General features: G+C 47.7%; 5 protein-coding genes and 1 long non-coding RNA gene across 6 annotated transcripts; 1 reads left to right on the forward strand and 5 right to left on the reverse strand.

Moving 5' to 3' along the window:
• Positions 1-1,429: 1,429 nt before the first annotated feature.
• LOC120665470 (isopentenyl-diphosphate Delta-isomerase I-like) lies at positions 1,430-5,707 on the reverse strand. Its single transcript, XM_039945044.1, has 6 exons — positions 5,327-5,707; positions 4,969-5,024; positions 4,173-4,264; positions 2,211-2,313; positions 1,973-2,110; positions 1,430-1,852 (listed from the first exon to the last, which is right to left on the reverse strand). The coding sequence occupies exons 1-6, from the start codon at positions 5,584-5,586 to the stop codon at positions 1,602-1,604; spliced, it is 900 nt and encodes a 299-aa protein (XP_039800978.1). The 5' UTR covers positions 5,587-5,707; the 3' UTR covers positions 1,430-1,601.
• Positions 5,708-22,031: 16,324 nt separating this feature from the next.
• LOC120665471 (tubulin beta-2 chain-like) lies at positions 22,032-25,383 on the reverse strand. Its single transcript, XM_039945045.1, has 4 exons — positions 25,169-25,383; positions 24,613-25,017; positions 24,246-24,515; positions 22,032-22,986 (listed from the first exon to the last, which is right to left on the reverse strand). Exons 2-4 carry the CDS (start codon positions 25,004-25,006, stop codon positions 22,310-22,312), a joined length of 1,341 nt encoding a protein of 446 aa, XP_039800979.1. The 5' UTR covers positions 25,007-25,017; positions 25,169-25,383; the 3' UTR covers positions 22,032-22,309.
• A 9,867-nt stretch (positions 25,384-35,250) lies between these two features.
• LOC120667467 lies at positions 35,251-36,203 on the reverse strand. Its single transcript, XR_005672196.1, has 2 exons — positions 35,870-36,203; positions 35,251-35,786 (listed from the first exon to the last, which is right to left on the reverse strand). It is a non-coding gene; the product is annotated as an uncharacterized LOC120667467 (long non-coding RNA).
• Positions 36,204-37,906: 1,703 nt separating this feature from the next.
• LOC120667712 (endo-1,3;1,4-beta-D-glucanase-like) lies at positions 37,907-39,149 on the reverse strand. The gene is made up of 4 exons (XM_039947731.1): positions 39,044-39,149; positions 38,869-38,958; positions 38,665-38,798; positions 37,907-38,047 (listed from the first exon to the last, which is right to left on the reverse strand). The coding sequence occupies exons 1-4, from the start codon at positions 39,147-39,149 to the stop codon at positions 37,907-37,909; spliced, it is 471 nt and encodes a 156-aa protein (XP_039803665.1).
• A 600-nt stretch (positions 39,150-39,749) lies between these two features.
• On the reverse strand, positions 39,750-42,099 carry LOC120665472. The gene is made up of 2 exons (XM_039945047.1): positions 40,718-42,099; positions 39,750-39,877 (listed from the first exon to the last, which is right to left on the reverse strand). The coding sequence occupies exon 1, from the start codon at positions 42,063-42,065 to the stop codon at positions 40,902-40,904; it is 1,164 nt and encodes a 387-aa protein (XP_039800981.1). The 5' UTR covers positions 42,066-42,099; the 3' UTR covers positions 39,750-39,877; positions 40,718-40,901.
• Positions 42,100-52,131: 10,032 nt separating this feature from the next.
• On the forward strand, positions 52,132-53,507 carry LOC120665473 (glutathione transferase GST 23-like). The gene is made up of 2 exons (XM_039945048.1): positions 52,132-52,592; positions 52,670-53,507. The coding sequence occupies exons 1-2, from the start codon at positions 52,251-52,253 to the stop codon at positions 53,126-53,128; spliced, it is 801 nt and encodes a 266-aa protein (XP_039800982.1). The 5' UTR covers positions 52,132-52,250; the 3' UTR covers positions 53,129-53,507.
• The last annotated feature ends 16,926 nt before the right edge of the window (positions 53,508-70,433 follow it).

Genomic DNA, 70,433 nt, shown 5'->3' on the forward strand with positions numbered 1-70,433 from the left:
TGGTGTGACGATGGCCCTCTTTTTTTTTCCCCATTTTTTTAATTTTCTGCTGGTCCTGGCGTAATCGCGTTTGGTGGCAGGTGTTCGGTGCCGGACCGTGACAGCATCAATTTTTCTCACAGTTTTTTTTCCACTCTTTCCCGTCATCCCAAGTCACCCCCAGAAAACCGATTCGAGTTCAAGAGATGCAATGTGAGCTGCATTCAGTTGCTCTAGACTTTTGGCATCTGTCGGGATCCCCACACAGGGTCCCACCCGTCAGTCTTCGACCAGGACGCCAACAGCTGTGTTCAAGGTCCTGGTCGGAGACTGACATGTGGGGCCCTGTGTCCGTATCTACATGGCGAGGGGAGAAGCGTAGTGCTGAGTTCTTTTTTTTTTCTTGTCGTTCTCGGGGACGATCGTGGCCACCGGCCGCCGGCCGGGTTACTTTCCTCCACCATCACGGCAGACCACATATACCACTGAAAATGCAGAGACTGTTTGGGACCTTCCGACCTGGACGGAGAACGACGGGGACGGGTGGGTGGCGTCGCGGGCGTGCTCGGCCGGGACGTCCGGATCAGGATGGGTTTAGTTTTATTCGCTATTTCGCTTCTTAATTCGCCTTCGTGGCCGTCGTTAATCATGAGGGTCCGATGGGCTTAGTGGAGCTCTCTCTGATGTGCGCCGGGTGTGTCACTCGAGCTTGACGGTTTCTTCCGGGTCCGTTGGTGCATGCGTTGAGCCGTTGATGCCTTGATGGATGTGATGCATGCAGGCTGGGGTGCAGGGGCGTAGCCAGTATTTGGATTAAGGGGGGCCAAATAGATATTAACTAGTTTTGAGGGGGATCAATATAGACTAATCTTGATAATTAGTACCATTTTATTAGGGGTATTACGGGGTATTAGTGGCCGTCCCTGCTGGGGTGTTACTGTTACCGTGTTCCCAACTCACGGCTCACGGCTGCATCTCCGAAAGTCCATTAAAAGTTCTTCTAAAATCATGGATAGGAAGCTCACGCTGTCATCTATATCGATCTATGCAAAAAATAGGTTTCATTAGAGAAATCTGGCTATGAACAGTAGCAGTTGTAGATACAAATTGAATCGTGCTATTTACAAGCTGTTCTTTTCATCTTGAGTAATTCTTTGTTCAGCCGCATTGTCATAAGTTGCTAAGCCGGTAGCACCTATCATAAGTCGGTAGTTACTGTGTTCTCCTATCAAGTTATTAAAAGCAGGATTTCCAAGATTTCATCCCGTCGAGAAAAGAGCCAAGAATTCCCAACTGACGCAACTGACTCGTCCAATGGCCCGTTGTCGTGGGCTCGGCCCATAGAAGTCTTCCGGTTTCCGGTAGCAAACTTGAGCTCTCCCCGACTATAAATGCTTTCAGGTTTAAGGCCCCGGATAACTCAATTCCTACAAATGAAAACGCAGAAATCTACCCACTCTTTATGAGTTTCTGTTTTCATTATCATTTTGGGAATAAGAACACTCTAATGTTACTTTACTGATAATTAGCATCGAAATGACGGCAAATACAAAACATGCGCCAACAGCAACAGCAGCGGCTATTTCTCAACGGAGAAAACAAATGCTGGGTGATCGACAACTCTACAACTTATGGATGGTTTTCATGTCAGCGGCCTCCTCGAGGGTCCCTTGCTCAACATGATCCCACCAGCCCATAAGGAAGTTATCCACCACCAGCCTGAACCAAGGGGACAGCTTAACACCATCCTCCCCAGCATCTGCTTTCCTCAGCAGCTCCTTCAGCTGATCCCGGTTCATGTACCTGACGTCCGCAACTTCTTCAGGATTTGGGTTGAGCTTCACGTCACGAACCATGAACAGCAGGTAATCCACTGGGACAAGTTATTAAAAAGGTAAGTCTGTAAGCATGCAGAGAGGAGCAGACAACTGAATCAAATAGCATGAAAACTGGAAACCGGGAATGTAATGGCAAGAGGCATTCAAGTATTTACACTCATGTTCGCCCCATTTTCCATCTGAAGGAGCCTTATAAAGCATCCTCCCGAGAGGAATGAACTCGTCGAGCGGTAATTCATCAGCCACTATTCCCAATTCATCAAATAGCTTGCGCTGGGCTGCATTTCTCACCCCTGAACAGACATACAAGATTGCGAATGATATTCAGTAAGGTCCAAGTGTGCACATAATAGTATAGATTGGTTCATAGCTCTTTAAGGCAGATATATGTACCTGCACAATTTTCCTCAATCAACTCTGACTCACGGTAGAGAGGATGGCTACAACAAGTATTTGTCCATACAAGTGGAAATGTCACTTTTGTTGCAGACCTTTGCTGTAAAGAATATGATGTTACAATACCTTCTGTGGTGACAAGCTTAGGAAATACTTTACGATAAGCCAATTCACAGAAATAGCAAGGCAAAAGAACCGGTAATGAATGATTCATGTTCAATGGTCTGAGTTATTGCTTTGCAGTGTGTGCAACTGTTGAAAATATGATTAGACACAAATGAAATTTAAGGCAAATTTGTATCAGAAAGCATAAAGAATGAAAGATATATTCACGAAACAGAATCCTAAAAGATGGTGATGGACTATATAGTTCTTTTATGGGGGGGGGGGGGGGGGGGGGGGGACGATCTCACCAGAAGAAACTGGCTGAGGGTCTTGACCGAAACAAGAGATGCATTACTCAACACAACTTAGGTGATAAAGTTGAAATCACACCCTTTTAAGAGGGGCCTTAATTCCAATAATGATTAATCATATTCCTTCTTACTACTCCGTCTCAAAATATAGCAACTTTTAGACTTAGTCAAAGTCAAACAATTTCATCTTTGACCAATAATATCTCCAAAAAATAATTACTTTTAAATAGAAAATGTTACATGTTATGACGGTTTCGTTATGAGTAAACTAATATCATTTTAATGTTGTCAATGTTAATGATTTGTTTACCATCTATAGTCAAAGTTTAAAAGGTTTGACTTGGAAAACACCTAAAAACAGCTATATTCTGGCACAGATGGAGTACAATGCTACAAATATTATCTTTCCCCTCTTTGGTAGAAATATAAACAACTTTCCAGAAATAGTCATGCTCTTCCATGTTACATAAAAGCAAAATTGGTTCAGAACTCTAGTATTAACCTGCCCAATAGTCAGGACCAAGCAAGAAAAACTTTTGATGAAGACAGTGATAATGATTGCTACACTAGAGATTCTATGTTCCTGGTCTTGAGAGTGGCATCCCGGAGGGATGTCTTACCTTCCCTCGAGTCCGATTTCAGGAAGTCGAATGCAAAGTGATGGAGGGAATTTTCAACACGCCCAAAAGCTATTGGTTGGATGCGGAGGGATGTGCAACTTTCAGGGGATAAAAAAGCAAGAAGCATTCAAGAAAAGAAAAAGGAGTAATTATCAAATATTTTTCAGGGGATCTCTTCACTATGACCATTCTACGTCCGGAAAGATATTGTCTCTGTAGGGGACCCAATAAGCATGGTGTTTGGTGTGGTGTGATCAAATCTGGGGTACACTCACAATATACTCCCTCTGTCATGAAATATAAGATATTTTGGTTTGTCCTAAGTCAAAGTAGTCTAAATTTGGACAAATTTATAGAGAAAAACATTAACAACTATAACACATCAAATAAGTAAATTATGGAAACATATTTCATGATGGATCTAATTCTTCTCATTTGATATTCAAAATATTATTAATCTTTTCTATAAACTTGGTCAAACTTAGAACAGTTTGACTTAGGAGTTAGGACAAACCACTTATCAGAACTCAAATTAAGTGTGTTCCCAATTTCAAGTTGAACTCAAGCTGAAGCTATCCATAATACATACCAAGCAGGAATACATGCAAATGCAAAAATACGCAGTAAGCACTAATATGGGCCAAGACATCCAAACCAGCTTGATCAGGAATCAATCTAAGTCAAGCTCCTCTACTAACAATGAGCTAGATTGATTTATGAGGCGTCCCAATCCAAAATCATGTCAAGTACCTAGACCCATTTTGTATGCACACCAAGTCCTTTTTTTTTTCAAGCTTGTACGGCCTAGGTTCAAGAATGATATTAAAATGTTGCCTACCCTACTTGACTGGAAATATAATAAGATGAACCCTGGTCAAGGATTAAAGGCGCATGGTTTGGTGTATTTAGTGTAGAGTAAATACCTGAAGTAGCAACTCATATTTGGAGTTGAAAAGGAAAACACTGAAAGCTCTGTGTAGGGCATGTCCATTTTCTATCTTTTCCATGAGATGGCCTACAATTCTTGAGAGAGCATAATTAATAACGAAAGGCAATAACAGCTAAAATCTGATACTTCACAACTAGGACTCCAGTTGATGTGCAGAACTCACAAGTTATCAGTAATATTCAAATATTAAAAACTAAACTTGTAGCTTGTATTGCTAAGGTGTTAACCATGCTGTCCTGTTGAACAACTAAAGTTACACCTAAGTTTATATTGTCTGGAAAATAGTGTTAGCCGAATTCACCAACAACAGATTGCGACTGTGTTTAATACTATTTCCGAAAATGAATCAATATAGTTTTTCAAAAAAAAAGAATCAATATCGTATTGATGGAAGTAATCACTACTAAACATCAGGATTTGCTTTGTGATATTTATAAAAAAAAGGAGCACGTACTTCACTCAGCTATCTAGACCATGATGTAGTACTACAGTAATTTTGGTTGGTCACTTATTTCAACTACTCGTCATAGAATTATACATGGCGCTAATTTCATACAGAATAGTATGAGCAAGTGAACACAAGCAATACGATGGACTTATCATACTTGATCTCGATGGGACTACAACCATAATAAAAATCAATGCATGTCAGGCTTCCATCAGAGTACCATTAGAAAACAATAGCCAGTACCAATGTGCAAAGTCGTGCTTTGAAAAACGCAACCACGCATAGTTGAATGGAATCGATGGATTAGCACGTGGTCACGTACAGTTATACTTGGACTCGTGGCCAACGACCTTGTCCTGTTCATCAACTAAAATGCACCTGCAATGGAAATTTGGAATTTCAGTCAAATGTCAAACGTCACGGCATATGAAATCGAAGGAGCGACTAAACTGGACGATTGATTCTCAGCCTCGATTGGCCGATTGCAACACGAATCTGTCAGGTTTCATCAAATAATCGAGAGAAATAGTTTACGATTTGATGCTATCTCCCTGATTCTCAACAGGAGGAAGCAGGGACGCTAGAAGCAAAAAAAAAAAAAAAAAACACCGCGCCGCCCAAGTTGACGAGAACAGCGCCACTAGCAAAATTGACGATATAGGGGGATGAAGGAAACTCACTCGTCCTCGAACATGAGCCGCCGCTGCACGGCGTCCATCCCCGCGTCGGCTTCGACGGAGCCGGGTCCGGCCTTCCCCATCACGGCGCCCCCGGCCGCGGCGGCGAACGCGCGGCGCCCGCGGAGCCTGGGGAGCGCCGGCCCCGCCGAGGAGGAGGAGGAGACGGCCAGGCGAGCGCACGCGCGGCGCCCGGCCCCGAGCGACGCCGAGGCGGAGGCGAGGAGCGCGAAGGTGGGACGCGCCGCCGGTGCCACTGCCATGATGGGATGAGTGGGGAGAGATGCGCTGCTGTTGGTGTTGGGCAGTTGACGGCTGGTTTTGTACTGCCGGGCGGCTGGCCGGCGGCTGTTGCCTGTTGGGTGCGCGCGGTGACTTCGGGTGTTTGGTTGCCTGTACTAGAGTCTGGGCCAGGCCTGCTAGATGCAAATTGCAATATGCTCTTGATTGGTTGTCTGTACTAGAGTCTGGCCAGGCTTGCTAGATGCAAAAGCTGTCGCCGTGTTTAGTTCGCAGGTGAAAATTTTTTCACCAAGAGAATTTTACATGTATGATGTATCAAATAAAATCTATTTATAAAATCTTTTCACATATAGGTATAACTTTTCGAGTCGAATCTGCTGAATTTAATTAATCCTTGATTTGCAACAATATGCTATAGTAACTTTTCTCTAATCATCCTCAAATCATACGGTCAAAAGTATCATTAGCTACAGTAACTGCTACAGTAACATAGTTGTGGAGGTGATTTTGTAATTACACATCATTTAATACCTCTAATTAGTGGTCAAAGGGACGAAAAGTTTTCGTAAAATTTTTTTCACCTCCATCCAAACATGGCTCGCCGGATACGGAAAAATTCAGCGTTTCCAACCGGCCTGACCCAAGCGATGCAGAAATGAGCACACGAGGACGTGCGCACAACGTGAGAAGGCTGATCGGACAGGCAACCAAACAAATTCTTCCAGACAACCAAACAAATTCTTTCGCTGGACAGGCTGCAATCGAACGCCTCCTGTTTGGATGGTTTGTGCTACTCGTGCTATAAAAAGAATCTTACATGTATGAAGTACTAAACGAAGTTTATTTGCAAAACTTTTGCACGGATGGGTGTAATTTTTCGCGACGAATCTAATGACGGTAATTAATCGATGATTGGCTACAGTGATGCTACAGTACAAACCTCTAATCGTGCGGTCAAAGGCCTCGTTAAATTCGTCTCGCGAAGTAGCACAGGGATTGTGAAGTTAGTTTTGTAAACTGTCTTTATTTAGTACCCATAATTATTGGTCAAAATTTGTGGTAGGTGTGCTACAGCACAAACAAATGATTGATGCATCTGACGGGCCTGGCTAGAGTGGGCCTGCATGCGTGGGGCGAGCCAGGCTGCCATGATCAGGGTTTAACTTACCGACTGGTCCGGCCAAACCGACGGGGTCCGGTTCCGGTATACCGGTCCGGTTTGGCCGGAAACCGGTCGGAACCGGTTGAATTCAAATTTGAATTCAAAAACTGCCGTGCAATCGGTTCGGACCGGTTTACCGGCCGGTATACCGATAGTTTAAAGTAATTTTCCGGCGGTTAAAAAATGGATTCCCGGTGTGAAATAAATTTTTTTTTTGGCATGAGCTATGCACATATTAATGTAAATGATCACAACAAAGCAAGAATTTATAATCATGCATACAAATACAATAGTAATAAGCGTGCATACAAATACCGAGTCATACACTTATACACATCAAATAAGAGTTCAACATAGGAATGGAAAGACCCCCCCATTTGGGACGCGGTTTGGTATTCGGCGGTGGACATCAAACCGATACCTCGCACTCTAAGCAGCTCATCCTTGTAGTGTTGCCAAGTTTGGCCCGACTATGCCGATGTTGTCTGCCATTCCTAAACTAACATAGTGTAAAAATAGGGGTCTTCCCATTCGTACACCCATCTCGTTGGTGGCTGCATGCTGGTGTCAACAATGAGGTAGTCAAAAGAGTGTCTGGTATCGATGTAGGAGGAAGAAGAGTACTGTGGAGTGTCGTAGTCCGTCGGTCCACCTGTTCTCCTCTGTGATTGCGGTGCTCCATAGTCGGTGTCCTAAGTAGCATGTGTGAACTGAGTCTCCCCTGCAATCAATCATATATCATAATTAGTAGTCAATACTCATAGTCAGAAATATGTGTGTATTTGTATGTATAATGTATACCTGTGAAACGAACACCACGAGCACCACGAGCACCACCACCACTACCACCAGCACCACCACCAGCATCAGCATCAGCACCGTCACTATCATCGCTATCATCGGCCGAGGTGCTATCCTTAGACTTCTGATACGGAGGACTACGCTCACCTTCGCCATCATCAGTCTCGGTGTCGGTGCTTACTGGTTTTGCTGTTCCTTTGCCTTTTCGACGCTTCGTGTCACCCTTCGTAGGCTCCTTCTGCAACTTTCTCTTCCCTAGGTGAGTGTCACCCACATTTTTACATGCCCAATCGCTGATGGAATCATCCCCCGTAGCCTCACGTAGATCTGACATGTTTATTTGATCTCTGACAAGATGGGACGGGAGAGGGATGTCGCCATCATCATCATCCTCGTCCAGAACTGGAGCCCGGTTAGATCTACCATATTCCATCCATTCTCACACCGAATTATTCTCATCATAGAAAGAAAGATGGGCCAGCTGGTCAATGGAATCACCTTCTTCACGCATCGGTGGGCCGGAGACCTCCTCAAGTCGGAGACGAAGGTTGTAGTTGACATAGACAAGCTTTCTTAAGTTTCTTGTGCGACAACCGATTGCGAACCTTTGTATGCATCAAGGCAAAAGTACTCCAGTTCCGCTCGCATCCACTGGATGAACAACATTGTGAAACAAGCCTCATGGCAAGGTACTGCAGCTTTGGAGTGCTTGATCCGAACATCACCCACCAAGACGCTGCATGTGCAACCGAATATGTAAGCAATATATTCGAATAGAGAAAACAACAATGTCGTATGGAGTAACTTTTACATGGGGATTTCTTTGGGTCCACCGCCATCCGCATTGTCATTTCACTGTCATACTCGCCAACCTTCTGCCGAAACACGTCAAACTCATGCAATGCCTGCACGGCGCTCTGGAGATCCGTCATGCGCTGAAATGTATCCTTGAGTCCACAAAACATTTTTTGAGTTGGATCCATCGTATATGCATACCTCGGATTTAGGACAGCACCTACAAAATATAAATCACTTCAAATAAGCATCAGGTCAATAGAGCTTAAAAATAGATGACTCGTGTGTGCTTACCTGAACCCACATACGTGTCTATGAACACGTCACCTAACCTCTCGTCCACCACCTGAATATACTCCTTCAGTGTGGAAACATTTGTTCTAAAGAAAGACCGCAGCTCCTGTTTCATAGTCTGGTAGGCCATCACGACTTCGCAAATGTTCGGCTTCTTGTCCTGATCAGCGAAGCGAAGGAACTTGTATATTGGTTAAACTGTGTCGATGATATATTTCAATGCATCCCACCACTCCATACTTGCAAAACTTGCATGAGTAAATCTACCATCTTCGGTATTCGTCCATTTGCTGTGTTGGAACTCAGTAGATGCCATCCACTGCATGAAACGATCATGTTTCCGATAGATGCTCTCTAGAAACATGTAGTTGGTTCCAAATCGAGTGGCATTCCACTTGACCAACTCATCACCGATTGCGTCCCTCGTCATTATATTCAATTGATCATGATTGTGTAACCAATTTGAAATTCGCTTGCACTGCTTGATCATAACACCATGTTCAGACCTTCGAGCTATATCCTTCAACATCAAATTGACGGTGTGTGCTAGATAAGGTGTCCAAGCAACGTGTTCGTACACCTCACTTAGTAGTTCCTTGCATGCTTTCTTATAGTTCGAGCCGTTGTCGGTGACTACATGCACGACATTCTCCGGTCCAATCTCTTCCACCACCTTTCGAATCTCCTACAAACAAAGACATATTGTTTAGTACCATATCAAAACATAGTCAATGTGAATGGAACATGTTTAGGGGCTACCTTGAACAAATATGCAGCATCTTGAGTTTTTCCACTCGCATCAATAGACTTATGGAACCACATGACCCCATTGCAATATATCAAAAAGTTGATGACACTCATCCTCGTCGAACCAGTCCATGAATCACACATCAACGTGATGCCAAATAAAGGCCAGTCTTTCTAAAACTTTACGTACCTCGTCTTCAAGTCTTGCTTGTTCTGATCAAGGTACTTGCCATCAATATCCCGTCCAGTGGGTGATGCGATACCTTCACCTGCAACCATATGAAAATCATGAGATACAAGAATATAAACTCATAAGTGTCATTCCAATGAAAAGAAACTTACCCTACTTCTGTGTCTCCCTGACCGCGCTGACAAAGTATGGACTATCAGCCTATCTTTCAAGTACTCTTGCAATATGGAAAAACTTTGACCAAGCTTTACCAATAGCTTCCTTTGCATTCTTACCCTTATGCGTCCAGAAGCCTGTATCAATCCTTGGTTGCGTCATTCCTCTTCTCCCACCAACTGCCAAGTTATAGTCCTCCACCACAGGACTCTCCCTCTGTGAAGTGGTCCTTCAAAACATCCTCTGCATAACATTCCCCCTCGTCGAACCACTACTCCCTCCATGCTCATATGCACCTCATCTCTGTTCCACCCCCCATCGGAACTCTGCTTCCGCTCTCGATAGATCCATGGCACGCTGCACCTGAGCCTCCTCATCTTCTTCATCACCGGTATAGTTTCCCTCCGCTGCAGACTTCTCCCGTCTCAACCTCTCTCGGGCCCGGTCAGCAGTTGCCTTCTTTGCTCTATCAATCTCACGTTGAAAGAAGTCCCGCACATCAGGTGGCACATTCCGGCAATGGACCACCTCTGCCCCGCGCCCAGCCAAATGTTGTTTTAATCTAGTCGCACCACCTCCTCCTTTTCTGCGTACGACAATAGTTGCATCGCCATCCGGGATAAAGATTTTCACCGTGTTCCCATACAACATCTCTGCCTGCCATTGTCTATCTGGATACATGGACAACAAAAACATATCAATCACATAAATAAAATCCTAAATCTTACACCTAAATCTTACCTAAATCCTAATTCCTACACCTAAATCTTACCTAAAACCTAAAACATATCAGTCATACACCTAACTCTAACATAAATCCTAAAACAAATCATCTAATATTCTAAATCATACACCTAACCAATCATTCTATTAAAAAAATTCACTTTTTACCTTCTCTCCCGATCGCACCGGCTTACCGGCGATACCGGCCGGCTAACCGCCCCTGCGCGCTGGTCGGAGAGCAGATCCGAGGCCGGGCCGGCTTACCGAACTAACCGGCCGGCTAGCCGGGCTCGGCGGGCGGCTTCCCGGCTACGGGCGCCGGTCGCCTCCTGGGAGCGGCGGACTGGGAGCGGGTGGGGGGCGGAAGGGTTCTGGGGGTCGCGCGACCCCTTCCACCTCTGTCCAGAACCCTATTTACCTCGCCAGAGCGTCGTGGGCCTTAATGGGCCGTTGGTTTTTTTCTTTTTCTTTTTTTGATTTAACTTTAAAATTTCGCAAACTATACTAAATGAACGAATTTTTGAGAAAATTTGACATCATTAGATTCGTCGCACCTTGAAGTATTTTTAGGATTTTTTTGGGGATTTTTTCACTTTTTGAATTCAAATTTGAATTTTGAATTTGGGCCGGTTTGGTAACAGCCCAAGCCGGAACCGGACCGGTTTCCACCGGTTTTGTAAACCCTGGCCATGATCCGAAAACCAATCACGCCCTTCGTGAATAGGCCGGGCCGGGCGGTTGATGAGGCTGACGTGTCCGCGGCCGGAGCCGGTACGAATGGCATTTTGGAGGGACGGGACTCGCATTTGGATTTTGGACACGGGCGCACGGCAGGTCAGGTTTTTTACTTTCAAGTGTCACACGTGTCAGTTGTTGGCCAGTGCTTCTCCTCGGAACGTGCCAACACGGGGAAACAAACGGGCCAGAATAGTGAGTGCGATATATGGTTGATTTTGCGACGGCAGTTGTGTCAAAGGTTGACAGGGGACAAATACAAATTGTACCAACTCGCAGCGACAAAATTCGGATCACGTGTTCACAGCCGGTTAAGGCTTATGCACATTTGCCTAACAAAATATGTTTGCGTAATAGATATAATAAATTACTTCATTCGTCCCAAAATAAATATTCTAGGACTAAACATGTAAACTGATACTAGATGTAAAATTACAAAAATACTCTTTCCATGTGTTTGGTTGGAGTGTTGGGTTCGACCCAGTTTTGGGATGTTTGGATGGGGGTTGAAGGTGGGTTGGGTTCGACCTCTGGGGAATATACCGTGTAGATGTGGGTTGAAACGGTCCGCCAAAAAACGACGGACGGAGCCGCTTCCGCGGGTTGGCACGCGTCACGCTGACGCACGCGCACGTCCGTCCACCCTCCGTCTTCTTCCATCGCGAGGCCGGATCCGGCGGCTGCTCGCCAGGGCGAGCCCCATGCCGCACCCGGCGCGACGTCCCTACCCGCGACGGGAGGTGTAACACCCCGGGTGTTTACACAGTATTTTAATTAGGTGCCTGCACAGTAATGGTGTAGGTTTTCTATGCATCATGTGCTTGAATTACTTAAAAAGGATCTTTTTGTAATTATGAAAGGTTATATGTGTAATTATGATTTTATGCAAGGTCCTTTATATAGTTAATTGTGTTTATAGCTTTTATGGAGGGTGTTTGTGCAAAATTTCAGTGCATTTATTGCATGGCAACCAATTTTGCTTGTAAGTCTATGTTTGTAGTGAATTTACGTTGAAAAAGACAAATTTCCTAGATTTCAAAATCCATTCAATGATTTTAATTTTAGCTCTTGAATCTTTGGTCAAATAAATTTTTACACAACATCAAAGTTGTAGATCTTGAAAAGTTGAACAACTTTCATGTTGGGCACTTTTTCATTTGAGCTTTAGTTCAAAAGTTATTGCTTGTTTACAGAAAGGTCCCTGGAACTTTTGGAAATTGCAAAATCGCCCTTATGACCATCTCCCCCTCCCTGCTCTGCTTCTCGCCGCCGGCCACCGACAGCGCCGCCGCCGACGCCCTCCCGGCTTTCCCGGCCATTACTTCGCCGTGCGCTGGCTCCCACGCGTCGCCGGCGAGCTCCTCCCCCTCCTGTTGCCTCGCGCTGGAGCCTCCACCCCTCGCCACGCACCCCCGCCGCGCCCAGAATCTCCCCGACGGCCGCCACCGCGACGCCGCCGTGGAACGGCCGCTGCAGAGCGCGCCGTCCCCTTCTAACGAGCGCCCTGGGCTTACAAATACCCCAGAGACCAATTCCTACCGCCCTTCTTCGCTCTCCTCGCTCCCACGCCGCAGAACGCCGCCGCCGCCCCGCTTGAACCCCGGCGAGCTCCACCCCACCGCGGAGCCGCCAACCCAGACCCGCTCCACCCCTACATCCCCCACCATTAGCCGCGCCTCACCCTCGCGCAACTCCCAGACCGTTTCCCCTCGCCCAATCCTCACCGGAGCACCCTCGCCGTCGCTCGCCTCCGCCGCCAACCCGCCCTGCTCCGCCGAGCCGCCGCTTCCGAGCCTCTCCCCGCGACCCTAGGCCACCCAGAGGTGCGCCTTGCACCCGTGAAGCTCACGCACCCCTCCACTCTCGCCGCCGGTGAGCCCCTCGCCGGGAAATCGCCGGTCAACCGCCGCCCCCTCTCTCTGACCCGGCCCAAGGACCTCGGGGTGGAAGAAACAAAACTTCAGGGTGTTATTTGAATAGACCTAGACTCATGTGAATAGTGCACTAAGGACTGCTTTGTAATTTTTTTCAGTGAACTTTGAAATTCTAGATCAATTCGTAGAAAATTCGTAAAATAGCAAATCTTGATGTTTTGGAATCCTCTTGAAGAGCTCTATGCAGTAGAACCAGAATATGTTAGGCCTTAGTTGCAAGTTTTTGCTGTAGATGTTGTTTTGTGTTACTAGGTGTATAACTACTTGTTCTTTAATCTTTTTCTTATCTGATGCTTGAAAGCTTGTATTGCTTTGAAATTTTGGTGGTAGTTTACTCTTGTTACACTAGCTTTACTATAAAAATTTCATGATCAGTTCTTTGTTGTAGCTATTTATTTGATTTAATCTTTGTTTAATAGACTTTATTCATGGTAAATAGTTTCTGTTCTTAATAAATCATGAAAATATTCCTGAGTGTTCTTCTGGAGTATGTTAGCTTGTCCAGGAAGTTTGAGCCTTAGTTCATGGCTAGATCAGGGGCTAAAATATAAATCTTGCTAATCTGTTGTCTGTTTTATTTATTTTCTCAGAATTATTTCGGTGTAGATAAAATCATGAAAAATTCACAGTAGATAGATCTTACCTGTGTAGATCTCCTGTTAATTTTTGAGCTTCTACTTTGCTATATTTTAGTCTGTATAATTCAAGCTTGTGCTAGGTGTTGCCTGCATAAATGATTTATTGTGATTAAATGGTTACATTTCTTCATATGATTTTTGTAGGGTAGATTACTTTGTTCATTTTCTGTTTAGTGTAATTTTGGTAGATTTTATTACTATTTGTACTTTGAGTTGTTGATTTATTTACAAACCATGACTTAATTGTATAGGAAATCACCACCACTCATTTTATGAAGTTAGTTAACTTCTTTTGTGCTGTTGATCATGATGCCTTGTGTAGTTAAATTTGTTATTTAACTACTCTATAAACGATTGCCCATGTTTGTTTATAATGTTGTTCTTGCATTACATATAGATACGACTACTTTGTCAGACGGGACGTACGAGTTGATTCCGGAGTCTGACGGAGGTGATCTCGAAGCTCAAGTGAACACTGCGGAACTAACTGAAGCCCCGAACCAAAGTTCGGAAGAGCCTAGCGCTAAAATAGTTAGCAATTACCGAGAAGGCAAGCCCCGGACATAACCTATATTTCAAATTATTATCATTTACTGTTATTACTTACTTGTGCATTTACAGTTCTTAGGATTTGAATTGAAACCCTAGATGCATGATCCTAGGAACCTATGTACTGAACACTAGACCTGAGTTCGACTATCTGCTAAGCTTATAGGAACGGTAAAAGTCGAGTGATTGCCTGTCACTCGCGAGCTTTATAGGAATTGCTTGTTTACTTTCTGTTAACAATATAAGGACGACGGACGGGGTTGTGTTCGATATCATGTCCTATGTGAGACCCCGTCTGTGTTGATGAACTTGCTAAGGTCGCGGTGTGTGGTAGTGCTGGTTAAGTTTTTGAAAGTACTAGTCACATGCCGTAAATATGGTACGCGGCAAGCCTAGTAGCCGATTGGACCGGGGAGTGGATATACCTCCCACTCTCTCAGTAGGGACAGGTTTTATTTTATGTTGCGCAACACTACGACTTCTAGGGACAAGGTTCGGCCTTGGAGCCCTGTAGTCGGGGAGAGTGGCACTATCCACAAGCCGGAAAGAAAGGTTAACGGTTGTTTGGGAATGACCCGACGGTATTCCAGACGTGTGTGCTAGGTTACCCTTGCAAGGTTGAATTTCGATTCAGAATCGTCCGCCTCTCACGATGAAATGAGACTGCTTGATCTCTTTGCCACACAGAGTAATAAGAGCAACAATATTCTTATTAATCTTGATGTTTGCTTAGAAGTTTCACCATGAATGGTTAGTAGATGCTTACATAGAATGGTTAATCAACTAGAATCTTGCAGCTAAAACTTGAAAGTAAGGACCTACTCTTTATTGCTTTTCAGCAAAGGAGAACCAGAGCCTTACAAAGCCTTGCATAGTCTAGCTAAGGTGGGCTACTTATACCCGTTGTCGGTTAAGTCTTGCTGAGTATTAGAATACTCAGCCTTGCTGTTGAAACCCTTTTTCAGGTATGACTTTTGAGGATCAGGTCGCTAGCTTGACCTATCCTTGCTCGTTGCCTCCTGGCTGGTCCGTAGAATGGGATACGTCTTCGGCCGGCAATGACTATGACGAGTGATACCCGGCTTGGGCTACCTTGGTATACTTTTGGCGACGTGTTGTAGAAATCGTGTTTCATCTTCCGCTGTTTAGACTCTGAACTTATAATTATGTTTTGTATAACTGTTTTACTTAAGTTGGTTTTGTAATAATGGTTTGAACTATTTTGTAATCACTACTGAACTTGCCTGTGTTGTAAAATTTGTGGTTGTAATATCTCTGGACTCGCCTTCGTGCGAGGTATGCTTGTTCGATCCGAGAATCGGTGGTTGTATCGGGACGTTACCCGACAGACCAAAAATTGTTCCGTTTGAAGTGCGTTTAAGCTAATGTTGCCTTTATGGTGATGGTTTACGCACTTGAGCCGGGATAATTTAGGCGGTTCTGCCACAGGAGGCGGGGCTTCCTCTTCGGCGCGGGCGAGGAGGTGGCGGCGGTGTTGGGGAGGTGGCGGCGGCGGCACGCGGGCCCGCGTCGGGGGGCGGCGGGGGCGGGCAGATTCGGCGCGTCGCGGGGCCGCGTCGCGGTGGCGCGTTGCGAGGAGGTTCGGCGGCCGGGGCGCTCGTCGGCGGCGGGGGGGGGGGCGGTGGCGGCGGGGGTGAGGAGGCCCGGCAGTGGGGTCGGGGAGGCCTGGCGTGGGGCAGTGGCGGCGGGAGCGGGGCGGTGGTGTCGGGAGCGGGGTAGGAAGAAGAAAGGAGATGGAGAGAGAGGAGACTGACATATGGGGCCCACTAACGGAGTTAGTGTTGCCATCCAACCCGTATTCCCAATTCCCTCAACCAAACATGTGATGGGTTGACTTCGTCCCCAAAATTAGAGCTGCAACCAAACAATGGATGGGTCGGCTCCGTTCTCAAAATGAGGGTTGGATCCAACCCAACCCACTGATCCCGCAACCAAACACACGGTTTGTCTTTTGTGATGAGTGGATGAGTTGTTAATTGTCTTTGTGACAATTTTTCGAAATTGTCTTATGTTTTGTGGTAGGTAGGTCAAAGTTAGTAGGTTTTTTGGAAAAAATTGAACTCTATAGTTGCAATTATTTTGGGACGAATGGAGTAGTTACCAGAGACGTGAAAACACATGTTACCTCCTCATACTCTTTCTTGTAGGAACGTACGCGAGAACAAATCCTTGTTTTGTCATATTTTGTAAGTACTAGTGGAGATGTACGTGCCACATATATGTATATAATTTTCTTTTCATCAAGAAATGATGTCATTTATTTTTTTGCAAAAATAATATGTGTTTTTCTTTTTTTCTACTACTAAACAATAATGTCAATTATTATACTTCCAAAACAAATAATAACGCAAATTATGTGTGAATGCATGTGCAAAAAAAAAGTAAAGTGTGCCAAAGGAAAGTAATACGCGGGTACAAGAGGTGGATATGTGGAAGGTTTTGGTGAATTCTTTTTAACTTTTTGTGGTTTCTGGTAGACACAAAACCAATCCCTCCCTCCCTTCCATCAAAACTTTTTGTCTGACAAGTGGGGCCTTTATAAGGATAGGGTGGATCTAATCTTGGTGAGAAAGGGTTTCAGTTGTTTCAACTTTTTATAGATAGACTAGTGGAGATGTACGACACATATTTAATTTTTTGTTCCATCAAGCAACGATATTATTTATTTTCTTCCAAAAATAATATATGTCTTTCTTTTCCTTCCATAAAACAATGATGTCAATTATTACCTTCCAAAACAAATAATGAAGCGAATTATGGGTGAACATATGCTTTATTTATTTTCCTTCCAAAAATAATACATGTCTTTCTTTTCCTTCTATAAAACAATGATATCAATTATTATCCTTCCAATTAAAATAATGACGTGAATTATAGATCCTCCATTAAAATAATGATGTCAATTATTATACTTCCAAAACAACTAATGACGCGAATTATGGGTGAATACATATGCAACACAAAATAAAGTGTGTGCCAAAGAAAAGTAATATGCGGGTACAAAAGGTGGGTAGATAAATGCTTGGTGTAAAAAGAATTAGGATTTTGGTGAAAATATTTTCCTTCTATCAATGTCATAGGTCTACATCTTCTTTTGTCAAACTTTTGGCCAGACAAGTGAGACCTCAATGCGCCTAATCTTGGTGAGAAATAATTTCAATTGTTTCAATTTTTATATTGTAGTATAGATATAGTATAGATAGACTCTACTTAACATATTTCTCAACCCTCATCAACCTAAAAGTCAATAGCTAACTAAGGTATAAATAAAATCAATTATTTTCCAACCATTATGAAGATGCACGTGCCACGTGCCACAGGCACATATTTTAAGTTAAACTATTTAAAAATAATTGACATCAAATGACTAATAAAAAATATCATAGGTAAATAAAAAAGTTTCGTATAGGTTGCACATATGGGAGCTGCATGCGTGTCAACAAGTGGGGAAATGGATTCTATAGGTTTCATAAATAACAATATTTTATTTCATTTGTTTCAACCAACAATAAGTGCAAAGCACAATTATATATGGAACGCAAGATTAAAATTATATTCTACTCTAGATTAAGAATTAAACTGTATAGAAACCAATCCATATGATGGGCTAGATCGTAAACTGTATGACGGCGTGCCAAAAGTCGGTGAACCATTCCCGAACGACGCGGTGAACCTACCTGACTGGATTCGGCGATTAAAATGAAGATGAGGCTTCATACGTCGCTGAGGTGAGAGCTCACCTTCCGATCGTCATACGTTACATTAGTATAATTAGTTGATTTAATCATCAATCAATCAATATCAAATGCACTGCTATATGCATGGTAGCCTTATACTATATGTTACACATACGGATCAGAATGAATGCTTCCAATTTCACCTTTGAATTAAGCCAGCTTGAGTTGTCATTATTTTCTTCCTTACATGAACATATTTGCTTCTAAACTTTATCCTCATATCACACGAGAGTTTAATTTAGTTCCTTTCTTTTTTTCCCCACACACGTTACATGAGGGCTTTCCTTTGGTTCTCTTTCGGCAAATAGCCAAATTAAAATCATCCATAAACTAGGGGGCTCGGTTCAATTTGGTCTCCGAACTATAAAAACATCCAATTATTTAGTCCTTGAACTATCCTAACCGGCTCAATTTCGTCCTTCAATCCGACGTGACATGCCACGTAAGCTCCTCCAGTTACCGCCCAATCAGTTTGGGGCATGAAATGTATATTTTATCCTCCATCCATAAAGCAGAATTAACACGGGCAGCTTCGAGCCCACGTCGAGCCGACCGCTCCCTCCCTAGCCACGTCGTCACCCCTCCTAGGTAGCACAGGTCATCAATGGCAAGAGGAGGGAATGGCTCGATGCAGGATGGAAGCTGCCTGTGTCTCTATGGATGGAGGGTACAAAGGATATTTCATACTCCAAATTGATTGAGCGGTGACTGGAGTAAAGTTGGGCCAGTTAGAATAGTTCAGAAACTAAATTGGATGTTTCTATAGTTCAGATCTAAATTGGACATTTCCATAGTTCAGAGACTAAATTGAGCCGCGCCTCATAGTTCATGGACGATTTTGGCTATTTTGCCTTCTCTTTCCATGCTTATCTTTCCTCCAAGTTGTTCACGAGAATATCAAATCCTATCCAGTAGAGAGGACATGATCAACACACGCCATGTCATATATTAGTAATAAAGTGATTCACATCAATCAATCAATATTATCCACCAAAAAAATCAATCAATATTAAATGCAATCGGTATATGCATGGCAGGCTTATATATGTTACGCATGCCGATCAGGGTGATTGCTTTCTATTTTGGTTTTAAATTAAGCTAGGTTGAGTTGTCATTATCTCTTTCATTGCATGCAACATATTTTTTTTCTAAGCTTATTATTGTCGTATCATATGAGAGTTTTACTTATTTCCTTTCTTTTTCTCACATCCTTCCTTTGGTTCTCCTTCCATGCTTATCTTTTATTAAGTTGTTCATAAGAGGATCCAAATTCTATCCAGCAGAGAGGACATGATCAACAGGCGCCCGACGATCCCTGACTCATCACTCCAATTTGCTCGCGAGCCCAGCCATCCGTGATGATTTATTTTTATCCATAGCAACATGTGGCACCCTTGACGAGCATCCAAAGCACAAAACGAGGGACCCTCATCTGTATCACCATATCGTTGTTCATGTCGTTCGCTAGTGTGACAACTATTTGGGATACCCACGAACCATATTAATACGTGTCCCCATGTCGTTGTTTGCACTCTATTCTTATTTATACTCATTGTCGTGTTATGGAAGGTAAGGTTTTGCGTCTAGCTTGTTACACCATGTCTTGTGGTCAGCTATATCACGTTGTGAGTTCTTTTGGCACGCGGTTGTAGTATCACCGTTAAAAAAATGGTAGTCAACGTGAATGCTCCTAATAACTTAACTCATCTTGTTAGTCCAAAGACTCATTTAGGTCACAAGTCGACGCACTACCTTTTTGCTAACTTTGAAATAGAGTTTCTATTTTGTTTGCTTATGTTCCCTAGTGCAGTCATAGATTTTTGCGGTGTTAGATGAAGAAATAATTTTGCACAATATAAAAAATTTATTGAGAATTTAATTATCTTACTAGTACAATAAGATGTAATAAAGAAATCGGCCTCGCATCTATGATATATAGTATTAAAGAAAAATTATTTAAAAAGTTTGATTACATTGAACAACTACTTAAACAACCAAATATTTATTAATAATGTAGCAGTCCACTCTATTTTAAATCTAAACTAACCCACATTCCGGTATGAAGTTTCTTCAGTTTTAATTTCTTAAAGACTGTCGCAGTATCATGTACTCATGCACGTACTTCAATTCAGATTTGTGGCCTTCCGGAGCCATTCGAGGACGATCGGCTGGGGATCGGAGGACGGCCGTTCGGCGCGGGGAAATGGCTTTCGGGCGCGGCATGGTGGCCGTCGGGCACGATCTGGTGGCCATCCGACACGACGTGGTGATTCCGTGATTGTCGGGCGCATCGGTCGTCAGGTGCGGCATGGTGGGCATCCGGCGAGGAGACTGTCAAGAGCCGAGCTTTGGAACGTGAGAAGGTCGTTCGATGATCGTTGAGGAGGCCGTCAGATGCAATGTCAGAGTACGGTGCAAATGTTGCTTTCAAATGTTTCAACTTTTATATAATAATAGTGGAGGCACATATTTAATTTTTCTTCCATCAAGCAACGATGTTATTTATTTTACTTTTAAAAATAATTTATATTTTTGTTCCTTCTATAAAATAATAATATCTATTATTATCCTTCCAAAATAAATAATGACGCGAAATTATGGGCATGTGCAAAGAAAAATAAAGTGTGTGCCAAAAAAGTAATATACGGGTAAAAGAGGTGGGTAAATTAAAAAATTGCTGGTGTAAAAAGTATTAGCTTTTTGGTAGAAACCTTTTTCTTCTATCAAAAGATAAAGATGGGTATCTACTCTTTTTTGTCAAATATTTTGGGCTGACATGTGAAATCTCCGTAAGAGGTACGGTGAGTCTAATCTTTACCAGAAATGGTAATATACATTTATGACTCGTTTCAAAGGTGGGCTGGCGGACCATTTGACAGCAAGCCTAGCCAAAACGAGGACAATGGGCCCAAGTCATTGCAAACTCAGTGGACTCTACAGTTTGAGTTTTTTTTTTAGACTACTATTTGAGATTTTGATCAGATAGTTTGAGAACTACTTGAGTGGGGCACTACATTTTAGATGACTTCAGGATATTATAGCTTCCATATTATGACAATTTGTGGGGACATGAGTTGATAAACAAATATGTAAAATGGTGCCTTCACTGTTTCTGTGTTTCATGCATTTTCGCTGTTGTGAGTGACTAATTTGATGAGCACTTGTTTTATTCTTCTACATGGTCTAGAGAAACAACATGCCTCAATTATTGGTCAGATTTTCAGTTTGTAGTACGCTGGTTGATATGGTCTTTACTCGCATGAAGAAAGGTAACTTTTCAATTCAAAAAATTAGGGCGTGTTTAGTTCGCGAATTTTTTTGGGTTCAACTATTGTAACACTTTCTTTTTTATTTAGCAATTAATGTCCAATCATAGACAAATTAAGCTCAAAAGATTCATCTCATAATTTACAGCTAAACTGTGCAATTGGTTATTTTTTAAACTACTCCCTCTGTCCTGAAATGTAAGGCATTTTGGTTTGTCCCAAGTTAAACTGTTTCAAATTTGACCAAGTTTATCGAAAAAAGTAATAACATTTTGAATGTCAAATGAAAATAATTAGGTTCATTATGAAATATACTTTTTTAATTTACTTATTTGATGTATTAGATGTTAATATTCTTCCCTATAAATTTGGTCAAACTTAGACTACTTTGACTTAAGACAAAGTAAAATGACTTATATTTCAAAACGGATGGAGTACATTTAATACTCCATGTATGTGTCAAAAATTCGATATGACGGAAAATCTTGAAAAATTTTGGGAACTAAACATGGCCTTAATGTCACGTGTGTGATTGTCCCATATGCTGGTTGAAGTACTCGTTATTCAACATGGACATTGTTGATTTTGTTCTACTGGATTAACCAATAGATTGCATGGGCAAACTAAATCTAATGCTGAAAAAAAACATTCAGAACCAGTATCTCACTTGAGCATTCGATTTCCAATCGAATAGTGCAACCATAGAGAAACTCATCGTGACACAAACGGCAACAAGATATTCTTGCCCTGTTTACGGGCCACTCGACTTAGTAGTCCACAGAGTGCAGACAATGCACCAAAGGTAGGAGCAAGCATCATAAAGGTAGGAGCAAGCATCATGCAAGAGAAACTGCGTAAGGTTCGGCAGGTACTAGCGGAGCAGTAGCATCAAGGGTGAACAAACATACCCAGGCGATTCAAGACAGCCCCAAGGCAAATACCATTGCGGCCAGTTGATGGCAGCGGGCGGTCCTCACTCCACCGCAGCCGAAGCCTCACTCCGCCGCAGCCGCAGCCTCCTCATCCTCATAATCAGCCTCCTCGTCGGCGGTCGCATCCTGGTACTGCTGGTACTCGGAGACAAGGTCGTTCATGTTGCACTCCGCCTCGGTAAACTCCATCTCGTCCATGCCCTCACCAGTGTACCAATGCAAGAAGGCCTTCCTCCTGAACATGGCCGTGAACTGCTCGCTCACCCGCCGGAACATCTCCTGGATCGAGGTGGAGTTGCCAACAAAGGTGGAGGACATGGAGAGGCCACGCGGAGCGATGTCGCACACGCTCGACTTGACGTTGTTAGGGATCCATTCCACGAAGTAGGATGAGCTCTTATTCTGGACATTGATCATCTGCTCGTCCACCTCCTTGGTGCTCATCTTGCCCCGGAACATGGCGGAGGCAGTAAGGTAGCGGCCGTGGCGTGGGTCCGCAGCGCACATCATGTTCTTGGAGTCCCACATCTGTTGGGTCAGCTCGGGGACGGTGAGGGAGCGGTACTGCTGGGAGCCACGCGAGGTGAGTGGCGCGAAGCCAACCATGAAGAAGTGCAGGCGCGGGAAGGGGATCAGGTTGACAGCAAGCTTGCGGAGATCGGAGTTCAGCTGCCCTGGGAAGCGAAGGCAGCAGGTGACACCACTCATGGTGGCACTGATCAGGTGGTTCAGATCACCAACTGCCGACAAAACCAATATTCACGTCAGTACATATTGAACAGCAAAGGAGTACAAGTTCAAGCATATTAGCCAGCTTGGTCAACATAACAGATAAACAAAGGAAAAGTACAGTAATGATATGACCATGATAGGTTTGATTCCAGCAAAACAAATTATAAGCAGAGCATAGTAAGATTCTAGGAAAAAGAAACTTGACATTCTAAACAATTGCGTGACTGCGCCAGAAGCTGCATAAAGGCTTATTTTTCAGGCTTATAGCTACTGCTGATATGCATGTGGTTCATCAGTTAAGCACATGATAGATTAGTTTTCATATGATTTGGAACTGCCACATTTACAAATTAGACAACTGAAAATATAGGGAATGATACACCAAAAAGAGCACAGCTTGTCTCGTATATCTAATACTATGACAGGTTTAAAATTAAGCGTTAGGTACCATCCAACAATGCATACACAGAATTGTAACTTATAACAGATGAACTTGGAATGTAAGCAGATTTTGCAACTAACTTCTGACAGCAAACATTTTTTTCTTGTTTTAAGCGCAAAGAGCACTCGAGACTCAAGATTACTAGCACGTTGCATCGTAGCTCACTACCCTGCTACAAACACAGAACCTCAATCACCATCTACTTCTGTAAGCAGATACAGTAACCAAACTATCTGAGTATAGAGTTGCCTAAAGTTCAGAAACATGTAAAATTGCACAGACATTGGAATCATATCATATATATCTAACATTCTGACTACATTTATCAATTTAGCATCCAATTAACTCCCTTTATCTTTCAGTCATGCATGCAAAATATTTAACTTAAGACCAATACTGCAACTTGCTGATGATAAGCTGTTCACAATAACCAACATAATCATATGCAACATTTCAACAGTAATCTGGCTTCCCACCAAGACTTTTTTTTAGCAGTTTTCCCACCAAGACTGTAGTTCAGCAACCGAAATAATTCAGGAGAGGGTTCTATAATCCTAACAACATTTTCTGACTGTAGGTTCCAATCACCAAAAACAATGCCAATAATATGACAACAAAGATATTGTTCATTTTAATCGCAAGGCATGACCAAGATGACTAGTAACCAAGATGACTAGTAAGTTGGACAATAATTGAAAGCACAGGAAACACATAGCAGAGCTCATTATTCAACAGTCAGATAATGTAATTATAACCAGGTAAGGTAATCAAACCATAAATATCAGCAGGCGAGGCAGTAAAACTTAGTGGAGCAGATCAGCTTACAGCTAGGAGTGGTTAGCTTCAGTGTGCGGAAGCAGATGTCGTAAAGCGCCTCGTTGTCCAGCACCATGCACTCGTCGGCGTTCTCCACGAGCTGGTGGACCGAGAGCGTGGCGTTGTAGGGCTCGACCACCGTGTCAGACACTTTGGGGGACGGGAAGACGGAGAAGGTCAGCATCATCCGGTCCGGGAACTCCTCCCTGATCTTGGAGATGAGCAGGGTGCCCATGCCGGAGCCCGTGCCTCCGCCCAGTGAGTGGCAGACCTGGAAACCTGACAGCACGCCGCCCAGATAGAGCGAGACAGACAGCGCCGTCAGAAATTCAGAATCCACGGGATGATGGTGATTCGGAAGAGAAGGGATGGATACCCTGGAGGCAGTCGCAGTTCTCGGCCTCCTTGCGGACGACGTCGAGGACGGAGTCGATGAGCTCAGCGCCCTCGGTGTAGTGGCCCTTGGCCCAGTTGTTGCCGGCGCCGGACTGGCCGAAGACGAAGTTGTCGGGGCGGAAGATCTGGCCGTAGGGCCCCGTGCGGACGGCGTCCATGGTGCCGGGCTCCAGGTCCATGAGCACGGCGCGCGGCACGTAGCGGCCGCACGACGCCTCGCTGTAGTAGACGTTGGCGCGCTCCAGCTGCAGGTCCGACGTCCCCACGTACCGCCCCGTCGGGTCGATGCCGTGCTCGTCGCACACCACCTCCCAGAACTTGGAGCCGATCTGGTTCCCGCACTGCCCGCCCTGGATGTGCAGGATCTCCCTCATCTTCCTCGCACCTGCAAACGCCGCAGCGAACAAGAGTGGGGGAAATTCAAGGTTAAATTCCCCCAAAAATCCCCCAAAACGAAGCGAACCCAGCCCAAAATCCAGGAAAAAAATCAGGGATCCGAAGAAATCTGGGGAGCAGGGATTCGATTGCAGCATTACCTCGGGGGAAGCGATCGGATTGGGCTAACTCTGGGGGAGGGGAAGAGGTTGCGATCGCCGATCGGGGGGACTCGGGAAGAGAGTGCGGGTGTGTGTTGTTCACCGTGACTGAGGAGGGGAGGCGACTGGGGCGCCTCTTTGGCGAGTTCCAAGTTCCAACGGCTCCCCTATACCTCCCCCACTTAACACCGTTTCTTCGCGATATTAATTCCGTTTAAGCCCTGTATCATTATGATAATGTGTATTATGACAGTACAAATACTGTATGATTTTTTTAAAATTTAAAAACAATAAATAAATAGTTAGTTAATGAGTGATAGTATATGAGGCGAATAATTGGAGAGAAGAAGTTACCAGAGGAGGAATTTTTTAGAAAAACATAATAAAATATAGTAAATAGTATGTTTGTGGGAGTTAGAGAGGGGAATGGTCGGAGATAGTGTTATAGCGACGGTGGGGCTAGCTTACCCGGATCGGACGGCGCGTGGGGTTTCCCGTTTCCCTCCAAGGACGCGCGCCGGGAGATCTCAGCCGTCCGACGCGGGGATCGGGCGGTTCGGCCGCCGGCTGCCAAGGGTAAAGGGACCCGTTGCTTGGCCTTTTGGAATTTGAATTTTGAAGGGGTGGGCCGTGGGCGTTGGCTCCTGACGGCGGGTTGGAATTTGGATGACGGGTTTGCCCTTGGGCGTGGTGCGTGCGCGTGCTTCGGAAGGAACGGTTTCACACGGAGTACGGGCGCAAATGATGGGGGATTCTGCGCATTTGTTTGTCAAAAGAAATTTTGAACTCGTATGATGGTTTGGGCGGGAAATTTTTTTTGCAAAATTTTTAAAAGCTTTGACCACTAATTAGAGATATTAAATAAAATCTAATTACAAAACCATCTCCGCAAGCACTGTAGTAGTTGTTGTATCTAATGAGGTCTTTGGACGTACGATTAGAGAATGATTAGAGTATAGTTATTGTAGTATTACTGTATTAAATTATTGTTAAATTAGACTCATTAGATTCGGCTCGCAAATTTGCACCTATCTGTGAAAAGATTTTACAAATAAACTTTATTTAGGGCGCGTTTAGTTTCCAAAAATTTTCACCTTGAAATTTGTGACTTTCTCTTTGGACACATGCATGAAGCACTAAATGTAATCAAATAACAAAATTAATTACACAGTTTGGATGCACATGACGAGACCAATCTTTTGAGCCTAATTAGTGTATGATTAGCCATAAGTGCTACAGTAACCCGCATGTGCTAATGATGCGGTCAAAGGTCTCAAAAGATTCATCTCGCGGTTTCCAAGTGAGTTCTGAAATTAGTTTTTTAATTAGTGTCCGAAAAGCCCTCCCGACATCTGGTCAAACCGTTGATGTGACACCCAAAATTTTTTTGTTTTGGAACTAAACGGACCCTTAATATGCCATACATGTAATTTTTTTTGAATATATCGTGATATTTACCAAACATGCTCTAATCAAAACGTTGGACCCATTCCGGAAACAAAAACAAAAAAAGGGATATGAGCAAATCAACAGTAAGCGTCATGGAACATAGAATGATCATATATAGTGTGATTTATTTTGAACGAGCCGCACGAGAGTATGCTTATTTTACTTATGAATGAGAAGAATAGAACCGTTTCCAGTGGAGATTTTATGAGTTCAATACACATTAATTAGCATGCCATGCAGAATTATATAATGACTTGGCATAAAATTTTAGAGGAAAGAGAAGAAACCAAACTCTATTTACACGAATACAAACGTTCTATGAGTCTTAAAATGAAATACAACATAAATCATAAGAGCATCTCCAAGAGCTTTTTCAAAATCTACTCTCTAAATTATCATTTGGAGAGTCATTTGAGTGAAAATTGTTTTCCATATCTTTGTCTTTTCTAACAGCTCTTCTATACTTTATTTATAGTCTAAAGGGCCATCCTTACTCTCCATCTTTGGCTAACATGAAATCCGAAATAGAGGATATCTATATTTAGATATTTATTTGAAGAGCCTGTTGGAGGCTAATTTTTCATCAAAATCTCTATTCCTATAAATTAGAGAAGATATAAAGAGTCTTTTGGAGATGCTCTAAGAAACCACACCATAAAATTATGCATTGAAGGGATAGTTTCAAATATTATTTCATAGTCTTTTTTGCTTACGTGGCTATCTTGAAAATATCAACATAAAACCCTCCGCTGGAACTAGCCTCTAACCTGGCTAGCTAATAAAAGATCAAGTGAACACCTAATGTTGAGGTAAACACTAGATTTTTGTGCCTGCTGAAATCCAAGCTGCCGCGTTGTTTTTTTATCTTCGCCAAAAGGGAGGTCGTGGTTGATTCGCCACGACGAAAGGAGTATTCTAGAGTTCCTCCCATTTCATACTTCCCAAATTGAAATATTATTTTTGACAGGAATATGGGGATGTAGTAGTTATGTTGGTCCACCAGTTGTGTGTTGACACTCAACTTATTCGGCTGTCTGTGGTTGGTAGCTGGTGGCTGCTGCCTAATGTTAATTTGATTTGAGATAAAAACACTAATAGCTGGTTGGTTGACAAATCAGCCGAACAGAATAACTGTGGTGCCATTGTGATAATTATAGACCTGGCTCCACAACTAAACTACTGTGATCAGTACTTGCACAAGGTGCTCAAGCGCGTGAGGCGCGCGCCGTGAATCCGCTATCTAAATCCCCTTTCAGTTCAGTCCCACCTCTGCTGGACCCGGACGTATGAAGTCGCGGTTCGTGGGAAGCTGCATTACTTCAAATCCTGCACTCATGCGTTTCAATAAATATATTTGGTCCTATTTGCTTACATTTTAGGATTTCTAGAATGCGTCTTCTAGACTCCGCATGAATTACTAAACGAAGTCTATTTGTAAAACCTTTTCAGGGATGAGTATAATTTTTCGTGACGAATTGGCCAATGGTTTTATTAGGTTTGTCAGGGTTTCTAGCGCAGGGGTTCCGAAGTTGATTTTGTAAATTGACTTTGTTTAATATCATAATTAGTAGTCAAAATGTATTCCAAGAACTTCGAGAGTAGTCAAAATCTGTTCTACGGAATATGGCACCGACGACCTTCAGTCTCGCGTACGAAAGCCCAACCGCCGGCCGAAATAGGACGCTTCGTGGTTTCAGGAAGCTCATCATCCTCTCCGCCCAATACTTCAAGGCTCCATTTTCAAAAAAAAAAAAACTTCAAGGCTAAGCTTTTCTCTTCCCTATTATGGAGCTTTAATTTAGTTTCACTAGAATCGTAGCTACCATGCACACATCGGGCATGTTCGGATTCTATGAATTATTTTTGATCCACCTCTTTTTAGCTTAAAATAATTCAATATTTCATGAGAGGTAATTCTAGACTATTTATAAATAGTCTACTTTAAAAAAAACTATCACATCCAAAAAGTGATTATTTGACTTATTTCAGATGGGTCACCGCAGCAAGAGAGGTAATGGAGCTCCAATAATTAGAAAAATATATTTTAAAGACTAAATAGTTTTTGGATCCAAACATGTGAAAGAATATTTCATTGGGGGTATTTGCTTGAGCTAAATAGCTCTTATCCAAATAACCAAGAGCTAGTTCTCCAAACACGTCCGATCATTGGCCATGGCAAACAGTTAGAAAACAAATTGCACTGCACGACGAATCGAACGCTTAGCACAGCTAGCTTGGGACATTTCAGAATTTGACCTGGGTACTAATGATGCAGATTAGCCGCCCAAACATCTATGCATTCAAGATTCACAAGTCCGGAGAAAGCTCACCAAATCAGGAACCAAGTCATTTCAACCCACGACACATCCATTTAACTGAACAAGTACATTTTTCCCTTTCTATTTTTTTGGGACCGAGGCTTGCCCATTCCCATTGAGAAATTTCAGAATTTAGGACTCCATTCGCACGCCCCACTGGAATTGAGACCCAATTCGCAAGGAACCAAGTCATGTCAACCCACGACACATCCATTTAACTGAACAAGTATATTTTTCCCTTTCTATTTTTTTGGGACCGAGGATTGCCCATTCCCATTGAGAAATTTCAGAATTTAGGACTCCATTCGCACGCCCCACTGGAATTGAGACCCAATTCGCAAGCCTTTCAGAATTTGACACCGAACACGCGAATTTCTTCAGTTTGGGTGTTTTTCATCCCTTTTCTTTCATTTCCTTTTTCTTTTTAAACATTAGTCCATGGGAAAATACGAGAATACCCCTACCTTATCGTTAAGAAAATGGATCGATCCGAGGCCTCTCCGTCAGGCTCACCCCGTTCTCCTCTATTCGTGTGTTTGGTTGAGGGTTGGGTGGGTTGGGTTGGCTCCAACCCTTATTTTGGGGGTGGCTCCAACCCTTCTCATGTTTGGTTGGAAAGGTTGGATTGGGTTGGCTCCAACTCATTTTTTTGTTTGGATGGAGGGATTGGAAGGGAGGGATAGAGACAGACTTCACATCGTTGCTACACCGTTCTACAGGCCCCACAAGTCATCGTTGTGCTCCTCCCTTATTCGCCGTCGTTGTCACAGGAAAGCCCGGCCGGCCGCTCCTGCGTGCCGCCCGCCGGCCCCGCCACCGCGCCCCGTGCCACCACCTCCTCCGGGCCGCGCGCTGACGCCGCCCGCTGGCCCCCGCCGCCGCGCCCTACACCACGCGCCGACGTCGACGCCGCAGCTGACCGGCTGGCCGGATCCGTGCGCGCCGCCGCCGCCTCTGCGGGTACCGCCATCGCGCTCGGCCACTGCGGGAGGCGAGGCGGGAGGCGTGGGACACCGTGGTGGGCGGCGAGGCGGGCGCCGCGGGACAGAACGATGGTAGGCGAGGTCGGCGGTGGGCAGCGTGACTGGAGGCGGTGGGCGGCGCGCAGGAGGCGGCGGGCGGCGCGCAGGAGGCGGCGGGCGGCGCTGCTGTCGGCGACGGTCGCTGACTGATGGGGGTATAAACCTAGGGGCCCTAGTGGGCCCGCCTTAAACAATAGTGGCCCAACATCTTATTGGGCGCATTCCGGTAAAGCCCACAAAAGGGTACGGACGAACGCCGGCCTCCAACGCCCAGCCCGGCTAAAGGCTGACCCCCTGGGGAGACGTGGAGGCCTCCCGACGTCAGACTCCAAGGGTCGACGCCGTACCGAGCTACCCGGACCGTGCGATCCAAGAACGCCGCCCCGTACGACGGTCGTGCCGGTCAAGCCAGTCCCCATACGGCTTCACACATTGCCCACTCCCTCCGCACGCCACGCCTGCATGATCCATAGGACCCCCTGACAGGGGCACAGTGCGGGCCGTACGGCCAGCACGTCGCAGCGGATGGGAGACGATAGAGGGCGTCAACGAGCTCTGTCTCGCACGATGCAATGATGGCTTCCCCTGAACACCACTCCATTACGCCAACTTCTGTGACAGGGCAGCACCGCCTGACCGTGGCAGGGCACTCCTCAACGGGTGTGCCGTCCTTCGGGCAGAATCCACACAAGGAAGGACGTGCAGTGGCGGTACAGATGGAGGATCCCATATGGATGGACAAGAAAGGAGACGACCGCCGAGCGACCGAGCGAGTGGCGAAACCACCCCGACTGACCAGGGGCGGGACAACAGCTTGACAACCCGTCGCCCAAGAAAACCAACCTGACTCAAGCCTCTCCACTCTTGACCGACCAGACGGGGCCCGCCGACTGACGAAGATAAAGGACCCCCGGGCGGAACCAAGACACCTCGATAGATATATGTAACCAAGGGCCCCACTTTGGACTATAAAAGGGGAAGCCCCCTCCCCACGTAGGAGAGAGTTCGACTTCGAGAGATTCAAGCTCGAGAGAACATACTGCTTGAAGGCTTGTAAGCTTCCCTCTAAACTTTGAGCACCTGGGCCCAAGAGTAATAGAGCAAGAGAACCACCCCCCATACTGGACGTAGGGCATTTTCTAGCCAGAATCAGCCTAAATTCTCGAGTCATTGTGTGCTAGACTATATCCGATGCAACGCATGGCACACTAGCAATCGAGTAGTTTGATAGTTGGCCATTCTACGAGCCGACAGTTTGGCGCCGTCGGTGGGGACCGCTTTGTGTGTTCATTGCTTCGGTGATCGGATGGTTTCTATCACCCCATTCACCGCTCCAGCGGCAAGCCAGGGCGAGACGATCCGCTTTGGCTCTCTTGAGTTCCCTGCGATCCCCCGCGACAAATTGTGGGCACCTCCACCATTTCCGCCTTCCCAGAGCTTCCAATTTGGGAGTCTGGAGTTCGTCACCGACCAGCTTGGTGCACTCCGCCTCCGCGAGGAGGACGCTGCTCTGTCGGTCTTTGAGGCTCCTCCTACCAAGCTTCCCAAACTGAAGCGACGCGATCAATTCGCTGGTGCATCAGGAAGCACAAGCCCTCGCAGCCTACCCGCGTGGTGCTCCACCACATCGCGCTCATGATGGCGTCCAACCCGGCCGCTAAGGACGTCAATTTGATCCTCTATTCCTTGGCCAATGTCACTCGGTAGCTCGCGGGCGGACCTCCGCTGCCGCCGCCACGCTCGTTCTCCGAGTGGCCCGCGTTCGGCCTACGCAACTTCATGGACGTCTACGTCTAGGAGACGCACAAGATCATGCGTGGGCGCCAGCCCACGCCCCAGTTCGTGGGCATGACGGGGAGCTACCCCACCTCCGTCCATGATCTCCTATGCGACGAGGATCCCCTTAGCGACACCTCCAGCACGGGAGACAACTACTTGGAGGGAGCGTTGGCGCCGCGTCGCGTGTTCGTCATGGTTGCCGCTCCCAGCGAGCTGCCGCCACAGGTGGTGTCGTCTCAAGCGACACACACCCCTCTGGATCACCACGCGCAAGCGCTCGCCAACACGCAGGCTCATGCTGAGGAACTTCGTCCCCAGCCCGAGCATACGCCTCCGCTGGCGAACCCGCCTAAGCGACGTCACTCTGAGCCAAAGGGGGGACTCCGCCGGAACCGCATGGCAGCGCGCGCGTGGGGCAACCGCGACTTCATCAACGATGCCCGCATGCGACTCCCACAAGAGTTCCGTGCCAGCCAAAATATCGCTACGGCAATGGTCCTCCTGCAGACGCTGCTCGAACCGCAAGACCCAGCGCAAAGGGACCTCCATCGCTAGGTTAGAAACCTGGGGGAGCTCGCCGCCGTCCAACAAGCGGCAAGTTCTTCCCTGCACCGCCACCAGGGCACCTCGTGCCCGGCTGGCGGTGTGGGCCACCAGGGTCGGGAGCCCTCCGAGGTGCAGCACGCCCCATCGGCGCCGCAAGCCGACGCAGGCGGAGTGCCAGTCTCTGTGCTGGTACCTGCTCCTCTCCCATTGAGGCCGCCGATTCACGACCGCGTCGGCCCCAACTACAGGCACGGCATGATGCCGATGTCGACCCTTTTAAGGATCACCGGGGTGTCCGACCCTAGAGGGGGAGGGGGTGAATAGGGTCGCTGATCGCTTTTTAACCTAGGGCTCAAACTACTTGCATAATATAAACCTAACACGTCCTATACATGCTAGTTATGACTAAGATTTATCTTTGCTATTCTCTACTTACCCCAAAATACTTGCAACCTATAGCCAATCCTAAACAAACTAATTAGGAAAGTAAAGGCACGCAAGATAAAGTAAATGCGGAAACATAATATGGTAAGTAAACAAGTAAGTGCAAGAGGGATGCAAACTCCCGAGTAGACACGGTCATGTAATGTGGTTCGGCACAAATGCCTACATCCACGGGACACCGAGACTCTTCCGATCACCGTCTTGCACTACACCACCAAGGCGTTGCCGGCAAGTAAAGGCAAGTGCCCACAAGACACCGAGTCTCGTGCACCGCCACCGTCTCTCTCGGTCACCCGGCCGAAATCCACTACGGAGCTTCTCCACCAAGGAGGGGGTCTCATCTTCCCCCGCACAAAGTGTCGTTGCCACTCCACACCAAGTCGGAAGGTCACACGACGGATCACAAGGATTGCTTGCCGCAGCAAGACTTCTCTCAAGGGAGCTCTCGCAAGAACTAATCTCTATTACAAGCACTAAGCACTCTCACAAGTGTGCTTAAGGCTATATGATGTACAATGAAGCTCTATGGTGGTTGGAGATGATCTTTGGCTCTTGTATATTTACTTGGTCTCTAGCAACCTCAAATGAGCCGTGGGGTGGCATAATATATATATATATATAGAGAGAGAGAGAGAGAGACAGAGAGAGATAGAGAGACAGAGAGAGAGAGAGAGAGAGAGAGAGAGAGACAGAGATAGAGAGATAGACAGAGAGAGAGACAGATAGAGAGAGACATAGAGAGATATACATATATATATAGATATACATATATATATATATATATATATATATATATACATATATATATATATACATATATATATATATATATATATATATATATATATATATATATATATATATATATAGCCCAACCCTCCAAATTAGCCGTTGGGAGAAAGGATGACAAAATCCCTTAACGCCGGTTAAACCGACTCTCCAATTTTTGTCATCACCAGTTTAACCGGTGAGTGTATTTTCCCAGCAACTATCCGTTACAATCTTCCAAAGGCTATTTGATCAATCGATCGACGCTCTCAAAATTAACGTCGGTTTAACCGGTGAGTGCAAGCTCAGAAACCCCCCGAAAAATGGAGTCTCTGGACAACTGCACCGACGCTCACTTTTTCTTTATCATCGGTTTAACCGGTGCCACTGGGTCAGTCTTCACTTCAAGTCATTGCACCGACAAGTTGTCTTCAGGCATCGTCGGTTCAACCGGTGCAAAACCCTAGTTTGCCTTCTGGGTCCATTGCACCGATGAGTACAATTTGCCTAACGTCGGTTTAACCGGTGCCTAACGTTGGTTTAACCGGTGATAGCAAATTGTCTCTGTCTTGTTCGTTTTGATTTGAATTTCTTCACGGTCTCTTCAATTCTTATCCCTTGGACCGAAGAGGTTTCGGGCCTAGCTACGCCTATCTTCTCTTTGTCATCAATTGAACCTAAAAGCCTGAGAATGGTCATCTTAACAATCATATTAGTCCAAGTGTTGTGTTGTCTATATCAATCACCAAAACATTATATTGAAATATGGCATGAGAGGCCATTTTCGCTACAACCCTGCGGCCGCCCGCGCGGAAGACACACAGGCGTACGCTCCGAACCCAGAGTTCTCGCCACTCTGGCGAGGGGGATAAAAGATGTGAGCTCAATTGGATAAAAGATGTGGTCTATGCAAAATTATGATTGTGCTCTCAAATGCATACCAAACTTGTCGGCCCCGAAAATCGGTTTTCCTAATCGAATTTCGCAATTCTAATTTTCTCGAACATAGCAAAGCTATGATGGAACATATCTAAAATTTTCTGTAGTTCTCCGTAGATATAAAGTTTGCATTTTTTCGAGTTCGGACGTAAAAGTTATGACTGTTTTATGAAAGATAATCGAATCAGTATCTTATATGGACGAAAGATGTGGATCTTGTGGATGGTGATGGCAAGAGTTAATGGAAAACAAAAGAGGATCACACAAATTAGACTAAAACACGATCTAAACCAGCAATAAGACCTTGACCTAGGACAAAAACTCAACACTATGAACTCTGAAACTGAATTATGCAAAGGATATGGCGCGGATGGTTCTAGGTAGGAAACAAATATGGCGGTAGACTATGGGACGAAGGCGAAAACACTCAAACTAAAAGATAGATGTAAACCTGACGGTATACTTGAAGCTCTGATTACCAAATAATGGGGACGTGGATTCCCGATCTTTCGTCAAGTTCTGGATAACTATCGTTGTAGGCGGAGCGAGACACACCGATCCAGCTTCAGATCCTAAGACCCGAATCCAGCAATCTTAGCACCACAACTCCTCTGTTATCAACCGTGTCACAACCCGGTTGACCTCGCCAAGAAAGCTAATCCCTGCAAGCGCAACGAAGAACACAAGCAAGGACTCGAAAGAACACAGCTCAATTGAAGTGATTCTGCAGATGAATGATTAATCTCATAAGTTGGGGTCTCACAAACCGATGAACGGCGACAACTGTTCTTGACAGAATGAATCTAAGCAAAACCCAAACCCTAATAATGTGGTGGCGGCTGTTAAAGAAGACCCTAGGGTCGTAGAGGGACCCCTGGACGTGTCCCTATCGGGCTCCAACACGATACACGGACCATGGGCCCAAAAACAGTGACGCAGCATCGGGACAGATTATGGACGTCAGCTTTCTCAGATGATTCCCGTCGACTCAGAACGAATTTGAGCCTGAGACTGGTGCCATTGAAAGCGTCTTGGAATTATCTTTACAACCATATAAAGTGCGCCAAAATCTGAGCCCGTATGCGACCGTGGCGTCCATTTTAGTGCGGGCTGTTCCTGGAGTCCGAAACAGAATCGAGCTCGAATTCGATTGGGCCTCCACTTTGGGTTGGACGCCCTTGCTGGCCTCCTAAGGAGGTGGCCAAGGTGGAGGACGTCCAAAGACTTTCTTGAGGTGTTCTCCATCTTCATGGGGTGTACTCCAACTTGGGCTAGGGTCTCAATTATGAATAACAAGTCCGTGACAATGACATAGTAATTTTGATGGACTTGTACTTTGAGAAATATTTGCACCTACAAGCAAATAATAACATGTATATGTAGAATCATGTAAATTGTGCCAAAAATCACTATAAAAAAATAGGAACAAACTCAACTTATAAACAATAGACGTATTCGAAGGTGTCGTGTGCTCGTCACCCATCCGCCCGACGAACCAGCGCCGGCCCCGCCGCTGCTTGCGCCGCGCTCCTGAAGGCAGCCCCTAGACGCCGCCCGACGAGCCAGCCCCTGGACGCCGGCGGCCTTGGCCCCTGGCCGGCCTGGCCGAGCGAGCCCCTGACCAAGCCGGCGCACGCTGACCCGGAACTCGTCCGTCGTGCTTTGACAGATTGATTGAGTTCATTCGTCGCATGCTATACTTTTGTGCTAGTTGTTGCTGTGCTGTAGCGAGAGAGAGAAAGAGGACAGGAGACGAATTGGAGAGAGCGTGCACATCAGCCAGGGATCGATTCACACCAAAGGATAAGGCAGAGGGGTATTAACGTCTTTTCCCATGACTTGGTGTTTAAAAAGAAAATGAAAAAAGAGAAATTGATGAAAAGAGATGAGAAACATCCAAACCGAAGAAATTCGTATGCTTGGTGTCAAATTTTGAAAGACTTGTGAATTGGGTGTCAATTCTAATAAGATCGTGCGAATTAAATCCCAAATTCTGAAAATTTCTGAACCGATTCCAGCCAAAACGGAAATACCAAAGTACGTATAAGATAGAGTACCAGAGCATGAATGGGGGAGGGAGAGAGAAAAACGCCAGCTTTTTCACTCTTCCCTTTCGTCCTCCTGCGCTTCCTCGTCCAGCGGAGGCAACATCCTGGTGGTGATCATGGTTGAAGCACTTTGACCGGATGTCGGGAGGACTTTTCGGATACTAATTAAAAAACTAATTTCAGAACTCACTTGGAAACCACGAGACGAATCTTTTGAGGCCTTTGACCGCGTCATTAGCACATGTGGGTTACTGTAGCACTTATGGCTAATCATGCACTAATTAGACTTAAAAGATTCGTCTCGTCATGTACATCCAAACTGTGTAATTAGTTTTGTTATTTAATTACATTTAGTGCTTCATACATGTGTTTAAAGAGGAGGTGAAAATTTTTGGGTGAAAATTTTTGAGAACTAAACGCGCCCTTACACTTTATATTCTGTCTGACGGAGAAGTTTTATTTTTTTTAAAAAAAACCTTGTAATCTGGATCAGGAAACTTTTAAAGCGTGTTACTGAAAAAAACTGATGAATTCGCCTGAATTTCATAAATTGAGGATTCAGGACTCTCCAATGCCAATACAATGTGCCGAAAGCAAATACATGATGCATTGTGCTTTGCTCGATGCTACTTTTCTTTCAGTTCTGCAAGTCCATCTCTGACAGCAATTACAGTAGCTTGACAGATATGAACAATTTCTGCCAACCGTTACACAACTTTGGCTCCTAAACCTTCCCACAACCAGCTTAATTTTCACACCATAACTTCAATATATTTTTTACTTCAGATTCATCCAAATACATTTTTTCTGATCCCTCAACCTATATCAACCCAGATTCACTGATTAGACCAAAATATAGAGCCCATTCGTTACATATGCATATACTTGTAATATACTAACTAAAAAATGTATACCCAAAGGGCGAGGGGCAAACCGCCCCCGGGCATTAATATAAGAAGAAGACCTCTCACGTAAGTCGAGAAAACCTCCGAACTCCTGCCCCACCCTTACACAGGGGCGCCGTAATCCATACCGTAACCCGTGTGAGAGCGGGCCGGGGTGAGTCAGGACCTATTTTCATGTGCTTTGGCGTATAGGCAGGCGAGGGGATTTTTTCAATCTCGGTCTGAAATTCGCTCCCACCGGGAGTCGAACCCAGGACCTGAGGAGTGCTACTGAGGCCACCTAACCAATCCGACTAGACACCCTTTCGCTTGTAATATACTAACTTGCTAGTTCTATTACAGATTCAGGCATTCAGCTGGATCAGCCTGTGCTAAAGTATATATACAATAATACAACCAGAAAACAGCGCGAGACACCAAATCAACTGAAGATGCAGGTCCTGGACAGCAGAAGAAAACCAAGAATATTGCAGCGATGAGTACGAACGACATATTGCAATTAAAGCTGCGGCTTCAGGGTTCATTTCAGGTTCTTGTTGAACCAGTCGATTGTGTCCACCATCTCTTCCTCAGCACTCGCCACGGCAGCTGCATCATCATGGCTGTATCTCACGCTCCACCCATGTGCCACACCAGGGAAAATCTTTACGAAGTGAGCAACCTGCAGACCGAAAGAGAGAAACCAATCCAGGATCAGAAGCTGCACAGAAGCAATACCAACAGCTAGAAAAGAATCAAAGGCATGGCTGCCATGATTTGGATGTAGCTTGTGAGTTGTGACACAGTTTAGCACTAGAGTAATTCAATTTTTGCTGATTTGGATAGAGTCCGGAACGAAGTTATTCGGGATAGGGTCGGAGTGGCACCAATTGAGGAGAAACTTACCCAGCATCGGCTGAGATGGTTTGGACATGTCTAACGAAGGCCTCCTGAGGCGCCGGTGCGTAATGGGGTTCTTGAGCGGGTCGATAATGTAAAGAGGGGTAGAGGTAGATCTAAACTGACGTGGGATGAGTCGGTTAAGAGAGACCTTAAATATTGGAATATCTCTAAAGAGATAGCTTTGGATATGAGCGCTTGGAGACTAGCTATCAATGTGCCTGAACCTTGAACTTATTTCTTTCGGATTTCATCTCTAGCTTACCCCAACTTGCTTGGAAAAATTTCATCTCTAGCTTACCCCAACTTGCTTGGAAAAAAAGACTGTTGTTGTTGTCGTCTGTAACTCTAGAAAATGGTCTACCTTGTGGATTAAGCTGCTGAAAAGTGAGAACTTACTCCTGAGTTTGCTGAAAGGACCTGCTCGAATTGCTTGATTAATTCTGGTGGAGAAACATGATCGATCTCAGCTCCAAGTATCGAAATCGGGCACTTGACCTCTGATGTTAAGTAGCAGGTGCTATAGTTAGGTTCTGAGTCATTTGCAATAGAATTATAGAAAGTGTTAGAGCGCCTCCAAAAATAAAGAGAAAGAAGATTGACCTTTAATATCATCAACTGTAATAGGCCCAGGGTGCAATACTACAGCAGCCTGGATCTCATGAGCTTTTGCCAGCTCCACAACGACAATTCCTAAATGTGAGAGAAGAAACGATGCTCAGCAGGCATATTTTAAGTTGACAACTAAAGCACGGCATAACCGAAAGATGGTATTTACTGCTCCAGCAGTAACCAGCAGCCCCAATAGCAGACATTCCCTTCTCCTTTAGAGCAGCAATAACTGGTTTTGCCTCTTCAAACCCTTTTTCTAGCAAAAGATACATATTTGCGTTCATGAATTTATTCCACAAAATAATTTTAACAAAAAAGAGGCGTGAAGAAACCAATGCAAAATAATTCCCCACATTTCATATTGTGTGTGAAGTTTAAGATGATATAAAATATGTGTACATCTAGCTACCTTAAACATCATAATCAAGATTATATGTCCTATAACTCTTATACATGCCTACCTAAATCTAAAAATTTCCAAAGCATGCTAGAAATTAGAATCAGTGAACTTTACTAACCAATTAATTTTGAATCTGGTAGAAAATTCCATATTTCTCACTAAACCATTTGCACATATATAAATAAGGAAACTTTTAGTCAATAAGAGGCATCCTAAGCAGATTATTGTGAGTAGGAAGTAACAGATAGGACCGAACTATCCCCTACTGTAAAAGCTATTGGAAAGTCATCACTCATCAGCCATTGTGTTGCCATCTAGATGTCTACATACATGAGGTAGATCATTCTTTGCTACCCTTTTCACTCTTCTATTTATTATTCTCTCATCTTGGTATCTCACTTGCATAGAAAGTTGAAATATTTAGGTTAGCAACAACAAATGAAAACGACAAAATGGCCAGGGGAGAACGAACCGGTTCATTTGATTTTATCCACACAGGTAGAGGCCTCTCAGCATTCTCAGGTGTGTTAAGGATCCCCATGTAGGAAATCTGGTACCACAACAAAGTAACCGGACAAAGCAACCTTGTCTGCTATTTTCCTTCAGAAGATAAGTGTTTGATTGGTCATTAGATTACCGATTAGATTACTATCAGAGTCCATTTATCACTGACACTTATTAGTGCCTAGAACAAACTTGGAAGTACCGATAGACTTCACAACGAGATTTAATAACCAGGTTCAGTTCTAAGACAGTAACAAAACATGTGGCATCGAGTCCCAGTCTGTGAAAACATTCAGATTTCGGCACTTCCAGATAGCAAAACAAACTGCAGCGCAGCCACAAGTATAGATGGTTTCACCCCCGGAAAGCCACTTTGAGATCCAAGCTCTATATTATTGAAAATCTTTCGGAATGTTACTTGCATTGAAACATAACCCAATGATTCCCCCAAATTGTTTTAGCAACACGACATTGAAAACAAAGATGGTTCACTGATTCATCCTCATGACAGAAGTAGCAAGACGAAGACCCCACCCAGTGTCTATGATGAGGTTATCATTTGTTAAAATAGCATTATTTTCGGTCAGCCACATAAACCTCTTGATTTTTTAAGGAATCTTTGACTTCCAAATATGTTTAAAACCTCTTGCAGAGTCTTCTTCTGTAAGAATTTCATACACAGATATGGCTGTTTGACAAACCTTTATGCTTTCTTTTCCCCATCCTATTTAATTTCTGCCAAAACGAAAATCCAAATTTCCCTTTCTATTTTGAACATACCATATCAATAAATCTCAACTCTGCATTGATTTAGTGATTAGTAAACATCCTAATGGCTGAACCTGAACTGCAAACATTTACCATAACACTGGCATGAGGGGCACCAAGAAAGATACCGGAATGCTAGTAAAAGCTGTAAGCCTGTAACCGAAATACCACTACTTTCTTGAATGTTTGCATCTCAAAATAAATAAGCTGGTGGCATCGCCATTCTTCTCCTTGGCAACCTTTGATCCTGATACATAATCTTCAGAAATCAGAAGACTGCTAAACCTCAGCAAATCCTACAAAGAACCAACAGTCAACAGCAATCAACAGGGCTAACGCGGCCGCCGGTGCGTCACGCGCTCATCATCTTCTTGCTTGCCAGCTTTGGTTTCTCCTTCGACGCATCGAATCCCTCGAACGGGATCTCGCCTTTCATTGCCCGGAGCAAATCGGGGAGCTCGTCGGCGTGCGGCAGCACGTACACCTCAAGGAACCGCTTCTCGGAGGACACAAGCGCCACGGGCAGCCGGTACTGCCCTGACTGCTTCCCCGCCCTCCTGAGCACGGCAAACACGGCGCACCTCCGGGAGTGGGCCGCCAGGCTCCGCACGAGCATGGTCGGGTAGAGCACGATGTCCTCCAGGCTCAGCCCCGCCTTGCCGGTCAGGAACCCGACGATCTCCGAGATCTTCTTCTCGGATATCGACAACGAGCCCGGGTACCGCCGGATCATCTGAGTGATGCTGTCGTCGTCCAAGCCGAGGCGCCGAAACAGCGCGACCTTGCTCTCCAGCGTGGGGGCCTTCATCTTGGAGAAGACGGCGAAGACGTACATGAACATTGGGCTCCCAGGCTCAACGCCGACGCGTCTGGCTGCGTCGACGATCTCGTTGATGCGGTCGGGGCTCTGCATGATGACGGCGGGCTGGAGAGCGACGAGGTTGGCTACCTGGTCGGCGGACAGGCCGAGGACGTCGCGGAGGAGAGGCACCACGCGGAGGAGACAGGCCTTCGGCTGGCAGCGGGCGATGAACGGCATCTGGCGGAGCGCGGTGATGGCGCGGTCGTCGGAGCCGCCAAGCACCTCGCGGAGGGTCGCGAACAACGGGGCCAGGTGGTCCTGGACGCTGCGGTGGAGGAGGATAGGGTTGAGCGCGATGAGTCGCGGCAGGAGCGGCGCGGAGACGCCGACGGAGACGAAGAAGTCGAGCTTGGGCTGCAGCGTCTTGGCCGGTTTGGAGACGAGCACGGTGGGGAGCTTGCGGACGGTGGCCGAGATGTCGGCATCCGAAAAGCCGTAGCGGCGGAGAAGCGCAAGGACGGCGTCCACCTGCTCGGCGGCGCCCGGGGAGGCGAGGCGGACCAAGGGCGCCGCGCGAGCCGCGGCTACGGGCGAGAGGCCGCAGCGGGAGATCAGGTGGGAGACCGCAGGGTCGGCGGCGGTGGGTGAGGAGAAGGCGGCGGCGAGGGCGCCGGCCGGGAGGGCGAGGACGCGGCGGTGGATGGCGGCGAGCATTGGGGAAAATCGTGGATGGGGCAAGGCCGTGCGGCGGCGGGGTCCGCCTTTTGGGAGCGAAATATGCTTGCGTCGTACAGGCCCAGAAGGCAACTTCCGCATCGGACAGCCCACCACCACTCACTCTCACGCTGACCACTTGCGGAATGAACCATACGCCCAGCCCACCGGCGCCAGGCGAGGGCCTGCAGCCCAGCACCACACGCACAAGCACAATCCTCAATGCGGTTTTACTTGTATTTCTGTTTCGTATTTTTAAGCTTTGCTAGCAAACTTTGAATTGAATTTCTCACTTTGCGCTAGTTATTTTTTTATCAAATATGTAGGAAAGCTGTGCATCTTCGTATTAGGAAGAAAAATAGAGTTATTCATACAACGCGAATTAACTCGCAACACGCTTACTCACACTTTGTGCTAGTTTATTTACCATTTTGAGACGCAAACAACATTTTCAAAACAGAGATCGACGTCTAAAGCTATATATAAGCATATTTCTTAAAGATAGAGAGCTCGCATGCAGTGACGGATCTAAAGGGGGGGCTAGGGGGGCTCGAGCCCCCTACTGCCTGGGAATCCATGGATCCCCCCTCAGCCCCCCTCTAATTTTTGGACCCCATGGATGAAGGATGGGGGGCTGGAGAGCAGTTGGAGGTTGAAGACGACACTGTTCGCGACATGGGCCAGAACAGGCGAACAGGCAAGCACAGCAAGCAGGCTGAACGGCCCAAATCACCCCCCGCTGGCCCATTAAGCCCACCCACACTCCCAACTCCAGTTCGGCAGTTCCCCAAGACCCCAATCCCCAATCGGCCAATCCAAATCCCTAAATGCAGGTTAGCTCGGTCGACTCTGCTCTGCTCGCGACTCGCGAGAGACCGGCGGCGGCGGCGGTGGGAGACCGGCAAACGGCGATGGGTAACGCAGCAAACGGTGGCGGTACCGCGGCAGCCGGCAGGCACTCGGACGCTCGGCCTCCGCTCATCATCCGCGCACGGTGCGCGCAACCGCGCCACCGTACGGACCCGCGGGCCGCGGTTCCCCTTCCCCCGGTCCACGGAGGAGGCAGGCAGGCAGGCGCCACACGTGCGGCGGGCCGGCGTGGCCGCGCGCCGGCGCCGGCGGGCGGCCGAGCGCGCTGGAGTCCGCACGGACAGAGGGCAGCTCCGCCAGTGAGGCAGTGACATCTGAACTCTGAAGAACGGTATGGATTATCGAACCAGTTAAAACTTCTTATCCCTATTCCATCTATCTTGCAATGAATTTGAATAGTTCCAGAATTAAAGATCCAATATTTGTCAATAATTTGTAGAGTTGCATGATGTCGAAGAGAACATTGCTCACCTATTTTTCGAGCAGCAGCAGTACTCCTCTCTAGAGAATGCAAGGCAACCGAAAACCCCAAGAGTAGAGTTTTGTGCCTCAGATATCATTAGTGATTCTGGAATGCGCAAATCAATTGATGAGTACCCATATGGTTGCTGAAATTATGGTGAAGACGAACATGAATACATCTTACCCATTGGTTTATCGGTTTGTTGGGCTCACATTGATACTTAACTGCTTCATTGGAGATGGTGTTTTCAGCTATGTCTCTTATAAAGACAGATTTGCGTAGCAAAATGGGGGATGAATGGCTCAATGATTTGATGATATGCTATGTTAAGAAAGAAATATTTAGAAGCATCAGTAATGATAAAATCATACAACGTTTTGAAGAGATGAAAAAACGCCGTATGCTACTGCCTCGAAACATAATAGCGGTATGATTAAATCTCTCAAAATTTGAAAGCTTTTTAACTTTTAAATTATTATTTGCCATCACTAATTTAATGTCCGTTCTGTAGATCGCTCTTCGTGAAGAACAGGACTGAGTAATGAAAATAGGCGTCACATTATCCATAAGTCTTGGTACGGATCGAATTTCATAGTCATTTTTACTCTTTCACATTATCCGTACTGCAGCTACGCTTGTACTGTAGCTACAGTACCACCATCCGCGTCTGGTCATTCACGCTACGAATAGTAGTATTCCAAGTCAACGTGGGCGCTCCTCACTTCCTCAACCTCTCATCAACGAGTAACCAGTTGTAAGGTTAGGAAACGAAGACTAAACTTTTTTTAAATCTTTGTATTAAGAAGAAGAAACAATGGAAACAAGTACAAGCTTACGATGGCTCTATGAAGCTACAATACCCAGGAAGCTTACGCACCAAGACTAAGCTTTATTTGACAGTTGACAATCGACATCCTAGTTGTCACGACCCAAATGTTAAAAACATGTCTAACATTTAATCAAGAGCATCATGAGCATCATTAATGCATAATGGAGCATCATGTGCATCTGAATATTAGTTTGAAAATTTAATTGGTGTATGTTTGAAAGTGTGCATGTGATGAAAGTTCAATTTTTGCTATGCAACTTGGCTCCAAAATTTTCATTTAAATACTAGGTTTCAAGTGTCGAATTTAAAATATTTTCGTGGAATTTTAGAAGCTTTGAACCGAGCCACAAAATTCTTGGAAAACTTGAAAACAGTTGTTTTGTTTGATTTACTGCGACCAATTTACGAATACTTTTTGATTAATTCTTGTTGTACTGTGTTCTTGGTGATTTTATCTTCCTCCAGTAAAAGTTTAGTAATTTTTGGAGCCCGGGAACACTTTCGTTTCGAATTTTAAACTTCAAACGTTGCTCTACTTCGCGCCGAGCCCACCTGTCATCCTCTAACCCCGCCTCCACCGTGCCTCCTCGCTCGCCCGTTGGGCAGCAAGGGCGGCGGCGCCCCCACTGCTGGCTGCCGGCTGGCCAGCATGGCTGGGCCGCCGCGGCGCCGCGCCGCGTGTTCGCCCGCTCCCCCTCCCTTTAATAGCCAGCCGACCCTTTTCCTCAAACCCTAAACACCTTTCCACCATTGCCACCACCCGGAGCTCCCTTGCCGCCGCCGATTCGCCTCCTCCGGTGAGCCTCCCCTCAATTCCTCGCGTTCTCAGCTTCCTCACACCCTCCTCCTCTGATTCTGGCGCTCACCCGGCCTCTTCCTTCGCCGTGCAGGGCCGCCGGCGAACACCTCCGCCCACCGCCGCCGGAGCACGTCGCACCGCCACCTCGCCGTCGTTACCCTCCGTCCAGTCCTCCGGCGAGCCCTACCGTCCTCGGGAACGTGCCATGCGCCCGCTCCCCGGCCCTCTACGGCCCCCCTCGCCGCGCCGCCGCCCGCCCGCCGTCGCCGCGCCCCGCCTGGCGCTCTGGCCGCGCCCACGCCGCGGTCAAGGCCCTGTCTTTGCCTTGACCCGGACTGGGTAGGCTGCCTGCTCGTGGGCCCCCTCCTGTCGGCCTCTAGGCTGGCTGGATCCGGGTGGATCTAGAATTTTGAGGAGTTTTTGATATGCTGTGAACTTTTAAAATGCGTGTAAATTCGTTCATAGCTCCGAAAAATGTGACAATTATTTTGTTGGATTCGTCTTGCTTAGATCACTCTGGAAAAATGTTTTTTGCATGTTCTCTTGCTGTAGATTTATTTATGCTTTAATGTTGCAAAAGTGAATAAAATGCTTAGTTAATTCTATGCGGATTTAAAAATGCCAAACTAAATTTTGTTATACTCCTTGTGAAATGCTCTTTCCAGTAGTGCCTTTTGTTTTCATGCACCTTCACTGGTTAATAGGGTTTTGGTGTGTTTTTTTGTTCTCTGTCTGAAACCTTGTTTATTGCATATATAATTGCTGAAAATTGATAAAATGGTAAATCCAGTTCTGTTAGCTTCATTTCATGTCTACTATCCATGCTAATTTTCTTGGATTTGTTCTGTTAAGCTTTCATGCCCTTTTCTGATTTAACTTTTTTGGACTAGCTGAAAATTGTAATATTCGTAAGTAATTCTAGAAAAATGTTTTTGCTGCTAATGTAACTCTATTGGGTTCCTTATGATGTCATCTATATAAGTGTCGGTGTCCCGACCCAGGGGGGCCGGATCCCAACCAGTAATTGTGGTGTGCTTCCTCGTCCCAGATGATGATGCAAGAGGCAACACAGTAACGCGCGGTTTATCCTTGTTCCGGCCGCGGGGCCGTACGTCCAGCAAAGGGGGTGTGCGAGGGCACTGTATTATCTTGCACCCGGAGTGCTTGTAGCAGGGGATACAAGCAAGGTGAGAGAGGGAGGGAAGCCCCCAAGTCTATGCTAGAAGTGGAGTCGGCTCAGATGAGTGCTCAATAGTCCCTGAACGTCCTCTTGGAAAAGAGAAGCCAGAGAGAGAGTCTAACCAGCCCGCAGCCCCCGCTAAAGGAAGCATGCCCCCTCCTTTTATAGTCACAAGGAGGGGCGGGGTACATGAGTGGGGGCATAGAAGTCGTCGTTTTCCCCTGAATAGCGGGGTACAGTGATTGGATACTGTAGGAAGTACACTGTGGGAAGGCGGCGCGCGTCGCTGTCGTCCTGGATTTCGTCCTGGATTTCATCCTTGGTTCTGTGAGGATCACGCCGGTCGTCCTGCAGTGTCCCTGTAGGCGGCGTGGTCGTCGCTGATGTATGGTCTCCTATATACGGCGCGGTGGCATTCGGTGGGCCCTACGGATTAGGGTCCTGCATGCACCAGCGGCAGTGGTAGCGGGGCGTGCGGCGCGCGGCGGCCCTGGACCCCCTGGTTGGAGTGCGGGCGTGCACGCTAGGAGGTCCGGGGGACGCGCGGAGGTCCCGGACTCCACAAGGGGGGAGGTCCGGGGCCCCGCCCGTGCGTGCTGAGTGCCCCTCTCGGAAGGACACGTGACATCGCCGGACCCCTTCCCCAGCGGGGAGGTGAGTCCGGATGGTCGGTGTCGGCAGAATGGTACGGGAGCAGTGCCGAGCCTGTCTTGTCCCGTATCACTGGTCCCACAGTGTTGCTATAGCAACTGGGGCGGCGGAGCGGTGACCGAAGTCAGCGGATGGGACCCCGGTCACATCCACTGTGGGAGTGACAGTCTGACGCCGCCCATCCTTTGAGTCGTGGCGGAGTGGCTGGCCTTTAATGCCTTCGTACGGCGGTCGGTTGGGCGGCGGGGCTGTTTGTCCCTTGTGTCGAGAGACGGCCTCGAGCGAGGCAGAGATGAGTCACCCGCTCGAGGGTAGATCCGCTACCCTCGAGCGAGGCGGAGGTGTGTTGCGCGGTCGAGGGTCCCGAGGGGAGCCCTCGAGCGAGGCGGAAAATGAGTCACCCGCTCGAAGGTAGGTCCGCTACCCTCGAGCGAGGCGGAGATCGTTTTCGCGGGTTCGAGGGGGATGCAAATGGGCCGCATGCTGGGCTTCTTTGAGTCCTTTCCTTTCTTCCGGATGGGAAGCAGGCTGTGGGCCTTCGTGGGCCCAGTTGCCTTACCAGGTGTTTGTGTTTCTAAAGCGATCTTAGTACCCCGATTAGGGTGCCCCTAATCATGGTACCCGACAATAAGTGAATTATTTCATGATTTATGCTTGCTGTTTAGAAGTTCTTTGTTAATTCTTGCTCTAGTCCTCTTGCTTACTTGTTCATGAGTGTGCTTGATCGTCGAGTTACGTTCATGATTGTGCATCATCGCATGTTACTATTCTTTCTTCATGTCATATCATTCATGAACCAACTATGGCATCATTTTAATGCGTACATCTCATTCATGCATTATAGTGACCGAGACGCCGGAGAGCGAACCCGTTGAGCCCACCGAGTCCGTTGAGCCTGAGCCCGGTGTCGACTTTCTTGTTGAGCCCGAAGAAAACCAAGGCAAGCAGCTAAGCATGATCCCTTGTGCCTATTTAAATTGATGCAATTTAGCGATCTCACTGGGTATTGTTGGGTTTTATATATTATATTATTTATTGTATTCTTGTACCTATCTTTATGCACTACCCTTTCTTGGGTTTATTTTATCCTTGTCCTTGTCACATGTTAGTTAATTAAATACTTAACTTGACTAGATGCTTAGCCGTGCTTAGATTATTTTATGTCACTTGGTAGAGAAGGAAATAATGGTTAGAGTCATCATACTTACCGATTATCCTTGATCCCACATGTACATCTTGGTTATGGTGAAATGGAAGTATCGAGGTTTGAGCGGAATGGTAGGGCCTAGAGAAAGAAGACACGTGGGGCATAGTCCGCTTGAACCGATTAAGGACCGTCCATGGATGACCGCGGCTTTAAGCATTTTTATCGTGCTACCACATATCCAAAATAATGGTATGGATGAGCCAATTACCTCCTTTGACTTGGTCATTGAGGCCCGGTCCTAGATGTGTGGCCAAGGGGCTATATAGAGAGGCTTGGCGGTGTCCCCGGTGGACCTAGGTGACTCTCCATGCAAGCTAGGCATACCCTCAACGGTTAAGTCTTATTGGGAACGGTTGACGTGAGTAGCCTCTTATCCAACGTGATCGGTTGGGTGAGCCGCATGGTCCTAATGTCGTGTGGTTAAAGTAGTACACCCTTGCAAGATTTAAATCAATTCGAATTGCCGCACTCTCGGATACGAGCTCGCTCTTTGTCCGCCGAATTCTTCGTAGAAAGCTTCGTTTATGTTGGAAATGGTTAATGACACCTTTATGTTGAATTATTTTATTCTTGTCCTAATCAACTAAAATTTATAGTGGGCTGGGCAAGATTAATTAACTTGCTAGAGAGCTAGATGTTGGTTAGAGAGCTCATGCTTATGCAATAACAACTAACCTTAAAGTCTCATTTGAGCCCTCTTGCATAGTCCTTGATTATATAATTGCGTAAGTCTTGCGAGTATCTTTTGTACTCATTTTGCCTTTCTATTAAAACTAAGTTGCAGGTGAGCCGGAAGTTGTGTTTAGCCACTTCTATCCCGCCGATCCCGGTGCGGAGGAGTAGGTCCTTGTGGTTGCGATGGCGCCCTTGAGCAAGACGCTATTGCTTACGCTTTATTAACTTATTCGCAGCGTACTCGTCTTTTGGAGAGCATGATGAAACACTAAACTTTAATTTCATGTCTCATTTATGTCATTCGTGAGCCCAAAGCTTGTAATGGAAGCTTGAACCTCTTTACATTTTTAGATTTGGACCCTCCTATGTTTAATGTGTAATAATTAGTTGTTGAACTTGTAAAGTGTTTAAAATTGCTCTTTGTGGTTTATTGGTGATGTATCCTTTGTAAATGATATGTGTGCATGATCTTGGGATTACGGTGGAACACATACCGGGACTACCGGATTTGACATTATTTTGGGTGAATGACGTGTCGGTCGTTCGTGTCTTTAGATGTGGGTTAACACGTGTCATGTTCTTGGGCAAGAACGTGTTAGCTCTCATCTTTATGATAATGACCTGTGGTTTGTCTAAAATGGTGTCAAAATTGGGCGGTTCTTACACTAGTCCGACTCCTTGCCTGGATCTTCGCTTAAACATGACGGCTAACGTGACAGTGCAGTACGCAGCATCAAGGTAACAATCATGTACGACTGCAGGCTGCAGCTTCTTCTTTCTTCTTTCTTTTTCTCTCTCTAAAACATAGGAGAGCTGCGCTTCTTTGCATCAAGATAGATGGAAGAAACAGTTACAAGTTACACATTGGTAGATTACAAAGAAAGCCCGGGCCAAGGAGCACAACAAAAAACAACCACTCACTAACTAAACAACCTAGCTTCGTCGCGCCTGCTTGGATCCAGAGCTCTGCATCTTTCTTGATGTCTGCAGCCAGCTGCTGAATTGAAGTCGACGTTCCTCTGTTGTTTCTTTCTCTCCATAGTTGCCAGGAAACCAGAGCAAAGAGTGAGTTGAAGCCTTTTCTCTTACTGCTTGGCAGCTTGGGCATTGGTTCCTCAACTGGATCCAGCGCTTGCTGGGGTCCGTTGCACCTGGTTAGCTAACCACTCAACCCTCAGCGCCCTGAAGATCTCCCACCAGACCTGCCTTGAGAAAGAACAAGAACAAAATTATGTGATCAATAGTTTTCAGGCTCCTGATCACACAACAGGCACATCTCATTGGCTTCCAGATTGTGCCGAATCCTCCTATCAGCTGTGTCCAATGCCTCCTCCTGAAAGCAAGCCACAGAAAAAATTTCACCTTCATTGGTGCTCAAGTTCTCCAGATCAGAGAGCCACCAGGGAACGACACCGAACCGGCATGCAGCATCTTGTATGCTGATTTGGCTGTGTACTCGCCGTTTGGGCTCCACTTCCAGATGAAGCGATCAGGCGTTCCTTCCCTCAGCGTTACCTCAGAGATCAAATCCCAAACTTGCAGGTATTCATGTATAGCAGGAACGGACAGGCCTCCAGTGATCTTGGTGATCCAGCAGTCATTTTGTAATCCTTGAGACACTGTTTGCGGCTTGATCACCCTCTTAGACACTGCTCTTATCAGCGTAGGTGCTATGGTACGGTGCTGATGCTGCCTCCATCAACCCAGTTATCAGTCCAGAACAATGTTCGCTGCCTTTCACCCAACGTGACTGATATGGAGGCATGGAAGAAGGCTTGCACTATTGGGTCAATCTGTATGGGCAGGGCTGACCGGTCACCATCTTGGGGTCCTGTTTAGTTCTCATTCCATAAACTCCGTAAACGAAAAAAAAACATCACATCGAATGTTTCGACACATGCATGGAGTACTAAATGAAGTCTATTTACAAAACTTTTTGCATGAATAGGCTGTAAATCGCGAGACGAATCTAATGAGCCTACTTAATCCATGATTTGCAACAGTAATACTACAGTAACTATCCCATGAATTAATTAGCATCATTAGATTCATTTCGCGATTTACAACCCATCTATGCAAAAAGTTAAAGTTTTATAAATAGAGCAGCGAGCCATGCGCAGTCCAGCGACGAGCTTTCGCCTAGGCTGACAGGTGCCGTATTGTGCCGCATACGGTAACTCGGCGCGGCGCCGGCCGGCGGAGGCGCTGCGAAACGCTGATCCGTGGCTCGCCGGGTGGGCCGCCGGGAGGCCGGGAGGCATGGGCGGTGCCGGTGCCGGTGCCGTGCCAGCCACGCGAGGAAAGGCAAAGCGCGCCGCTGCCGGCCGGCCGACCAGTACCGCCACCACTTCTCTGACAGTAAAAACGCAGTGATGGGAACTATTCGGCGGAGCCGGGCGCCTTTGGTCGAGCCGTCTATCCGGCCGGTCGGGCAGGCGGCGGCCACTGTTGCTTTCCTCCATCCGGCGGTCGCCTCCTTCCCCATCCCCGGCTGCTCCGACTTCCGATCCCACAGCGGCCGCGCTTCCGCGAGTTCTGTAGTACGCGCACGCTCGCTGCCTGTGCGCTCACAGTAGACTTGCGAGAGCGGAATTGATCGATCGAACAGTTCTCAACACAACATGACGCTGCATCGCAGTCGTAAAAAAATAATAGAAAAAGAAATTCTGGACTGCATTGCATAGGAGTATTTGCATGCATGGACGCAGGTGTCGCCGGTCAAAGCGCACGCCGCAAGATTCCTCCTCGCTGCCGGGTTTAGTCGTGCAGGTTTAGTCAAGCGCAGGGATCAAGGCCCGAAGACTTTGTTCAAGTGCTTTGACCAGGATTGCAGATCAGAACCGCTCGCACTAACCAGGATTTGTTTGGGTGTTTAGTGTTTTATACAGTCGCCGTCACTCCTCACGCCACGAGTAATCTGGGTTCATTACCACACGGTGGAACCCCAACCTCCACTCCCGTTACCAGGAACTACTGCTGGTAGTAGTAGTACAGCCTGGCCGGATTGCTCTCCAAGCCAAAGCATTGCTCTCCTCGGCCATCGGTGTCCTTTTCCTTTTTCCACCGCTTCTCGGTAATCCAGAAGCAAATCGGCCAGAGCTGCGAGGAAAAGCGGATCGTCCGGTCGGCGATGACTTCCAGCTCGACCAGTGAGAACAAACTTTTTTACCAATGTTCACAGTTTCACACTTTCCCCAGTGAGTAGGAAGTCCAAGGCAAGCCGCCGTGCCGTGCCCTGGAAGCCTGCCCGGCCCATCCGGGACGGACGACTTGCCTAGGGTTCCCATGGCCCAACACGGCACGTCGGGCCCACCCGTGCGCCCCACTTCCACGTGGGCCCTGCCTCACCGTCTCCGGCTCTATATAAACCCGTCCACCGGAGATCCAAGCCACGCAGCAAACCCGAGCACACCACCACCATTAGCTGCCACTCAAAGAAGAAAGGAGGCATCTTGAGTTTGAGTGGGTAGGTGTCCAGCAGGGGCGAGCAGCTCGGAGCTCGCGGCGAGCCATGGAGAAATCGCCGGAGAATGCGGGACCGGCGGCGCCGCTGAAACTGTTCGGGTCGTGGGCGAGCTCCTACACGCACCGCGTGCAGCTGGCGCTGCGCCTCAAGGGGCTGGAGTTCGAGTACGCGGAGGAGGACCTCGGGAGCAAGAGCGGCGAGCTGCTGCGCCACAACCCCGTGTACAAGAAGGTGCCCGTGCTCGTCCACGGCGGCCGCGCGCTCCCGGAGTCCGTCATCATCCTGCAGTACCTCGACGACGCCTGGCCGGAGACACGCCCGCTCCTCCCCGCCGACGCCTTCGACCGCGCGCTCGCGCGCTTCTGGTGCCACTTCGCCGACGACAAGGTAGGTCGATCCGTCTGCCTGTGCGTGTGATCGATGAGACATGGCTGACACGCGTACGTGCAATGTTCCTGACGCAGCTCGGGCCGGCGGTGGGCGCGGTGTTCGCGTCGACGGGGGAGGACCAGGAGGCGGCGGTGCGCCAGGTGCACGAGAACCTCGCCCTGATCGAGGCGGAGCTCCGCGACGGCGCGTTCAAGGGCCGCCGCTTCTTCGGCGGCGACGAGGTGGGGCTCCTGGACGTCGTCCTCGGCTGCGGCTCCTACTGGCTCGCCGTGTTCGAGGAGGTGACCGGGGTGCGCCTCGTGGACGCAGACGCGTTCCCGCTCTTCCACGCCTGGCTGCGCGACTTCGAGGCCCTGGAGGAGGTCCGCGAGACCATCCCCGCCGTCGACCGCCTGCTCGAGTACGCCCGCGGCGTGCGCCACATGCTGCTCGGCCTCGCCGGCGCCGGCGCCGCGGCTGCCACCCCGGCCGAGGCGCCCGCCGCGGCGGCGCCCGCGCCGGCTCCCGCGGCTGACATCGCCGTGGACATCTGATCGTTCCGCAGGACGCCGCCGTGCGCCTGCCGGCGGCGCCGTCCGGCTGCTGGTGATCAGTAGCTAGCCTAGCTAGTAGCTATAGTAGCAGTATGGTTCGCCGTGTCGATGGCGCCATGTGTGGCGTGTGGGTGACTGTTGAGGCTGCGTGCCCGCCTCAAGTGCGCGCCTCTGCGTTCTCAGTGCTCACGCCTGAAGGGGCGCAGTCTGTCTTGGTGTCCAGTTTGTTTTCTCAACTTCTTCCTCATGTTGGGTCTCTGTCTGCTGTGAGTCCTCCCTGTGGTTGGGAATCTTATGTGTATCTACTACTAGTAATCTAGCAGTTTAGCTTGCTTGTTTAAATGTTAGCCATGTGCATGCCCGTGGTTAATTTCTTGAAGGCTGTGTTTAGTTGTAAAATCTCTCTCTTCAAATCTTTTGCCTTATACATGGAGTACTAAATATAGATAAAAAAACTAATTGTATAGTTTTGATGTACGTTGCGAGACGAATTTTTTGAGCCTAGTTAGCTTATGGTAGGATAATATTTACCACAAACAAAAAATATTACAATATACTACAATATTCTTTTTACCATTTTTTGCGGATCTAAACACAGCCAAATAAGTTTCAGCGTACGGCCTGATAAGATTTTTCTTTTTCACCTTCTAGTGCTAGAGTACCAATAATTCACATACAACTACTAGCCACTAAGCAAGTATCACGGATTGCTGGGCGCGGTTAATCCGTGTGCCCAGCACGAAGGTGCTCGCTGCTCACTGCCAGTGGGCGCAGCAGGGGCACCCCTGCGGCACGGGAAAAGCATTTAAGCAAAGCTGCAGAGCAACTGATCACGAGTCAATGTGCGCACGCACCCCTCTTGCTCCGTCTGCTTGGGGAATTGATGAGGGCGAGTGCCTTGCCCTTGCCCTGGCCCTTGCCCTGCCTGAATCCCGTAGGGTACCTGTACTGGTCGTGCTGCCGCTGCAGGGCGGCCATTCATCTCTCAGCACCACCGATCGGTTTCGCACTTCGATGACGCCGCGTAGGAGATCATCCTACACGTGGAGCGACTGAGCGCCGAAGGATCGCCGTACGAACGCACGTAGATCCGTTTCCAACCCGTTGCCGTTGGGTACCCGCCGCCCATGCCCAAACCCATATCCATGGTATTTGGGTGGGGTACGGATTTGCCCATTTAAACTTGGGTAAGGCGGATAAAATGCGAATAATAACCGTCTTACCCATACCCATCCTCGGTAGCTTCGTCGTCTCCAGCGTCGCCTAGCTCTAGGACCGGCTGGAATTGGAGCGCATCATCATTTGTCTCTCCTCGCGCTCCTCGTTCGATGGTGATGAGAGTAGCGCCGGCGTTCACGGACGACCACCGCTTTCGGCAGGTTGGAACTGGAGGCTAGAGCTGGAATGGTGTGAGAAAAAAATATTGTTGGGCTAGCTGGAGCTGGTGGCTGGAGTGGTACGAGAGGAAAATACTGTTGGACTGGATCTGACTGCGAACGGAGTGAACAATGGCAACGAGAGTCGCATACGCCTGCTCCATGCTTCCACACAACATGTCCGCTCTGCCGCGCGACCGTCCTCGCCGACAACGGCACCACTCCACCGGCGGCGCAGCACGTGCAGCCGCCGCCCTCCAGCTGATCCGCCGGGTCGAGGCCGCCGAGTACTGACGACCTTGGCGTTGAGCTCGAGGCTCAGTTGTACGCTGTACAACTACGCAAGCTCTCCATCTAGCGATCCAAGCACAAGAGCGTGTGCCTTGCACTTGTAGCGATGAGTTAATACGAGCGCAGGGAGCAGCGGAGTACTAGCTAGTTGCGTTTAGCCGTGTAAACGCTAAGCTCAGCAGATGTAGGAGTTTACCCATGGATTATCTATAACCGTTGGATAATTATTCGTTCATACGGGGCATGGATAAATTGGGGATGGATAATATGCGGGCATGGGTGTGGATGACCCGTTCGTTCCCCAACGGCAACGGGCTGTGGGGACGGAGATGACATGGCTGGTGTTCTCTGGTTCTCCTCGACATTTTGACGGATTCGGCGCTGCTTCGGTGGTGGGGCCAGGTGGCTTGCGGTGTGCTCTCATGGTGCCGTGGTGGCATTACGGGATGTGCCTGAGTCATCTCTCCGGTAATGATGTTGCGGAGGTGTCGGGGAGCATGTTGCTGCTGCTTGTCCTTGAGTGTGCGACAGGCACGGTGATAACCCGGACGAAAGTCTTCAGCAGCACTCTTGCCGGTGGTAGTGGTGGCGGCGCCCTTGGAGCGTCGTTCTTCCCGTGAGGACACCACTACGGGGCGCCGTGTCCTGAAGCTAGGGGTCTCAGGGTGAAAACCCAGTCCAGTTTTGGACGAGCGACGGCGTCGCCATCGGCGTCGCGACCTTCCTGGAGGCGCCGCTCATGGAGACCCCTCACGGCTTGTGGCAGTGTTGGTGGTGGTCTGGTTGGCCCGTGTGCAGGAGCTGAGGAGGTGCGCAAGGTCTTTGTGTTGACGTCAAGGTGCAGAGGGCCCAGGGGTGCTTGTCACATCCCGAAAAATTACCAAATAAATCACACGCTAAATAATTTTTTTAAAATTTATTTTCATCGTTGAGCTCAAAACCATCCTAGACCCCGAACCCTTTTTCTCGGAATCTTTTCCTGTTCCAAGAGTCCGATTTCCAACCCCCGGCCCTTTCCCTGTTCACCCTCGACCCGCGCAAAGCGCCCGACCACGCGCGCGTGCCCGACACCGCGCGTGCCCGACCGGGCGCCGCGATCGCGGCGCGAATCCCCCACCTCCCTCTCCTTTTTCTCTCTCTTCCCTCCCTTTTCTTTTTCTTTTTCCCATTTCCCATTTTCTTTTCTTTTCTTCTTTTCTTTTCCTCTCTCCTTCCCTCTCTCTCTTCCTTCTTCCCTCTGCCGCGCGCGCACCGGCCCGACCCCCCCCCCCCGCTCGCCTGCGCGGTGCGCCACCCCGGCCGCTCCCTGCTTCCGCACGCGCGCACCCCCGGCCCGACCCCACGCACGGCCCACGCGTGCCTGTTGCCCACCCGATCGCCTGCTGCCGCTTGCACGCGCACCTCGCCCACGCGCCGAGCACGCCCGGCCCGGCCACCGCCGCGCGGCCGCCTCCCGCGCGGCCCTGCACGCACTCCTGGCCGTGCGCCGCGCCGCGCCGAGCCACCCCGAGCCGCGCGCACGCGCTCGCCGCGCCGCGCACGCCACATCACGGTCGCCCCCGCCACGCCGCTCGCCGACCCGCCGCCGCCTTCCTGTGCCGCCATCGCCGCCGGCCGCCTGTGTGTGCACAGCACCCACGTGGAGCACGCGCCACTGTTCGCCGCGCGTCTCGCCGTCGAGCACTACACCGCCTGCCCCGCGCACGCTTGCCCGAGCCGTCACCTAATCCTGTGACCGGCCTCGCCGCCCGCGCCGCCGAGTCGCGACGCCTGACACCATTACTCCGCCCCGCACCGCCGCGCCGTGCGTCGCCTAGCAGCAGCACCCAGCCTCCCCCTTCACGTGCCACAGTGAGCGGCCTCGACGCCCTCGCCGCTGCACGCTGCTCCGCGACAACCCGACGCGGCCACCCGCCATTATTTCCGCCCGCGGAGCTCGCCGGCCGCCACCGCCGCGTTCCACCAACCCGCACCGCCCCACCGCCTCTAGCGCCCTATAAAGGGACCCCCAGCACCGCTCCTCCACTCCCACGAACTCCACAGCCACCCCTTGCCCCTCCTGAGTCCCAGCGCCGCCGCTCGCCATTGCCGCCGCCAGCCATCGCGGAGCTCCCCTCCCCACTGCCCCTCGACCCGAATCGAGGTAGGAATTGGCACCCCCGAGGCTCCCTGGTGCTCCTCCTCCTTTCCTTGACCGCCGCCGCCCCTCTAGGACATCGGTCCGGGGGCCACCGTCGCCCGCTGCCGCCGGCCGTCGGAGCCAGGCCATCTCGGGCCGCCTCGGGCCGAGCTGCGGCTGGGGATCGACCCCGCAGGCCCCCCTCTCCTTTTCCCCTCACCCCTGAGCCGCCCCCGAGCCCCTGACCGCCGGAATCGGCGCCGCCGACGAGCGCCATGCCCTCCCCTATTTCCCGGTTGAGACGAAGGGGATGATGGGTTATTTTTCCCTTAAGCCCCTCCCATTTCCTCTATTCAGTAAAGAACCCCCACCCTTTTTACCAAAAAGCCCTTCCTGTTTTCCTATTTTGCAATCAAATCCTCCACCATATAAACACATTTATAAATAAACCCCTAACTTATTTTAAAATAACCCAATTAGTATCTAAAATACAAACCAAGCCCCTGCCTTCTTAATTATAATTACAAATAGGCCCTGGACCCTGATTTAACCCCTAAACCTTTATATAACCTATCATTTCATGCGCCAAACGACCTCGGATCTACCTAAAACTTTACCACGCCTCTCACGACATAATTTTGTCCATGCCATTAGGAAACCGCCCAGAAATATTACCCCAAACTCCATATCTTAATTATTCCCGATTCAAGCTCAACGATAAAACTCTTATTTCTTTTTCTTGATTGTGTGTTTGTTTGTACGTGTCATAGACCACAGTGTGAACGAAGGAGAGCCCGTTGACGAGCAGTACTGCGAGCCCGTGAACGAGGACCAGTTCCGCGACCCCGAGCCCGAAGGACAGTGCTTCGACCAGGACCTCCCCGAAGGCTTCGAAGACGGCAAGTTCAATCCCGCCCTTTGATGCATGTTTTTGTCCTAATTTTTATAAACACAACCTATTGGCCTGTTTTACAAATTGCATATGTTTTACTTGCTGAAAACACGGTTGGATAGCCACCCCTTGATTTGTTATAACCATTCCTTGACCAACTAGATTAATGTCTGATTTGGTTTGGACGTTAATCGCTGCTAGAACGTTTAGGACCTTACACACATTTCAACTTGTTTTATAAAGAAAATATGTGTGTGTGGGAAGGGATAAAAGTGGGATTTTTTGAAAAATGAGTTAGACAGGATGGATGGCATTTCTGTGTGATTTGCCGTTCGGTGTGCTTGTGCCTGTGTGGCAGGGCAAAGAAGGGAGATATCCATCTTGTCGCCACTAAGGACCGAGTTGGTGTTACATCTAACCTAACTCCACTCTCGTGCAAACCACTCGACCGTTGTATGGGCAACGGCTTAGCATAAATCCCACTAGTTAGTCTGATAGCCATCAGGAGAGCTGAGAGCAACGGGTGACCAAGGAGAAGGGATATGTTCTGTGTGACTTAGGCCCTGGTTAAACCTCAGAGATGGGTCAATGGCCCCTTGGTGGATCCCGTGGTGGCTAGTCAGGTCTAGCTAAGGTGGGTAAAGGCTTTGTTGGGATCTGCACAGACACTAAGGTGATCGTGTTGTGGTACCCCACTTGTGGGTAAAGTTGCACACCTATGCAGAGTTAAAACCTATTAGAATAGTCCGTGCCCACGGTACTGGGCGAGTTACGGTGTGGTCTCACAACTAGTGTTTCATCTGGGAATGGATGGGTTGGCGTGAGTTGTTTTTGGAAAAGTGTCCGGCAGTTGTGCTGTGTGATACGGCGGACGAGGAGTCCGGTAGCAGTTTAAAACTTAGATCCTGTGTGGATCAACCCCTCGTGTTATTTAGTACAAGAGAACTGTTTTTGGAAAATGCTTTTTTTCAAATGAACCCTTGCATAAAATATTGTTTCCGCAAAAGTAAACCTTAACCTTATCCTTGAATTACCCTGTGCATATTACTCTGCTTATACCCCTCCGTGGGTGTGGTTGGACTTGCTGAGTAAGTTTGTACTCACCCCATTCTTTATTTTTACAGAAGAAGATCCAGACTTTGTACCTGACGACGTTGAGTAGGGGTACCGTCCTGCACCCAGCCTTGCCTGTGGATTAGGGTCACCCGCAGGAGATACCGCATGGTGCAAGACTCTGATGACTTTCTTTTTATATTTAATATCGTTGCGTGTATGTGGATTGTAATCCTCGCGATAGTGGCGCTTCTCTGCTCACTACCGCGTAGAGTTGTACGGTAATGAACCATATGATGTAATAAATGTGTCATCAGCCTCCTATGACTGATGTTTGTAACACAGCCTTCTCTTACGAGGGGACGCTTCAGTGCTGGAGGTCTTGAATCAGCACGCATGGCAGTGGTGACCTTGGTGACGGTTGGGCGGAAGTGGTGCTCTCAAAGCGGTTTCAGATATCTGAGTCCTTGGCAAAGAGGCGGTGGGTGAGGCGAGGCTCCCACGCAGAGTGGCCGGGATCAGTGTTTTTCATTGGTGCCGTGATGGGAGTCTTCTGCTATCGCAATGCTCGAGCCGGGGTTTCAGCGATCGTGGGTGTGCGATTTGAGGGTGATAGTCCTGTGGTGGAGGAGTTCAGGTGGTTGCTCAGGCTTGCAGCGGACTGTGGCTTATGGCGTGACCCAGCGTTGGTGACGATGGCACATTCTTGGCGGCTTGCTTTCAGTTTCTCTCCCAAGTGGTGGTGGTGTAGTGTTGTGTTGTGTGTGTGTTTGTTTGTGTGGTGTACATTTCGGCGTGTTATGTACGAATGCTTCTTCTTTTTATATGACAGAGCAGTGCTCCTGCTATTATTTCAAAAAAAATATTTTCAGAAAAATAAAACGAACGCGAAGGTTTTTCATCTTCGTTTTCAAGTTCGGCTGCGCGGCATAGCAAGATTTTCGGCTCATCGCCTTGCGGGAAGCGGCAGCTGAAAATGCCATAGTGGATATCCAGCGCAGCAGCAAACTGCGACATGCGGACAAAGATTGCAGTAGATTAATGGCGATCCTCTCCTCTCTTAAGGGTGTGTTTAGTTGGTGAAATTTTTTGGATTTGGCTACTATAGCATTTTCGTTTTTATTTGGTAATTAGTGTCCAATTTTAGACTAATTAGGCTCAAAAAATTCATTTCATCATTTCCAGCTAAACTGTGCAATTAATTATTTTTTAAACTACATTTAATACTCCATGCATGTGTCCAAAAATTTGATATGACAAGAAATTTTTAAAAATTTTGAAAACTAAACATGGCCTAAATAATATAGCGGTGCTCCCGCAAACTATTCAAAAAAAATAATGGCGATCCATCGGAACGATGAACGAAGCACGCCGAGACAAACGATTCCGAAACCGCACGAGCTGCCGCGGCAGCCTGCAGGTGTGCCAGGGCGCCGAGCTCCGGTGCCGGGCAGCGCCGATTCCGGCCGCTGCTGCTGGAAACCGGAGCCGGGGCACACGGTGGGGGAGGAGAATCCGAAGCACGGAGCGCGGCGCGGACCACGCATTCGTCGGCGCCACCCACCACGGCAGCGCCGCACGGGTTTGAAACGGGCGGGGCGGCGCTGCTGCGTGCGGCCGTGGGCGCGGGGCGCACGTGAAGGGGGGCGCTGCGCGCCTGCCGCCTGTGCCGGCGATTACTGTGCGCGAGCAGGCAGGGCGCGCGGGTGGAGGCAGGACGGGCTCAGTACTCGTGCCGCGATCGGGCGCCATGCCTGAAATAATTAGCTGGAAATTGAACTGAACAGGTGGTGACGGTGAGCGCCGGTCCCTACTCCTTCCGCAGCTCTTTTCCTTTAAGACCAACAGTACAGGATCGGCCGTGCGTAAGCATGGGCACTCAGTAAGACTATAGTACAATGCTACACGTTTCCTGGAGAATTTCACTGCAGGTGCTCATAAGCACCACTTGTGAACTTTCAACCCAGGGAAAAAACTAGATCATGTCCACACATTATTTTACCGTTGTTTTCGGAATTCATCTCATCCACACTTACTAAACCTGATAATGGTTTGGATCCAAACCGATTTTTACAGTTCGATTTCTTAATTTGTGCCAACATGATTTAGTGGTAACTAGGCTAAAAAAGCTATTGGGCTGGTTCGGTTGGGATTTAGGATTAGAATGGGTCGGTCTGACTGGCATGATGTGCTACTGGTTACAACAGAAACATCGTCTCTCTCATCCACGATTGAGTCGGCCTTGGCGGCGTCGGCAAGGTCGGCGCCGCACCACCAGCCGGATGGCGCCGCTAGGGTGCTCACGGTCGTTGTGGCCTGTCCGGCTATCCTCGGACCCGCTAGGTATGGAGAACCTCCTCCCATTCTCCCATGGTCGCGAGCGCGACGGGAGATCCTGCACCGCTGGCATCCGATCCTCTGTTGCGCAAGCTGAACCGGTTGAGGAGCGGCATCCATGGCGTCAACGACGGGCTCTGCGACAGTGACGTCAGCAGCTTCCCCTCTTTCTTCCTGAGGAATATGACAAGCACAACGACAATGGACACGACGGCGAAGGCTCCACAGACTGAACCCAAAACAATGGCCAAATTCTACTTCTTTGATCTGGCCGATGATGGCTCGAAGATGACGACGGAACCTGAGCTGAAGTGCATCTTCATGATCTCTATCCCGTTCAGGATGGGGCCTAGAAAACGAGCTGATGTTCTTCATTATCGATGACGACGAGCCACCGTAGATTATGATCTTGCCCGATGGGTCGCTGGAATCCAAGGTGAAATCCATGTGGTACGGGAAGGCTAGAGCGCCATCCCCGATCGTGGTTAGAATCTGGTATGGCTCTCTGTACGAATCTGGTATTCAATGCTTCTATCTGCAAGTGTTTGGTATTGTAGCTTGGTTTGGGTTTGGTTTGAGGAGGCAAACAGATTGGTTTGGCTTAGTTTCTGAGACATAGTTTGGGGTGGTGGGGTTCCATCAGTGAGCCAAGTGGTAAATAGTTTGGGATGGTTATGGTCGATCTTAGACCATTAGCAGGTTGAACCGTTACTACCCGCGCGCGCATGCTGACGTGTGCACCCTTGCCCTCCCTCCTCCCATGCTGACAAGTCATCCTAACCATCCGCATCGAGTGCAAAGCGCGGGCTCTCAAGTGAGAAGGCACAAAGACAAATGAATTGATGAATAGTATCGGTTAAGTGGGCCGACGTGGATTCGTGCCGTTTCCGGCAGATCGTTGATGCTCCTTTTTGACCCGCAGCGTGGTGCCATGGTACGGCGGTGCGCCGATCACTTGCTTTACCCAGAGGTGGACGGAGATCGCTCACACTTTCCTACGGAGGATCAAGCATGCATGTCCCCCTCCTTCCATCTCTTGCAACCGTCCACACATCTGGGCGGCTGCTCTGGGCCGCCGGTGGCCGGCGGTCCTCCCCGGCCCGCCCCACGCTTTTGTCCGCAGATGCTGGAGCCCCCGGGCAGATGCTCACCTGAAAAGCGTACAACCAGTGGGGGGAGGGAGCGGGTTTTATTTGAATCGATGATTCGCGAAGGGGGTGTTTAGTTCCTAATTTTTTTTCTACAGTATCCATCATATCAAATCTTCGAACACATGTATGGAGTATTAAATATAGTTGAAAAAATAACTAATTACACAGTCTAACTGATTACCACGAGCTGAATCTTTTAAGCCTAATTAGTTTATAATTAGACATTATTTATTAAATAACAACGAAATGTGCTACAATACCAAAACCCATACTTTTTCACCAACTAAACACAAAAAAAAAGGCGATCGGGCGGCGTACGCAGCCGATCTTCCCACGAGCACTTTTGTGACGCATCCACAGCACGCACTGACGCACACGCACGGGGCGGACTACGTGCTCCGCTCGGCTCGGCTCGGCTCGCTCGGGGTCTGGCTTCTGGGCAGGCTCCATTTGCTTGGTACATAATGGTACCGGTTGTACACACACGCACGGGAGGTGGTCTATCATGCCGAGAGGGGGGACTGTGGGGAGCTCGTTTCGCCTACCTGACCATGAGGCCACGTGGGTGGTCGGTGAGAAGGCGAGGCGCAGAGAGAGAGCGAAAGAGAGGGAGTTGTGTATGTGTATCCATGGTCGGCTCGGCATGCGACAGCGTGATAGAGAATCTTCTTCCAAATCCAAGCTAAAAAACCAACGCGACGCTTCCGCACGCGTGTCGGCGGCCGCAGCCGCATGCGCGCGAGCAGGTCGTCTCGTTGCCTCTGCACGCTACACAGCGCGGGCCACGCACGTACATGAAGTTTTCTTTTTTTTGTGACTTACACGTACATGAAGCTGGAGCGGTGGAAGAGCATGCACGTCGGCCGGGTTAGGTGGCCATCGAACAGTAGTGGTCGGAACTTTTTAATTAATGGGATGGGCGCAGCGCTGAGGATAGTATAGTGGTCGGGTACTCGGGTGGCTGGTCATGCGTGGTGCGCGCATAACCATCAACGCACCTGTAATTTACCAATGCGTGAAACTAACCCTGCCGGCGTCAGACCAGCTCGATATACACTCAAAATGAGTTATTCTTTTCTTGCCTACCTAAGGGTCTCTTTGTTTGAGCTGCAGTTTTTTAGCTTTTCTGAAAAGGTATAGCTGCCTTTTGTTCTGAAAATCCAACACAGTTTCTAGAAGATGTGTTCAGCTTTCTAAGCTCAAAAGGTTACGTAATTCTCATAAAACTGAGCTTTCCAACTTTCCATCTAAACTTAGATTTTCTAGGCTTCCAGCTTTTCTGAAACGTCACTAGAAGTTCGTTGTTTTGTTCAAACTTCTGCTTTTATTGCTGACAAGTTGATGGGAAGCTAATAGACCTAAGAAACACCCACTTCCCTTTGTTTTTTGCAGTAAAATACCCCTTTGTTCAAAAAAACAAGTCATTCTAATTTTATTATAAGCAAAACTTTCTTAGATTCGATAAAAAATGTTGCGAAAAGTATCAACATTTAAGATATCAAGTACGTACATTTTGATAATATAACTTCATGGTGAATCTAATTATACTCAGTTGATATCACAAATATAGATAGATATTTATATATATGGTCAAATTGAAGAAAAAAAAGTTCACCCAATTCCCTTTGTTTTACACAGCAAAATACCCATTCGTTCCAAAAAAAAAGGTCATTCTAATTTTATTATAAGTTAAATTTTCTTATATTTGATCAAATTTATTGCGAAAAGTATCAACATTTAAGACATCAAGTAGGTACATTTTGATAATATAACTTCATGGTGAATCTAATGATACTCATTTGATATCACAAATATAGATAGATATTTATATTAATGTGGTCAAATTGAAAAAAAAATTGATTTACAATAAAACTAGAGATGATTTTTTTAGTGGAGGGAGTATTTTACTACTCCAAGAACCTCTAATTGCGAGGCAATGGTCTTCACGGGATCCGTTCTTCAATGAGACACGCTGTTTCACCTGATCAGGTAATTCATCGGTAACCTGCTTCCAACATCTCCTTGGACAGGCTCGAGTTTCACCCCGTTGGGCACGCCCCCAATCTTTCAATATTCCGAACAAGGCGTTGGTCCCACTGTTCTGCGCAGCGCCACTGTCCTCTTCCCGCCGGAACCGAATCGAAAACTCGGTAGCCGGTAGGCACCCGCGACGCTGTGGCTACGATGATGCCTTGTGTCTTTCGGGGCTGTCACGTCCCGGCCATGCCCATAAACTCGTACCAGTAGCCATACACTACCAGTTTAGCTTGGCGCACATACCGCTACACTCGCCTTTAATAAGCATCGGTGATCTGTCTGAGTGTTGCCTCGAACTCTCTCCACTCACAGCCCCAAACTCACACGACGGTGCCCATCAGGTTGCTCTGCGTGGAGCTTACTTCCAATAGTAACAGGCCGCCGATGCCTGCGTCGCCACTCGATCGGCGGACGGGATGACGTGACGGGCTCCAAACTGGGCAGTTCTCCGTCGCACGGACACATACGGAAACCTATGCGTGCACACGGCAACACAACATATGCGTAGATAAAAAGGAGACACCGAACGGACGCGAGGGCGTCGCATCCAGTCCCCTCGCCACAGACATGTGCGCGCGCGGCGCGCCTGCCTCCGCCTCCGGCGGGCCCACGACGCCAAGTTTCCGTGTAGCGGTGTCGCCACCGTCGTCACAGGGTGGTGTGCGTCGCGACGTCTCGGCGCCACCGCCGCCGGGGAAGTCCCGAACCCATCGAGCGCGTGCACGTGAACCCCCAGTGCCCGTCGATGGACGACGACGGGCCGGCGCGCGCACGGGCTGCGCCCGCCCGTGCCAGTCTCTGCCTGCGCACCTGCCGTGCCTTCGCCTCAGCTGGTCCGCAGAGCCAGCGCGCGGTCACCGTGCCAAGACGCAAACGGACACCGGCCGTCAGCGCGCGGGGCAGGCTATGCTCGCTTAGAGCAACTCCAGCGGAGAGACTAAATTTGAGCCTCTATATTACTTTTAGGAGCCAGCCTATAAAAATTTAGGGGCTTTAAACTCCAGCATGGTGACTAAATTTAGAGGGCCTCCAGTTCTAGGGACTCTGGACCAAAATTTAGTGGCCTCCCCAAAATGGGGGCTCGTATAGGGGTCCGGTTGGAGATATTTTTTCTACTGGGAGACTAAAACAAGAGATAGAGTCCCATTTAAGGGCCCGGCTGGAGTTGCTCTTAAGGTCCTGCTGGGTTCCAGGGATTAGATAGAAGGTTTAGTCCCATCACATCAAATATTTGGGCACTAATTAGAAATATTAAATATAGATTAATTACAAAATGAATTGCATAAATGATGGCTAATTATGGACACGAACCTAGACACCGTGATTTAGCAATACTTATACCGGCCGGTACACCGCACGGCATCGTACGGTCGGCACGGTGCTAGGCGAGCGCGGCGAAGTAATACTTCCGTGCCGCGTGCCGGCCGTTTGCAGGTGCGTGTCGATCGGGGTGCCCCGGCCCCCGCGGCGCGTTCGCCGTGAAGAAGGACGGCATGCAGGACCGGCCGCCGCCCCGAGCGTTGACGACGACGAGATCGAGATAACAGAAGCTGGCTAAGGCTAACCATACGGTATGCATGCTCCGTTCACCTCATCACCGCTCGGAGTCCTGGAAAACCCAAAAGACTCGGTGAAGGATTCATAAAAGAGATTCGGCGAAGCGGCGCAAGATGGTTACAAGTTCAGTGGTTGTCTGCGGAGAGAAAGCCAAAGCCTAATATTAGGTACTCCTACACATGCAAATGCTAACATTGACCAATTGCGACAACATGTGCGTGTAGTAGCTAGCTAGGAGTCTAGATAGGACCAGTGCAATAGTTTGGTAACCCATACGCATGTGGAACTTTGACAACGCTGATCCACGCATGTGGTTTCATGAAATCACGGGGCTCAAGGAGGACATCAGCTTGCACCCTGCACTAATCATGAAAACTGACAAGCACGCTCCCTCCGACCCCTGATGGCCGTGCCCTACCCCTCGGGCTAATGCTAACTACACACCAGGTCGAAGAGCATCTAATAACACGGCTGGCAGTGATACTTTTCGGCATAACTGATGCTCTACTCGGGTGAACAAGTTAACCGCTAAACTTTAACTTAGTGTGAGTTTTATAGACACAGTTACCTATACTGAAAATTAGATAATTTATGCCAGATGGATTTCATGATGATGAAACTCTCCTCACATCCCATAAAACTCCATCTTTCTCTCTCCTTGCCATGTCAACAAAAGTGATGATATTTAATGCTATTAAATCCTCCATAAAACTTTCATTGAGCTCGTGCTCCCAAGCCGGAGAAACGAGTCGGAGGTCGTTGCAGAATACGCTGCGGTAGGGATGGCAACGGGTCGGGTAAGGTGCGGATAGAGAAAATACCCGCCCGCGACAATACCCGAAAGCATACCAGTACCCGCGAAGTCTAGCGGGTAAAATTTTATACCCGTACCTACCGGATACGGGTCGAGTTTCGGGTACCAATCGGGTATTTTAATAATAGCATAAATAATCTATCATTTGAGCGTATTGACAAGCATATTTTGAATTTAGCATCAATTGCACCATTTTTTTATTTTCAGCATCTATTTTGTAGTTGTATATAGTATCTGCGTTCAATTCTAGCTATGTATTTCATCTAAAAAATGTAACAATGATCATACGCTTCACTACAAATAATAAGCAAAATGTCAAAGTCATTTTCACATCTATTAGTTCACACAATGTCGCTATCCATTTATTTGGTTCATACAATCATAAGAAAATAAGACATACAATTTGTGAATGATATGAGTTCACTAGATTATTTTTTGTATTTCGGGTACCCACGGGTAAAAACTTTTCCCACGCTCTACCCGCGGGTGAAATTCTATACCCATGTCCATACCTGTGGGTAAGATTTCATATCCATACCTTCACCCGTCGGGTCGGGTACCCATACCCACGGATAAAATTGCCATCCCTACGCTGCGGGGAGACGGCGGCGGCTCAGATCAGGTGCGCGCGGAATGGGATTTCATTTGCGTTTCGCACCTCCGCAAGGCCGCCTGCACCTCGCCTCCAGCTCGAGGAGGCCCGGAGCTGCTGCTGGTGCCGCCGCCGTCGAGCAGTGGGACCGAAGGGAGGAGGGCGAGCCGCCGCATGAGGGAGGGAAAGAGGGAGAGCAGATCTACTGGAAGGGAGGTAGAGAGGGCCGGGGATAGAGAATGATGCAGGAAGAAGCAGGGGAGGGGACCGGGGCGATGCCGCATGCTGTTTTCTCCGTCCTGCACAAAGCATATGTGGCTTGTAAAGTGCCACACATTATAGCCAATTGACCACACGTACATGTTCTTGCTTTATATGCTTACAAATATTAAAAGTCCTAGCAGGGAGTGGAAGGAGGAAGTGGTGTGGTATGGTGCTGCCGTGCTATTAGGAAGAATAAGATTCTCGAACTTTTTTAACAGCCCTAGCAGGGAGGGAAAAAGAATGGAAGTGGAGAAAAAAAGAGAGAAAAGAAAAAGGCTACAAATTATTTGTAGGAGTAATACAAATTATTTGAATGTATTTTGCATTCTCCCTTGTATAAAACAAAAAATTATAAACATCAATTATGCAGTAGATCAGCATGAGTGTTTATGTCAAATGATAATTAATCATACTGCATATAGCTCATAGTACGAGCTGTCTGTTTGTGAAAAAAAATAGTAGTTGTCTGTAATGTTGTACTTACTCTTAGCAATCTCATTCGGATGAACTAGCACTTTCATTAATTAGCACATGGATTGAAAGCACGTATAAACCCCTCCGCACATCGGCACATGCCTCCGGAAAATGCAGAACCGTTCACGGCCGCACTGGCCAGCCGGGCCCAGGATTCCAGGAAGCATCACGTACGAGAATCCTGTGGCTGATGATCGCCGATCCACGGCTGCTTACACGTCACGTCGATGAGCGGATCGCACAGGCGCCAACAGCGACCTGCTGACGAGACGAGATCACTGAACCTTGAAGAGGGGGGCCATGCAGGATCGAAGGTTTTTTTTTTCTTTTTGAAAACTATGCAGGATCAGATCGGAGGTGACATCGTGGGCCACTCGCCACAGGATTGTTACGAGAGCCGATCGATCTCCGACTCTGAGGCCTCGATCTGGGCCTCCATCACCGATAGCTCCAAGCAAATACGTGCATGGAGCGCACGTCACAGCCTAACCCTGCCGCGGCTAGCCGGCTACGGGGCGTAGGGCGGCCGGGGCTTTGGCCGGCCGCGGCCACTGTGCAGTGCGTGCATGCGCTCAGTGAGCGCCCGTGCGAGTGCGACGACCGGTGTCGTACGCCGTCGCGTCAAAATGATCGGTGCTGGATGGATGGATGGGGTGGCTACCTAGGCTTCTAGTAACAGCAGTGGCCTATAGGCCTAGAAAGCAGCAGTGGCCTATAGGCCTAGAAAGCAGCAGTGGCAGGCCAGGCCATGCCAGCAGGCTGCACGAGGGGAGCAGGAATATCTCGCGGTACGGCCGGCAACGCGAGTACGAGCGCGGGGGAACATGTGGAGTGGTGGACTCATCGCCCGGCCGGTCGTGTGATGAAAAGGATCGGTGGGGGAGGAATCCGATTGTCTCCCGTCCATGCTTGTCGCGCCCAACTTTACAATCGCCGCGGGTGTACGTACGTCCCGTCCTTGCCGAATCTCCGTGACTCCGTCGGTCGCCTACTCGCTTTTGCGGTTTCCAGCTCGTGCTGCGGGGGGCTCCAACCTTTAAAAGTTTAAAGTTTAAACCCAATGAACGGCCCAGCCTAAGTCCATAACGGCCCACTAGTCGAGTTCCGCTGCTCTTGTGCAGCACCAGTTTTAAATAGCGGAGCCCACCAGCCATACCTATACGTTAGGATCAGACCACATAATAGCAGTTTTAAATTTCTTTTGATATGAGGAAACACACATGTAATACAGGTTATCATATTTTTTCCTTCTCTCCCAATCCATATAGTGTATTATAATGCGCATTTCATGATTTTATGTAATTTAAAAGCACACGAAAATTTCAGAAAAGTTGATTAAACAATTAGCAATCTAGCGAACAGTTTAGAAGATTCAGCATTTGATTTTACTACATCATTAGATAAATTAGTTAGGGTGGAATGGGTTTTTCTTGAAAATATTATGAGGAAAATGGGCTTTACTGAAGGGTGGGTTCAGCTAATTATGAAATGTGTATCTTCAGTTTCCTACAGAATTAAAGTCAATAATTCATATACCCACCGTTTCTTCACTCAAAGGGGTCTAAGACAGGGTGATCCGCTTTCACCATACATGTTTATTGTGTGCAGAAGGGCTATCAGCTATGCTGCAAAGGGCGGAGGAGGAGAGGAAGATAATAGGTATTAGGATTTACAGAGAGGCTCCAAGAGTGAATCATCTGTTCTTCGCATACGACTCTTTAATTTTAATGAAGGCAGAAGTTGGAGGTGCTCAAGAGTTTATGTGTATTCTTGAGAGGTATGAAGGGGCTTCAGGACAAATAATCAACAAAGATAAATCATCCATAATGTTTAGCCCAAATACAAGTGAAATAATAAGGCATCATATAAAATCAAATATGTCAATTATTCAAGAAGCCTGGAACGAAAAGTATTTGGGGCTACCAGTGTCAGTTGGAATATCAAAAAAGAAGATCTTTGAGTACATTAAGAAGAAATTATGGAATACTCCCTCCATTCTATTTTGATAATCCTATTTTCAAAACTCAAAACTTCACAAATGATAGTCCTATTTGCTATTGATAAGGACCATGACAATAAATACCACCAGTAACGAGGAGTTTCTAGCAAAGACATTGGAGGACTAGCAAAAAGTTTTGTGTTACGTTAATTAGATGATAAGCAAGGTTGCTTTTCCTTGGTCATTGTGTCAAGGTAAAATAGGACTATCAATAGAGAATGGAGGGAGTAGAATCCAAGGCTGGTAGGAGAAACTTCTGTCCAAGGCTTGGAAGGCAATACTTGTGAAGGCTGTAGCGCAATCTATTACAACCTATGCCATGTCATGTTAAGGGCCTTTGTGATGAACT

Source organism: Panicum virgatum, chromosome 3N (assembly GCF_016808335.1).
Source record: "Panicum virgatum strain AP13 chromosome 3N, P.virgatum_v5, whole genome shotgun sequence".
Classification (NCBI taxonomy): domain Eukaryota; kingdom Viridiplantae; phylum Streptophyta; class Magnoliopsida; order Poales; family Poaceae; genus Panicum; species Panicum virgatum.

Bases quoted from the DNA above. Each gene is read 5' to 3' on its own strand.
- LOC120665472 (XM_039945047.1), bottom strand. From the start codon at position 42,065: ATGCTCGCCGCCATCCACCGCCGCGTCCTCGCCCTCCCGGCCGGCGCC.
- LOC120665470 (XM_039945044.1), bottom strand. From the start codon at position 5,586: ATGGCAGTGGCACCGGCGGCGCGTCCCACCTTCGCGCTCCTCGCCTCC. The intron at 4,265-4,968 runs GTACGTGACCAC...CAAGAATTGTAG, and splicing joins CCACGAGTCCAAGTATAACT to GCCATCTCATGGAAAAGATA. The intron at 1,853-1,972 runs GTAAATACTTGA...AACTTGTCCCAG, and splicing joins AAAATGGGGCGAACATGAGT to TGGATTACCTGCTGTTCATG.
- LOC120667712 (XM_039947731.1), bottom strand. From the start codon at position 39,149: ATGTATCTTTTGCTAGAAAAAGGGTTTGAAGAGGCAAAACCAGTTATT. The intron at 38,959-39,043 runs GTAAATACCATC...TCTCACATTTAG, and splicing joins TGCTGGTTACTGCTGGAGCA to GAATTGTCGTTGTGGAGCTG. The intron at 38,799-38,868 runs GTCAATCTTCTT...CAAATGACTCAG, and splicing joins TACAGTTGATGATATTAAAG to AACCTAACTATAGCACCTGC.
- LOC120665473 (XM_039945048.1), top strand. From the start codon at position 52,251: ATGGAGAAATCGCCGGAGAATGCGGGACCGGCGGCGCCGCTGAAACTG. The intron at 52,593-52,669 runs GTAGGTCGATCC...TTCCTGACGCAG, and splicing joins GCCACTTCGCCGACGACAAG to CTCGGGCCGGCGGTGGGCGC.
- LOC120665471 (XM_039945045.1), bottom strand. From the start codon at position 25,006: ATGAGGGAGATCCTGCACATCCAGGGCGGGCAGTGCGGGAACCAGATC. The intron at 24,516-24,612 runs GTATCCATCCCT...GCGTGCTGTCAG, and splicing joins GAACTGCGACTGCCTCCAGG to GTTTCCAGGTCTGCCACTCA. The intron at 22,987-24,245 runs GTAAGCTGATCT...TTTTGTCGGCAG, and splicing joins GAAGCTAACCACTCCTAGCT to TTGGTGATCTGAACCACCTG.